Raw genomic sequence first — 72,089 nt, 5'->3', positions numbered from 1 at the left:
ACACGACAAGTTCATTGGGAACATTCCCTATAGTGATGGCACCTATGATGTCTCTCTCATTGATGGAGTCAACCTGTCAATTTCGATCATACCCTCTGACTCTAGTTGCAGTGCAAGTGTTTGCAGCCCTTGAAAATTCCAGTAAAGCGCCACTTTGAAACATTAATCGTCGGTATAATCTTAGCATGTATAAACCGAAAAAGAAAGAACCAAACCTAAATCACCGCACATACAATCATTTAAGCAAAATCTGTTAAAAAAAAGTGGTTTATAATCGACCTTAACAATAAGCGGCAAAGATATTATTGCAGACATACCAAATTGAAGTTCAAGATTAATTCAAATTATATATCATTAAAAAATCTTATTCTCGAGCAATGAATAGTTTTGTCCATATATTTCGATCAACTCTAAACTACTAACTAATATTTTAATAATTCGTGAAGTAATAGTGGGAGAGGTGCATGTTTGAAATTTTATGAGTGCCAAGGATGTTGTCTAATGGTTTGGCGGGGAGATTTTGTCCCTACAGGTTTTGTGGTCTTATCCAGGGCAAGGCTATGTAGGCATGAGAGTTTGCTCCAAGCACGATTTCTTATGTTGAAAAAAAAAGTTCTTTTGGAAAAAAGAAAAAAATTGTTTGTAATTTTCGGGTTGATTTTCTCTACTGTCGAGTGCTATGTTGTTCTTAATGGCCAGTGTAGATGTAGTGGAAACATTGATACATTGTGATGAGCACATAGGTGCAAAAGAATAAAAATTCCCCTATGCCTGCAAACTCTGCACAATGTATCAATGTTATGGAGATTTGTTTAGCCTCCTCCCCACCCCTTGTTTCTTTCTCCGCCCCTCCACACAATGTATCCACTGTATAGAAATTTGTTTAGACCCACCCCTTCTCCCAAATAGTTTCAATTCTAGTGTCATTGGGCATAGAAATAGCATAACAGTGTCAATATCAATGTTAGAGCACTAACAAATGGAATAGCCACTCAAAAAATTAGTGTTTTTCTACTTTAAAATTATTTGTCAGGCACTGAAAAATACCAAAAATAAAATTTCCTCCATTAGGGGAATTATGTCCCATCAGATCTCGCTCAACCAATCAAAAATTAGATATAAGATTTCAATAAAATTAGAAAAATATTTTTGAATTAATGAGAAAAAAGGAATATTAAGCATTTTCTCGAAATTTTAGTTAAAATTGCAAGAACTCAGCAAAAATAATGGGAAGTAAACACACTTTAATGTGACGTGATTTCTATAGTCCCTAGTGAGGTAGGGACTAATAACTTAATCATACATCTACAGGAAAGAGAAGAAAGAAGAGAATGTACAAAAGTCAATGAAATGTCATAAAGAAAAACGAAATGCACTTCCATTCATATTGTCTATGCAAAAATCACAAAATATATCTTTAAAATGATTACCAAATTTACTTTTGACTTTTAGCCATTTCCAATTTCTCTTTATTCACCTTATCATTCTCATTCACCCATTGTCGACATGAAGTTGAGTGAGGGTTTAAAGACGTATTCCTGGTTCCCAGTGCCTCCCTATGATGGTCACAGTTCACCATAGCAATCTATCACCTAGACTTGCAAAGAACCAAACTGAGGAAGGCTTAATCCCCCATAATGACACCATCAATTTATAACATTTTGAAGAGAACAACCCCAAAATGAGAGATAGCAAGATTTGCATACACCCTCCTTTTAACACAATGTTACATGAGTTATGCAATGAAGTCACAATGAATATGAACCATCGACGATATCATCCTTAATATGTTGTGCAATAAAACCAAATGAACTACATTGATAGGCCTCCTCTACCTAATCCCCTTAGCATTCAAATTGCATAAGGTATGGAGATCAAAGGTGCAACTAATGCATGCTCTCATGATGTATGCACACACAGAGGTTTCACTCACCAAAATTGAGTTGAGAACCCACCTAAATCATGCATGATTATCCTCATTTGCAATGTGCCTTGTGCCCCTCACAAAGTGGGATATATGATTGTAAAAAGTCATGAAGGGTTAGGGGATTTTGGCAAAGGAGAAATCCTCCCCCCCTTTAATGTCCCTATTGCTAGGATGGACCTCTCGTTAGCGAGGTGATTGGCCTCCTTGTTGTTATGTTGAAGTACATGGAAAAATTGTTTGAGGTGGAACGCATCAAGAGCTTGGTATATCTTCTTAACAATAATTTAGATATTGATGTCTCGAAGAAATGATTTGTTGATGAGGAGGTCGATTAGGATTTTTGAGTCCCCTAATATCAAGATCTTATCGATCCCTTTCTCTACAGCCACGTGTAGGCCTTGCAGAAGCGTATAAGCTTCTGCTTGCTAATACCAACCCTCAAGCTAAGGAAACTTCTTAGTGGTCCTCAGGGTGATAAAACACCCCCCATACTCTTACCACCCGTCGATTACTTTTGGCCACACCATCGAAACTAAGGATAGGAATAGAGTGCTCCAATCTCCATCTACCAAATTTGGATTTTGAGAGTCTGATTTGTCGATTAACCAAAGAAGAGTGGGGAGAGGAGATGGCAACATGAATGTCTAATGTGTTAATCTAGGTCTGGTCCAATGAGTCTAAAGGCTAAGAGGTTTTAAGCTGAATAATTTTAAAGATGAATGATTCCTTCAAAATAGCTAGTGCATTTCCAACAATCTTCCTATGGTTCAAATCTTCCATTTTTTTTTGGGGCGAGCCATATCTTCTAGACCACATACTTCAAGAGAGCTAGTGAGACCCTTCTAAATAGTGGTTTTCCCCGAAATTTGTCGTTATAACATGAATTCCATTTCCCCGGCAACTGTTATATATCAATGAGGATTCTCACATTGTCACTTAAGGAAATAAGCATGTTGGACCATACCTGAATCACGAAGGGACAAGAGAGGAAAATATGGTTGATGGTTTCATGTTCTTTCTTGCAGAGAGAACACTATGAAGGGATAGTAATGCCTCTTTTGACCAAATTATTCATTTTTAATATCTTCTTATGGGCTAAGACCCAATAGAAAATATTTATCCTCGGAAGGTTGTCATTGTTCATAATTTGAGGCCAAATTTTTTATTTGGGAGGGAGGGCAGGGCTTCCAGGAAGAGAATCTCTCCATATCCTTCTTTAACTGAATATGCTAAACTACCCCAACCTCTCACATCTTCTTCCTCCAAGTGAAGGGGGTTTGGATCCACAAGGTTCGGCTAGAAGTCCTCACATTTCGATATGAGATGAGGAGGAGGATGACCTCATCAACCTTTCCATTTTCTTATATTCCACCATGATGAGATGTCAAAAAAATGTCTTATTCCCTTCTTGATAATTATATGTATCAATCTAAATGTGTTTAAAGTTCAAAATTTTGATTGAGATATGATTTAATCAACTAAAGTTTTTATCTAAACTAGACTTAATTATATTTGTCAACTTCAAGTGCATTTGAAGTTTCAAAACTTTGATTGAAATATGACTTAATTATTGACACAATTTTAAGGACATTTGAGTTTTACTTAAAATTGATAGATTTCAATAATACGTGTTGCTTACTTAATTAGAGGATGAAGAGGAAATTGGGTTTTTTTAGAAAATTAATAATTAGTTAAAGTTATTTAGGCTAGGGCTAAGTTTTATATTATACCTATTGGCTTCCACAATAACTCAAAAGTATATTTAAAAATTCACAAATTAAATATACTAATAACATATGAGTTAGTAAAATGTTCAAAGACACACTAGAGGAGGTTCCAGTCCTAGGAAATCTACCTTCCTAACCTTATCACAAAATACAAATAAAAATTCTATAGGTTACATGAGGTTTTATCAAAATATCCATGATGTGAATAATCGCTTAAGCAATTTTGCAAAATCTATATCTACATAATGTGTCACTAGCATTCTCTACATTTAGAAATTTAATTTTTTAGAAAGACTTACCCTTCACAATAAATTAGAAAGATAGATGATGTCAATTACCATTTTCTTATTAACAAATATATGATTTCTCATGCTATTATAAAGTATTTATAAGTGTTTCCTCTATATCTTAAGATTGATAATTAAAATGTGACCTTACAATTCAAAGCATAGATTTTGAACACAATATTCAATGTTTAACCCCCATTTATATATAAAGGACTACTTATTTTTCCAACTTAATGTCACATGTTAGTTTGGAAACTTGCCAAATCCATAGATGACTACCTACTACTAGCTCTTTTAGTTCTCCTAGAGAATTATGCATGATAACCAGTTGCCATTTTCTTCCATTCTTATGTAGATTTCCATCCAACTGGCAAACTAAATAGGAACTATTGAAAAACTAGTCAAAAATTATTGGAGACTTCAATATTGCTAATTGATATTCACCCTCAAGTTTGATATTGAGACTAGTCCCCTTTCTTAGTTTGAGTTGTTGGAAATGTGCCTCTACGTCACCCCTCTAGTGGAGAGGCCATGCAATGAGTATGTGAAGTCAGGTCAACTTTAAATGGATTTGAAGTTTCAAAACTTTGATTGAAATATGACTTAATTATATTTGTCAATTTAAGGACATTTGAACTTCACTTAAGATTGGTAGATTTCAATAATACATGATGGTCACTTAATTGGAAGACAAAGATGAGATGGGTATTTTCTTTAGAAAAATAATAATTAGTTAAATTGATTTAGGCTATGGCTAAATTTGAGATTATACTTATTGGTTGCCACTATAACTCAAGAGAATATTTAAGAATCTGCAAACTAGACATACCAATAACATATAAGTTAATACAATGTTTATATACACATTCAAGGATTTCCCATTCCTAGGGCATCTACTCTTTTAACCTTATCACAAGAAACCAAGAAAAATTATATAGATTACATGAGGTTTTATCAAAACATCCATAATATGAATAGTCTATTAAGCAACCTTGAGAAATCTATATTCAGTTAATGTGATGTTGAGAAATGGGGAGGCTTGTAGATTAAATTAGATTTCTCTCTCTTTGATCACTGCTTGTGAATTTAGTTGGCTTATTATTAATAGTTATTATGTTTCTTTCATCAAACAATTATCAAAATATGAACATGAAGATCACAAGAGAATAATGAACACAAGCTATAGGCTCCAAGCCAGGGTAAAACCCCTCCAAGGGGAAAACACAGAAAAATTCTCTTCTTATAAAATCATATCAAAATGAGATAACCCAGACCCATGACTATAGACTTCAGCCTTCCAGATGCCAAGTCATACCCTCCTTTCTGCAAAACAAATCCATCAACAAAATACCAACAACAAATCTTCAACAAGAGATGTGATAAGGCAAAACTTCCACAAATCAGAGTTCAAGAGAAACTCTTCTTCAATCTCAGACTTCAGCCCTCCTTTTGCAAAATTTCAGAACCAATTAAGTGAATTGTGTATGTCCAAATGAGCTCAACTCACCCTCTATTTATACTGTCCAGAGGGGTTCGAATCGACATGACCTTTTGGGCAAGGTCGACTTGACAGGTAGGGCCAGCGTGGCATCTAGAGGGGTCTTTGACCCAAATTACATATTTAAAAATTATTTTTCATTTTTCTTTACAATGGATCTAAATAGGACTTTGACTCATTGACTCATTAAATCCTAGACGCATGAAGAAAATTCTTAACTAATGAAATAATAATTTCTTGAGCATGAAACCCATGTTTGAAAAAAAAAACTTATTTTTCCTGCTTGTTGTTTTTACATAAAATATACAATGATATAATTACAAAGGTCATTATGAAGACCAAACCTAGTTACATTTTCTAACACACCCTCTTAACTAGGAAGGTATTCATAATTCCACAACTGGTACAAGGGTACTCTCAAATTAAAATATTCTCATAAGAAGAGTCAGACTGGTAACTTATCTTTTTAAGCATCAACATCATGACTAGCATTGTCAAATAGCAACATAATAAGGTCTTTTGACTAAGAAACCCTAACTCTCCACAAAATTAAAGCTTAATGTTGGAAGGCATATATATGGACACCTCAGCCTCTCAAGGCACATACCCCATTCGGATGTTCACTAGGTATGTCATTCGAGAACTATTTGTATCTTGGATTTCCCATCCTCAAAGAATATTGGTTCTCTTCAACCACTCTTATCTTGGATACCCTATTAGATTCTCAGAGAATGTCGGTCCATGGGACTACTCCTATCTTGGATTCCAATCCTCAAGGAGTATTAGTCCTAGATGCTTATCCAATCCTCCATTCTCCCTCCCAGTGTGATACACTAGACATACAATTGTTAGTCCTGGTCTAGTGCATGACACATATGGAGAAAATGGTGTCCACCATCACTCCTTCTCAACCAAGGAGGCGGTCCTTACTCCTCAATATGAAGGAGATTTCTTACTCCCTCTCAATCAGGGAGACATCATCACAATTCTTAGTTGGTCTCATACATCATCAACTACTTGTTCTTTTGTGGGGATATAGTTGTAGTTGTAGGGTTCCTTCATTATATCATATTTGAGTCTCAACCTTCTAAATTCTTTCACGTTCATGACAGGGTTTCTCGGCAGCATTACATCATATCAAACTTCAAGTTGCTAGCACATGCCTTCTATTCATAGTTCTACCTCATATTCTTCAAAGAGTCGTCAACTTTTCAATATCAATTCTGCTTTCAAGTCATCAAAAGTGTTATTTACTCAATCCATGTGCTTTCAAATTAAATCAAGCAGTTGTCGGTACAACATCATCAAGCAAACTTTCCTTCCAGTTGTTGCACATGCATTTGCAATATGTCCTACCAGGGATCCAAGTCATATTCAACCTAAATTATAATGTCCTTTGGTTAGAGCGTCATTTGAAATTCTGCCACTTGCTTCCTCTGAAGTCAACATTCCTTTTTCATGTTCTTTCTTCTCATTGTAACAAGGTTCTGCTTCATCTTTTAGTCATTAATGTGTTCTTGGAATGAACTCATCAATTGGAAGCTTCGATATCATCAGGGTTTTCATCTTGCTTCCACAACTTTAGCAACCTTCATTATGTGCCTGAAATTTTCATCAACAAGTACAACCAAGCAAAATATACAAATACAAGAGCATGATGTCAATCTTGTCAATCTAGGGTTTCCATGATTTTCTCAAAGGTGTACTTCTAGGGTTTTAGTTACAAACCCTAGAAATTCCTTAATCTAACCCTTATTGGGGATTTTACTTTTAATGGAAGCACCCAATTCTAGTGTTTTATTTCTCTAGGGTGTCAATATCCAAGAATATTTAGCCTTGCAAACCCTAGATGCCATTTCCCAAGAGCTAAGGTTTCATTAGAGGGAAAAATTAATTAGGGTTAGGGTTTTCGCTCCTAGGGTTAATTCAATCTAAGCTAGAGTTTAGAAACCCTAAATACCAGGAGTCTTTAAGACTTCACAAGTTTGCAAGGCCTACAAACCCTAGATTTTCAAGATTTTCAAAAACATGCAAAGTTGTAACATATACAAAAACTTAGAGAACACTAACCCATGAAATTCACATAAAAATTGTACATACCTCTAGGAATTTACCATACTTTCTTCTTAATCAACTTCATTCAAAAGAGACAGCCTCTAAGCACAGGAATGAGCTTTATCGATCTTCACATTTAGTACTACCATAGTTTACAAATCTCAGTCAACGTAACATATTCCAAACTTTCTTCAGTTCCAAACTTCAAGCAGCTTTATTGTATATATCCTCCATTTATTCAAGCAGCTTTATTGTATATATCCTCCATTTATGTATTTGAAATGAGGACAACATCATAGCTCCTCATATTTGTGCTTCTCTCGGTCTTTGATGTAGGTTTACACTTAGAGATGATTCATTCTTTTCTCCATCCATCTTTATTGTCAGATGTTGTTGAGCCATCATCACATGAAGGTCATTGCCGCATTCGATTAATGAATCCCTCGGAGCATAGAGCGATATCATATATGTAACGATGATGCCACAAAGATTGCAACGATACCGTAGTGATGCTATTGAATATAGTATAAGCGTTGTCACTGTCCAGTACAATTCATTGAATAATTTGATGTCACCATAGAGATATGGAAAACATAGTTCGAGTCACACAAACAAGTGTGATGGAATGTTGTCACATCTTATAAGTGAGATCTTGTAGAGAGTGTGAGTATATTCAAGTGTGGGATCAGGGTTTTGTGATCAGTTATTGCCATGAATGCAAGCTAAAGGTCATATAACGTTGATGCTATCGATTATTATAGAGCGAGACCATTGTGCATGAACATGTGACGCTACTGCCACTGTAGATATGCCACGATGCACAGGGATATATTGATGTAATTGTAGCGATTGTACTGTATAAAGAAGAACTATCATAGAAAATGTAAGTCCCATATCAAATGAATGTCACTGTTATAGTAAGTGCAAGCGACTTCAAAAGCAAGTCAAAAACATCGAACCACAAAAACAAAAATTCCACGAGTCATGGTTACGTATCAATGTTTCTATCTCATATTTGATACTTTGTTACCGAGCCACTATGAATACTAAAGAGATAGACCTGAATACTATATAAGCCACAACGAACTACAGGTGCCAAAGCGATGCCAATTCATGATGCTACTGCAATAAAACACCACAATGCTATACCATAGAATGAGGTCTGTAAGAACTTAACATGTTGTTAAAGGAAATATGCCAGCACAGAGCATAGTGCAAGCATGTCCCATACATAGAGCGAAATCATAGAAGCAATCTTCAGAGGAGAGCGTAACCGTTTTACGGAGATCAGAGAACCTTATCAAAGACAAGCCGTGGAAATGTGGAGCGATTATATACCATCACAGAGCTCGATCAATGTGTTATCACAAAGAGAGATCAAAGTGCCACAAATACATGTTACAAAGTATATTATCAAGCTTTTGTTAATGTGTTGTACAAACAGAGCCATTGTATCACAGAATGCCAACCTCAAAGTCATATGATCCACCGTAGAATGCAATTCACTATATATTGAGAAGAGATCTGAGCCACAGGGACATATTCATCGAGCCTCAGTAATGTGTAGAAAACGAGCCATAGAAGAATGCGATGATACAAACCTCAGAGAAGCCTCAGAATGTTGTGAACCTTTGTTGATTATAGCGAGCTACAAAACAGATACATCGACCCCTATAGATAAAGTGATCGAGCCATTATACATATTATGTGTCACAGAGTAATCATTGTCCTCAAACGATACTGATACAAGTCAATATGAGATCCTGAAGTTTAATGAGTACAAAGATCATTATGAAGACTAAAGCTAGTTATACTTTCTAAAATGAGTCAAAGTCCAAATAAGACTTTGGGATTTTTTTTTTTTTATAAAAAATAGTACAAATATCATTATGAAAACCAAATCTAATTATACTTTCTAAAATGTGACACTAGCATTTACCCATTTAAAATTTTAAGCTTACCCTTCAAAATAAGTTAGAAAGATAGATTAAGTCAATTACCGTCTTTTTTACCAACAAAAATACCAAAATACGATTCCTAACACTATTATAAAGTATTTATAATATTTTCCTCTATATCTTAAGATTGATAATCAAAATTTGACCTTACAATTCAATGTTTAGATTTTGAACACAATATTCAATGTTTAACCCCCATTAATATATACAGAACTACTTATTTTTCCTACTTAGGGTCACATGTTAGTTTGGCACCTGTACAAATTTCATAGATGACTACCTACTACTAGCTCTTCTAGCTGTCCTAGAGAATTATGCATGATAACTAGCTATCATTTTCTTCCACTTTTATGTAGACTTCCATCTAACTAGGAAATTAAATAAGAACTATTGACAAGCTAGTTAAAAAAATTTGGAGACTTCAATATTGCTAATTGATTTGCACCCACTAATTTGATTATTGAGACTAATCCCCTTTCTTAATTTGAGTTGTTTGAAATATGTCTCTACATCACCCCTCTAATAGAAAGGTCATGCAATGACTGAAGATCAATTTTAAATGAGTTACTTTGAACCAATAATGGAGTCAATGAATTACTTTGAACCATAGATAAGCTATATCATGTAATGATGATTCAACACCTTATCATTCCGCAAGAGAACATCTTATTTATTTGTGTTTTACCAAAAAACACTCTTGCTTTTGATAAAAAAAATTATCATATTCTAATGAAAATATATTTATAATTTCAAAATCATTTTATTATACATAACACATTTAATGAAAATATATTCATAAAGAAAACATTATATCCAATTACAATTTTTATATTTTGAAACCAATTTATTTAAAAAATTAAAACATAACACTATACTATAAAATAAATATTAACAAATTTAAATAAAATACTCCCCATTATTAAAAAGAATTTAAATAAATATTACCAATTATTAAAAAGGAATTTTTACTAATGGGTTATTTATGAAAAAATGCAATTAATTAAAATTTAATATATCTACAATATTGTTTTTAACATTCTAGATAAATTCTTCTCATAGTATAATAAATTTATTATATGGACCATTTATAATATATATAATAATATATTATTTACAACAAATTTGATAATGCATCACATCGATGAGGAGAAAGAAAAAATGTTTTTACATTTTACGTGAGAAAAGATGTTTAATTCTGCTTTATTTCTCTGCGGCTGGGTCTCGGCTCCCACGCTGTGTTTCGGCACTCTCGCTGTCTCACGCTGTGGGGTTATCAAAGGCAACAACCAATTTCATAGACGAACCACCTGTTCAATCTTTTGCGGCTAGATCTAAATCTAATCTTCTGCCTTATTTATCTGCGGCTAGGTTCTACGGACGAATATGGCTCCCAGCTTCGCGAAAATAGTTGTTGTCTCAATTCCGTCCTCTTCTGGATGGCAAACTCCTGTCCATATCGTTAGTGAAGCCCCAGCTCCCACTGTTCAGGTGGTCCAGGCCTCGCTCGATGAGGCTTTGAAATTTTCCGAAAGTGCCCTAATCTGTCGGTTCAATGGTTTTTGGCCGCAGCTGACAGCTCTCCACAATTGGATCTTGGAAGTATGGAAGCCTGTCATTTTTGATGAAATTAATATCTACCCCTGTGCTAGGGGTTTCTTTATAGTAGATTTTGAAAATCCTAAAAGCAGACAATGTATTCTAGATTCCGGTCGTTGGTTTTGGGAAAACTCAGGCCTATTCATGAAGCCATGGAACCCATCATTCGATCCCTCAACAGCAGTCATAACCTTAGCACCAGTTTGGGTGAAATTACCAAGCCTAGCATCTCTGGAATCTCTCCTCGCTAAAAGCCATTGGGAATGCAATTGGGAAATTTTACTGCAGGTGCACAGAAACAGAGGAATATGCGAGAACCACTTATGCACGCATCTGTGTGGAAATGGACTTCAGCGCCAGATTCCCAGCTAAAATAAACCAAACAAGTAAAGACTATGTGTGGAACCAGAAACTCGATTATGAAAGTGTCCTCTTTAGATGTCGATCCTGCTTTGAGACAGTCCATCTAGCCAAAAATTTCCCAAAAGCCTCCCAGAAAAAATTCTGTTAAAAAAAACCACCACAGATCTACATGGTGGGAAGGAGCACAAAAAGAAAACTACACTGTCATCAAAGAAGAATATTCTAGAGAAAACTTTGAATCACAAGAAATCGGGCAAGAAAGAAACAACTCTCAAGACGAGCAGGGAGAAAGCTCCGCCCAAGATTTGAATACCGCACAAAATAAATCTTCATTTAACAACAAAGCAGATCTTCTAGACCAAACTTCTTCTCCGACTATGTTCAAAATGATGAACACAACAGATCGTGAAGTTAAGACACCAATGTCCCAAGAACCAGATGAAATAAAGGAGATGCAAAATAAAGGAAGTTAGAAGACCGTAGAGAAAAAAAGAAAGCTACAGCATCAATCTCGCCAAGAAAGACGAAAAGTCAGACAATTAAAAACTAAGAAAATTATAGGTCCGATAGACCAATTTGGTCTTAGTGGATGTTAACCACCATCATCATCATCATCAACATCAAGAAAACAAACTACTTTTACATATTGAAAGAGAGAAGACCAATTTGGTGTTAGTGGATGTTAACCACCACCATCATCATCATCAACATCAAGAAAACAAACTACTTTTACATATTGAAAGAGAGAAAATTTTTAAGTTGTTTAAAAATAAATTAACGTTAATTTAAATTTAAAAATTACATTTGGTTTTATATTTTGAAATGTTACATAAATTTTTGAAATTTGTTAATTTTCTTGAATATTTAACAAGTTTAAAATTAAGAAAAATTATATTAATTTTATTTTTTAATAATAATTTTATAAAAACAAATTAATATGATTTTAGATTGAAATTTTAAGTAAAATAATAACATTTTTTTTAAATGTCTCTTAAACACTTGAATTTCTTTTTAATATTGGATAAACTTCCAAATTAAAATATGTTGAAAGTTTTGATTTTAAACTTTTACATTAGAAATTATGAAATTGTCATGAAATTTGAACTGCATAAATTCTCATGAAAACAAACCATTTTGCTCGACATAAAAATCCTAATTAATTTCACTGAATATGTATGGCACAGTGAAGTGGATCTAAATCTGGTAATCCATTTGCAGTAATAGTTCATGGACACCAGTATGCATAGGCCCTGCCTTCTTTTCACAGCATATAAAAGCAAGCTAATGGTTTTTACAGTTCAACCCCTTACGTTTGGAGCAGCTCTGTTGAATATTTCTGGAGAGGGCACCACGTCAAAGATTGTTGTTAGTGGAATAAACAAATAAACCATGATGATTGGAAATTCGTAAACAACTAAACCTCCGAAAGCCACAGAAAATTTGGGTACATAATAACATCTTAGCCCTGAGTTTCAGAAGTTTAAAATCAAGATCTTATGGGCTGACGAGTAAGTGAGCCCAGTATCATCCTCATTACATCGGAGTATATATTAGACTAAAATTCAAAGTCCGTCCAAAGGTTTTGAACGTCGACCTGAGAGCAGGAATATCACGAAATTCACACATGTTAAAAACAATTTCCAATGGATGTACGAATACATGCTCACAAACTACTCACATTGTTTACAGTCTTGCAGCCAGGGCAGATCCATGAACAGGGGGAACCCAGATGACTCACGGAACTGAAATCAAAATCTTGATCACACCATTGACAAACAACAAACTGACTAGTATCCCACTCTATCTCATGAGCAACGATTGACACTTTAGCATTCCCAGCTGTAGCAGTATTGTTTGGATCTAGCTTTCCTTTGTTAACAGCAGGTAAGAAAGGGTAGAGAGTTCCAGCCTCTGCAAAATATTCATCTGTTGTTTTGTGACTATTCTGATAAATGCCATACTCCTGCAATGTGCTATCCAGATTAATATTTTCTAACAATGGTGAAGTTGAATCGACAGGATTTTTGGAATCTGCCAATTGGTTTATTATGGCATAGCTTGGTTCCACGTCTTGCCTATCATCCTTGACCTTTGGCTGCTCAAACCACTTGTTTTGGTCATCTGAATCAAGATTTGTCACCAATCCTACATACTGAAAATTTTTGCCACGAGACATTTCCTCATCTTGACAAATTTTCCCAAGTATTTGCATTCCAATGAAATTTTCAGACCTATCTAAAGGCGCGGGTGCCATTACATGAATAGATTGGTCAATTTTGCAAAAATTCAACTCCCCATCCAAACTAATCCTCATTTCATCTTTTACATTATCACATTGACAATGCATCTTTTCATCCTGATTACAGCTACTGCTGTACTTATTTATTTCGTCCCCCAGTTTGCTGTCGCTACGAATTGGGGCCTGAAATTTTCTCGACCATCCAAGCTTTTTCTTTTCTCCAACCCGGGTAACATGAGGCTGGGAGTGATTGATACAATCCATGTCCTTTGCCTGCATCTCGGCTTTTAGTCTACTGCAGTCATCCCTTTTCAAACTAGGATCAGCAGACGCCGAATCACCCACAGTATCCTTATTGTCGTCTCTAAGCCTTTGCTGCCCCACCCAGTTATTTTGTCCATTTTGATCCGCAAGTACCAACGCACCTGCAAATTTGATACTGTTTTCATAATGCATTTCATCTTGAGTTTTTTGTCCATATCTTGGCAGCCCATCTTTCTTTTCACATGCATCTTGGTCGATAGAAGTCTGGAGACGTGCAAATTGTTTGCATATGGATAAATTCTCATTGACTTCTTCGTACCTCCAGAAAGAATTGTTTGCCACATCTCCGTCATTGCCGGTGCAATTCCTCTCATCATCACGGTTGCTACCGCATATGGGCTTTTTAATCTTTTTCGGTCGTCCACGCTTCCTCTTTGCTCCAACTCTGTTAACCAACGCTGGTGTACCAGCAGATTGCGTGGCATAGCAACAACCTGTATCTGCAAAACAATGCACTCCAACTTGAGTTTTGTCTCCACATCTTGGCGGCTCATCTTTCTTTTCACGTGCATCTTGATGAATATCAGTCTGGAGACCTGCAGATTGTTTAAACCCGGACAAATTCTCTTCCACACCTTGGTAACTCCTGAAAGAATTGTTTGCCTCATCTCTGTCATTGCCACTGTAATTCCTGTAATCTGTATCTGCAAAACAATGCACTCCAACTTGAGTTTTGTCTCCACATCTTGGCGGCTCATCTTTCTTTTCACGTGCATCTTGATGAGTATCAGTCTGGAGACTCGCAGATTGTTTAAACCCGGACAAATTCTCTTCCACACCTTGGTAACTCCTGAAAGAATTGTTTGCCTCATCTCTGTCATTGCCACTGTAATTCCTGTAATCTGTATCTGCAAAACAATGCACTCCAACTTGAGTTTTGTCTCCACATCTTGGCGGCTCATCTTTCTTTGCACGTGCATCTTGATGAATATCAGTCTGGAGACCTGCAGATTGTTTAAACCCAGACAAATTTTCTTCCACATCTTGGTAACTCCTGAAAGAATTGTTTGCCTCATCTCTGTCGTTGCCACTGTAATTCCTGTCATTATCATGGTTATCATTACTATAGATTGGCTCCTTGATTTTTCTCGGTCGTCCTGGCTTCCTCTTTGGTCTAACTGTTCTTGGTCGTCCAGTCTTCCTCTTTGTTCCAACTGTTTGAACCAACACTGCTGTACCAGCAGATTGCATGGCATTGTCACAATCTGTATCTACAAAATAATGTACGTTATCTTGAGTTTTGTCTCCATATCTTGGTGACCCATTTATCATTTCACATGCATCTCGATCTATAGAAGTCTGGAAGCCTGCAGATTGTTCACACACGGACAAATTCTCTTCAACATCCTGGCAACTCCTTGGAGAATTGTCTGTCTCACCTCTGTCAATGTCGGTGTGATGCCTCTCATCATCATGGTTATCGTTACTACAGATTGGCTCCTGAACCTTTCTCAGTCGTCCAGGCTTTCTCTTTACTATTCTCGGTCGTCCACGCTTCCTCTTTACTCCAACTATTCGTGGTCGTCCACGCTTCCTCTTTGGTCCCATTGTGTTAACCAACCATGGTGCACCAGTAGATTGCATGTTATGGCCACAATCTGAATTTACAAAATCATATCTGTCATTTTTGTTATGACTTATGTAGTCATCCCTGTTACAACAGCCACAGATTGGCTCCTTGATTTTTCTAGCTCGTCCTGGTTTCCTTGGTCCAGCTATGTTAACCAACGCTGCTGCACCACCGGATAGGATTCCATGACCACGATCCAAATCAATAATGTTGCTATTCTGTGGTTCATTAACATTCCCTTTCGAACCAGTTTGATTGACATAAAACATGACACTCCCCGACTGAATTCCAGTGTTACAATGCATTTCTTTATGACTATCACTGTCACTTACCCTTGGTCTTCCGACCTTTCTTTTAAGCTTATCTGGATTGTCTGATTCGTTGACATTTGTGGTCTGGAAATTTTCATTGGAAATAATTCGATCATCCTTATCTTCTTTGTTTTTAAGAAGCGGTACATTCTGTAGTTTACCTCTAACCCTCGGTCTACCTCTCTTCCTATGTGATGTTAGAGCATGTGCAGCAACATGACCTACATAATGCTGATAACAGTTAAAATTCTTGCCACAGAATTTGCATACATATGTATGGGCATCCACCCTTGCTTCATCTAAATCTGATGGTATCGACATGATCTCTGGAGAACCCTGTTTGCTATTGTTCGATTCCTCATTTCTATCTTCCTGTTGACAAGGGTTAAATGAAATTAAAATGAAATTTAAAACAAATTGTAACAGCCAAGGATATCGATAAGCAACAAAACATTTAGACCAACATTTTCCAGAACAGATCACTTGCCTCATATGAAATATCAGTTCGCTGATTGGAATCTCTATAGCCTGGTGGAGAAATATTACAGAATTCAATTTCATTGGTGCCAGAAGAACCCTTGGCATCGCTCTCTTGACGACAAACAGAAGACTCATTCTTTGAAATTTCTTTCAACTCAGGAAAATGGACTCCATCCGGGCTTCCACAAAAATAGTAAATTACTGTAAGTCTAATGACAAGGTCAAAGCAAGTACTCATGCTGAACCTAAGAAACATTTGATAGCATGTGGCCAGACAGTTTAGACATCTCCATGATGCATGTAAATACTTACTAAAACAACAGGAAGGTCACAACAAAAATGATAAAATGTACCAAGGGGGATCTACAAGATGTCTAAAATCGAAACTGCCGGGCTGTCACTATAACCTCCATTTTTTTTCATGTAAAGCCCACAATCATACACCGGGGTTAATTAAGGGATTTGAACTGTGGTGGGAGACGTCAACACCATCGGTCCTGTAAGGTCTTCGGGCGCTAACGCGGTTGGGCGCCGGGCGAGTCGGCGTGCACGATGGGCGCGCGGGCGGATGACGGGCGCACGGGCGAGCGCAACTACACAGCAATGCGACGAAGTGCGACGATAGAAGTGCGACGAAGTGCGACAATGAAAAAATGGCTAAGGCAAAGTGCGATGGTGGATTTATAACCCGATGAGCGTAGGGAAGCATGGGCGCGGCCGACTTGAAGACATGGGCAGGCCGACATGTAAAGGGCGTTCACAAAGGGTGTGTTAACATTGTTTTGGGGGTCGGCTGGAGAGCCACCACCCATGCAAAACCCATGCAGACTTGTGTATATATTGCAAGGCGTTGAGGTTCATTTGGCATCCAACGCAGCTTGGACAACTTCGCATAGCTTCAAGAGTAAACAAGTGCGCAGATTTGGGTTGGAGTGCGCATAGCTCATGCACATTACTTGAAGGCGCAGTCTTGATGTTACTTAGAGCCGGTCGAGGGTTGGGCAAGGTGTGCCCAAGGTTGTCTTGAGTGCAGAATTGTGCCGGGATTGACAAGGGTGTCTTGGTGACTCGAGTGAGCACCCACTCTTCGTGCAAGGCATGCACATGGTTATTGTAAAACGCTGATTTGCCTATGTTGTAAAAAAAGCTAAGTATTGGCTTGGAGTTTGCCAAGCATTACTTGTGATGATTGTATTATGAAGAAAGATTGATTAATATATATTATCGGGCAGACTCATTGTTCAGGGAGTTGCCCCTCCCTTTATACTGTGCAATTGTTGTTCTTGTTATAATTGTTGTTGATAATGAATGAGTATGGGTGTTCATTGGTATAAAGGATAAACATAATTTTACTTGGTTGCGAAACACAAACTAAGTAAGGACAAGTGAATTAGGCGTAGTCCATGAATGTTAGTATTGGTGAAAAGAAAGCGTTCGGTGGTGCCGCACCTCGCTATAAGCGGTTGGAAGACTACAACAGGTGTAGGGGCGTGACAGGTCCCAACCTGTCAGACCTCCACGCTTGAGTGCCCACGGGTGCCATGAGTTGGACCAGTCGAGTCACTAGAGGAGACGAGCATCACACGATTTGTGACGATTGTGCAACACTTTAGGGGGTTTTGCCCAAACAAGCCGAGAGCACCCAAGTGGACTGAGAGAGCCCGAGCGGGACGAGGTCACTCGAGTCGGCACGAACGTGCCTGGGTCAGCACGAGTGCAACCAAGATGGAACAAGGGCACACGAACCGAAAGAGCACGCCCGAAAGAACGCACTTGATATGGAACGAGTTGGCCCAACCGAATTTGAAGTTTCTTGCCCAAGTTTGTGATGGAATGAAAGACAGTCCGAGAGATGAAGCATCACCGGACCACCCGATAAGCCCCTTCACTCACCGTGGCCAAGTATAAATTAACAAGTGGAAGGAATGAAATGAAGGAAAGTCAAAGGACGGGAAGCAAGACAAACAAGTTTGAAGGTCTTTATACGAACTGCAAGTCCAAACGAAGTAGAGTGGTTGTTCAAGACTCGTTTCACCCCGGTGGTAGAAAAGAGTCGAGCCGAACTTAGAAATAATGGAGAAAGCTGTTTTATTGTTACCATTACGTTTTTATTTAAGATTTAGTTCTTATTATTTGGGAATCTATTTGATCTCCCTAACTAAATGTACTTCTATATATTTGTATTGTTTATTTTTTTTATCATGAATGTGAGACAGGGTTGTGGCAGCCTCAAGGGATCCTCATCTGAGGCCTGCTGAGTTACAATCAATTCATTTTGTCTTCCTAATTTTGAGTTGGTATCAGAGCGTAAGGTTGAGTTGAGCCCTTGTGGCTGAGATTGAGGCGGTGAGCCTTTCTGGAGAAACTGGTAAGTGTAGAGCCTTCTCTGTTAGTGAGTGCAGGTGTGAAGATCTGTTGGCAGAGTCAAGATCTGTCATATTCATGCGTGGAGCAGCATGATCGCATTGGAAGGCTGCATTGTCCGTTTGAGGATCGAGTCACTGTCATGTTGTATGTGGAGCGCAGTGAATCTTGGTGTGGACCAATGGAGGCAAGCTGAGTTGGGATTTGTTAGGCGAAGAAAGGTTACGGCCGACCTATGCATCCTTAGTTAATTGTACAGTGCACAGATTGGCAGATTTGCGCAGGTTCTATGAAAGAAAAGTGGGCAGATTGCAGTTTTTATGAAGAAAAAGTGAGCAGATTTGTGCATCTTTTATTAAGGAAAAGTGTGCAGATAACGAAAAACTTGTAAAATTTTGCTTCTGTGCATTGTGTCTGTGGTAAGAGTGCGCAGATCCATTTTTTGTGGAATTTATAAATTGGTTGAGCTTCATTTGTTTTTTGTTTGACGCTGTTGACCCTGGTCGTTGTTAGCGTTGTGGATCTGTTCATCAAGGATTCTTGGAGCTACTGGTGGTGCTCATGAATTGTGGAGTAAGAAGCTGGGAACTGTTGGAAATTGGAATTTGTCAAGATGGTTAATCCCCTTGCATAGACATACCTGAATGAGGTGAATAAATTGGACAGATCCAACTATGTTAACTGGAAATTCAAGCTGCAAACATTATTTGTGATGCTTGGACCATTACAAAGGGAGAAGAAGCAAACCCTGCTACAGGCTCGACCGCTGCATCGATTCAAGACTGGGAGAAGCGGGAGAACAAAGCAAAGGTATTATTAAGGATGTCTGTTAAAGATAACATAATCCCTCACATTCGTGAGTGTAAAACTTCTAGTGAAACCTGGACTACACTTAAGGATTTGTATGAGACCAAAAATACAAATCGAGTTATCTTCCTAAAAAGTAAGCTCTTGTATATTAAAATGGAAGAAAATGAATCTGTTAGTGCTTTTGTTTCAAGAATCAAAGATTTGAAAGATAAGTTGGGAGACATAGGAGAATCAATACCTAGTATTGATCTTGTGATAATCACCTTAAATGGAATGTCAAAGGACTATCAGATGTTTATTACAGGTCTTGCAGCAAGGTAGAAAGCACAAAATTTTGAGGAAGTGACAGGTATATTAATGCATGAAGAAGAAAGGCACAAGAATTTAGAGCCTCAAAATCCAAATTTAGTATTGTTGGCGAAAAAGAGGTTCTTCAAAGAGAAACAAGGAGGAACTAAAGGTGGAAGTCTATCTCAAAAAAGGCCAAATCAAGGTATGTCATCTATCAGAAATGATTCTGAAATAAAATGTTTCTATTGTGGTAGAAGTGGGCATCTTGCCAGAGACTGTTATAAGAAGAAAAGTGATGAAGCTAGGCATAACAAGCACAAAAGACATTCATGACACTTTGCAAGAGAAGGCCTAAATTCTGATCTTAAAAATCTTAAGTTGTTTATGTCTAATGTTGTGTTGTCTGCTGAAACGGATGATGTTAATGCTTGGTTTGTGGACTCTGGAGCTTCGATTCACATGACATGCAATAAGGACTGGTATGAAAACTTCAAGGAAATAAGCAATGGTGGAAACATCTACCTTGGAGATGATCGTGCACATCAGATCATGGGATATGGAGATATTCCAGTGACTTTACCAAATGGCAGTGTCAGACACATTCATAATGTTATGTATGTGCCCGGGATCAAGAAAAATCTGATCTTTGTGTCCACAATCATAGATCAAAATCTGAAGGTTGAATTCTTCAAAACACATTGCATAGTAAAGGACTTGTTGGATCACTGCAAACCAGTTGCTTCAAGAGTCAAGGTTGGAGGCCTATACAAACTTGATGTCACCAACAAAAGTCATCAAGCACTGACTTCTACAGCGATGTCGACTGAAAGTCTTTAGCACCAAAGGTATAGTCATATCAATTATCATGATTTATTATTGTTGCAGAAACAAAGTATGGTTGAAGTGTTGAAACATGTAACTAGGTTCGGTCTTCATAATGACATGTGTAATTGTGATTTCGTGTAATTGTGATTTCATGTAATTGATGCAAAGAAGAAAAATAAAATTATTATTGTAATGTTTGTCACATGGGTTTCATGAGAAAGGAATTTTAGATTTAGGTAAGGCTCCCATTGTGAGGCCTTAGGATTGGTCATATAGTCAAATTGAATCAATGTCATGTATGAAGGACCCTTCTTGGGCATGTGACATATTTGTATCAGTCATTAAAAGAATAAAAAGGCCCTCCAAGGCAAAGCTAAAGCATCTCCTTCAAGTCAGCTTCAAGATGGAGTAATGGAATTACACCAAAGGACATGTTGGCTCACCCACAGTTCAAGTCGACTTATTTGATGGGAAAAACACTATAAATAGGGTAGTTCGGCCTCACTTGAGAGACAGAATTTCGGTCAAGGGACAAGTCTACAATAAGAAGTGCGAGAAGGAGCCTCTAACCAGCGAGAAGAAGGAAGGGAGCGACGAAGATTTTTGGGACTATTTCTTAGGTAAATTTCTTCGGACGTGTGGCATAAACTAGGGTTTCTACAGGATGACATCAGCCCACACAAAAGACAAGTAAAAGGTCTCTCCACCATCCATTTTGCTAGCCGAAGTTACAAATGAAGGTTCTCAAGTCAAGCGAGGAAGGAAGACACCATAGAAGTCCATGATTTTGCTCACACGTGTGATCTTGCAGAAATTTCAGTGAACTGAGTACTACAGGGCTATTTAGGAAGGCCGAATCTTAAAGGTATCCAAAATACAAAGGAAGGCAAGCATTTTGCCTTGAACAAAAAGGAGCAGTGGAGAAGAGATTTGTGACTTGGTCTTGGAGAGGTTGTTGTGTCAAGGGTCTTGATCATGATCTTCGTATTCGTCAATTGAAATCTATATAAGAAGAAAAATTCGTTTGAGTTTTCCTCTCAAGTGGGAAAGGTTTTGGCGCTAGTTGATCGCCTATATTTTGTCTCTTGTCTCTTTATTGTTTATGCATTGGTAGTTGTTTGATGAGGAAGAATACAATAATAATCTAACTAAAGAAAAGATCCTAATCTATTGAAGTAAAAAACATTCAAAGCAGTTATCATTAATAGAGAAATCACTTAATCTTGATGCCCTAGATTTCCCAACATGGACTCCCTACGTTAAAGAATGAGTATGCTGCTTGTGAAGGTTGTGCATTAGGAAAAATTCACAGAGATGAATTCCCCTCTAATTCTGATAGGAGAAAAAGAGATGTATTAGAACTTGTGCATTCTGATGTTTGTGGACCTATGCAGACCAAATCCTTTGGAGGTGCTTATTATTTTCTATTGTTTATTGATGATTGCACAAGGTACACTTGGGTGTACTTCCTTAGGAAAAAGAGTGATGTCTTTGAGTATTTCAAAGAATTTAAAAATATGGCAGAAAAGCAAACAGGGAAGTTCATAAAGATCCTTCGTTCAGATCAAGGGGGAGAATACAGATTGGGGAACTTCGTCAAGTACTGCAAGGATCATGGAATAGTGCAGCAATTTACAGTACCCTACACTCCACAGTAGAACGGTGTTGCAAAAAGGAAAAACAGGACGTTGGTGGAGTGTGCATATGATCAAAGGTAAGAACCTCTCAAATGATTTTTGGGCAGAGGCCATTAGTATTGTTGTTTATTTAAAGAACAGAAGTCCAACAAGGTATCTTGATCTCAAGACCCCATTTGAAGCCTTGTATGGTTTTAAACCAACAGTTCATCATTTGAGGGTATTTGGGTGTAAGGCCTTTGCACATATTCCAAAGGAAAATAGAAAGAAACTTGATGTTAAAGGTATCAAATATATTTTTGTAGGATATTGTTCAGAATTTAAGGCATATAAAATGTTTGATCCATCTACTCACAAAGTATTTGCATGTAGAGATGTAATTCTCCATGACCAGGCAGATGTAGGCAACAAGGACAATAGCTACGAAAGGTGGCACATACTTCCTGAAGTTGAAGACAATAAAGTAGAAGCAAAAAACAATGAGCAGCAAAAGCTTGAGGAAGAATCCAATGATATGGACATCACCAGCAGTCAAAGCCCACCCAAAGGTGGAGAAGCACCTTCAACCTACCTGAAAGGTATAAGGACTATGCCCTGATGAGTAGTGTTTTGAATGTCATAGAACCCATGAGTTTTAATGAAGCTAATGAACATGAAGAGTGGAGAAAAGCAATGGAGGAAGAATATGAATCTATAATTAAAAATAAAACCTGGGAATTGATTGAATTGCCTAAAGATAAAGAGCCCATAGGATGTAAATGGTTGTACAAACCCAAGTTTAAAGCAGATGGCAATATAGATAAATATAAAGCTAGATTGGTGGCAAAAGGGTACTCACAAAAGGAGGGCATTGATTATGCATAAACATTTGCACCTGTAGCTAAATTAAATATTATTAGACTGTTAATTGCATTAGCTACAAAGTACCATTGGAATTTGCACCAATTAGATGTAAAATCTTCTTTTCTGAATGGTGATTTAAAAGAGGAGGTGTATTTGACACAACTTGAAGGGTTTGTGAAAAAGGAGCAGGAACATTTAATTTGCAGATTAAAGAAAGCTTTGTATGGGTTGAATCAGGCACCTAGGTCATGGTATGAAAAGATAGATTCCTTCTTTCTTCAGCAGGGTTTTATGAGGAGTCAAAATCCAAATCTGTATACCAAGTTTGATGCAAAGGGGCATGTAGTACTGATTTCTTTGTATGTTGATGATCTAATTATTACAGGAAATTCAGTCAAACTAATTGATGGAATTAAGGTGCAGATGTCACAAGTATTTGAGATGAAAGATCTTGGTGAGTTACATTACTGTCTAGGTCTTGAAGTGTGGAGAGATGTTGGTCAGACTTTTGTCTTTCGGGGTAAGTATGTCAGAGAATTTCTTAAAAAGTTTAAGATGAATCAATGCAAAGCAGCTTTTGTTCCAATGCAACAGAATGTGAAACTTCATTTTGATGATGGTTAAAGGGAGTTGATGGTACATTGTATAGGCAGTTGGCTGGAACCTGACGTAGCATACTTTGTTAGTGTGTTAAGTCAATTTTTGGCTAGACCTCTAGAAAGTCATTGGAGAACAGCGAAAGAGGTACTCAGGTATCTTAAAGGAACAATTGATTTTGGTCTTAAGCATATTGATTCATTTGATGTTGAACTGACAAGTTAGTTAGATTCAGAAATCGCTGGTAATTCGGATGATAGGAGATCTACTACAGGTTATGCATTCAATATTTGATCCGAGAGTAGCAAGAAGCAACCTACTGTATTTTTTTCATCCATAGAGGCAAAGTATAAAGCTTTGTACGCAACAACTTGTGAAGTTGTTTGGTTGAGGAGAGTTCTTCACGATGTTGGAGAAAAACAAAAGAAGGCCATACTACCATAGTTATCAAATGTGACAACCAAAGCTCAATCAAGTTGGCAAATAATCCAATGTATCATGCAAGAACAAAGCATGTTGATGCCCAGTTTCATTTTGTTAGAGAGAAGATATAGTCTAAGGATTTTTTTCTTGAATATTGTTGTGCAAATGTAGCCGATATTTTCACAAAGCCCTTTAGGGAGATATTAGGTGTGGAGATTAATCCTTTCTCCATTAAGAGGGTGTTAATTTTCGATTAACATGTTCTTTGCATAGAATAGTTACTTCATGTTAGCTTGATTTTCATTTCCTTAAGCAATCTCTTAAAACACTATCATATGATAGTAACTAAGGAAAGAACATGAACGATAAATGAAGAAGACAAGTCAAGACTAGAGAACTCAGGATTTAGCTCAAGCCAGGGAAAAAACCCCAAGATGGGCAAACCTTTGATCAAATCTTCTTATTATTGATATCAAATATTCAGCAGAGAGAGAAATACAAATGATAAAGATGCAGCCCAGGCAAAGCAACAATAGCTAACAAATTCTGCCCTAACCATAGATCAATAGTAGACAACGCAGCTACAAAGAATGTTTGAAAAGGACCTTGATCCTAGCCAAGATAGTGCGGCCTTCTTCTCTGAGTATAATGAACCCCAATATAGTGATATACTGAGTAGTCAAACACAATGATGAAACAACTGTGGATCTGGAACTTGATTAGGGCTTGATCGTAGACAACATTAGTCCATCCAATGCCTTCAATTTTTGTGGCTAGCATCCTTCTTCTTGTGGCTAGCATCCTTCTTCTTGTAGCTAGCCCTGGCTACCTATGGCTTGACTTCTGCTATGAGAATAGGGCCTAATGTTCCTTCCAACTAGCCCAGAACAGGTATGCGGTGCTCCTCCAATAATCTCATGGCTTGCAACTTATCTAAACAGGGAGAACACAACCCAAATCATCTACTGATTTATCCGATATGCCTCGGCCTACCTCTGTTGTACTTTAGACCCACAAACAAAACTTCGACCTCCTCCAAAACCACGACTGCCTCAGACATATTCTCCAGCAAGTTGATGTATCTAATGAGATTGGAGGACATCTATATATATAACAATTTGTCCTTATGGAGGTGAAGTCGACCTTAACATTTTGGAGGCAAATTTGAATTTCAAATTTTCATTTTTCCTGCCTTAATAAGGTCATGACTTGTAGAATTTCTTTTAAGTAAATAAATATCTTTCCTTATCCAAATTTAGTGATCTTTAGGTTGATTTTGGTCCTCTCGGAAAGAGGAAATCATTGCCACAACTACCTTCTTCAAAAGAGTTGTCCAAAGTGGAATTCATTCATCCATCATCATGTCATCTTGATATCATCTCTGCATCTTGACTCTGCTCTTCTCTGTTGAACATTGATGTAATAATGAAGAAGAATTGATCGAGATTGAGTCACAAGACCTTACCACTCTCCACTGACAAAAGTCAATCCAGAGGTAAAACCTCAATCAGACTTGATCCCAGATCAAGTTGAAGAACACCATGCATCCTAGTCATAGGGAGTATGGCAGTACACGATGCGTCCATCGGTAGTGCTATGGTCCCTAACCACTTTTCCCAACTCATTGGCCAGATGAGAGGTACTTCCCATATGTCCCAGACTACATGGGTAGGATGATGCAGAAACATCAACAGGAAAAGAATATCTCACATCCTGCTCACAACCACATGTAGGGAAAGGAGAAACCACATCTTAAAAACACATGTCATAACCACACGTAGGGAAAGGATGAACCACATCCTACAAACACGTCACAATCAAACGTAGGGAAAGGATGAACCACATCCTACAGTCATATGTCACAACCATCGTAGGGAAAGGAGAAACCACATCCTAGGCGCATGCAAACCACTGAGAGTAGGGAAAGGATGAACCATATCCTACATGCATGCCAATCATCAATGGTAGGAAGGATTCCACACGTGGGAAAAGGATGGGCCATGTCCCACTGACATGTCAACCATCGACTGTAGGGAATGAGCATCCTACATGTGAGGAAAGGATAAACCACATCCCACCGACATGTCCACATGTGACAACCAACAAATTTCTATTAGCTTATCTAACTGGGGTGTCCACAGGAGAAGGCAAACCACTCATCCTATGCATATATCATCAGCTATAGGGGAAGGTGAACCACTCACCCTACGCTCTCATATATCATCGAGTATCATAGGGGAAGGTGAACCACTCACCCTGTATACAGTGCACCTATAGGGGAAGGTGAACCACTCACCCTATGGTCGCTCATAGCTCATAAAGTACACCAAGCTCCTAGGAGCTCCCAAAGCTCAATGATCAACAGAGACCCTCATAGTAGGGTCTATCCATGACTCCCAGCCTCTCCTTGAAGAATTTACCAAGAGGCTCTGTATGGATGACAGTAATATGCTCATCCAACCAATAATGATGGAGCTTGGTAGCTCTCCAATGTATCATATCAAAATAAAGTGGTACCCAGTAGAGCTGTCATGGAACATGGATTCTCTGAAAAATTAATCCCACTCAAAAATATCGCAATATACAATGATGGTTACCAGTGCATGCTCAAATGGCTCCTGAAGAGATTCAACAACCAATTAGCTTCATAATAAGCCATAGATTCAGCTTCAATAGTGCTCCCAGAGCAACAGAATCGGGAAATATAACACTAGATGTACTCCTTTTACTCATCACACTGCCAACCAACCCAGTATCAAAATATCTATGAAATCTTGTATTCCGGCAATGAATTTCTGACCATAAATAGCTATGTTGCCAGGAAACATGGGTGCGAGGACGGGAACGGGGACGGGGACGGCATTTTTGGAAACATGGCGCGTGGGTTCGTCGGGTAATATAATAATATTAAATTTTAATAATTATATTTTATAAATTATAAATTTATAATTAATAATATATATGAAATTTGAATTTGTATATTTTTTCAACTTTAAACAAGAAAACTTTAATGATAATCATTTAAAAATGTTTAGTCTCTCCCATATAAAAACACAATTTTTTCATAGTGGTCTAGACTTTTCTTGATGTCTAATCATCCACCTGCCCCATGCATGGTGTGCTCTGTGGTAAAGCAATCCCAAAAAGTTAAAACAGTGGCAGCCTTACCCTTCCACAAAACACGCTTATTCATTTAGGCATATTTTCCTAGTTTTAATCTTAACATGATGTTATCAGAATGCTGTGAGAAATTGGCAGATTTTGATACTTAATTTAGCCATTTTCCAAAATAGCCCTTCGCCATTTAACAGCATCAGCTGATTACAGCTTATGGCTGGTCTCAATCCTACTTTCTATTTGACCGAAAATGTCTGAACCTGTATGTGTGCATTTACAGTTTATAATTTGATGGTTATTAACTTATTTGGCTCGGGAATGAATGTTTCATAAATTCATTCCAAATTGATTTACAAGAATCTGCAGGCTCAAATTACAGAGTAAGAGGTCTCTTTTCCAGTTCTGGTTTCGATGCCATATAATATTAAAGGCATTGAAGATCCACAAATACAGGAGATTCATAATTTACATTGAGACTCTAACAAACCTTGGGCATAAGTTTTGAAATTGTTTTTATAAATTTATAGCATAAGACTAATGGAGAGACTGATCATAAGAGTCTCCTGCGGTAGGAAGGGACTCATGAATGTGCAAACAGCTACCCTTTTTTTCCAACTATGGTCATCACCTTATTAAATATTTCCACAAAGCTACAGCCAATATGATATGATATTCTGCTTGTGGGATTGTACACCCATAATGTTCCTTTTATAATATTGAGATATCATAATCATATATGATTTCAGAATACTATGTCGCTCATAAGTTTTGAAAAACTTATCACTGTTGATAAATTTTTACAATGATTCATTACCCTTGAGCAGCACGTCATGCCCACAGAGCAACGCTAAGGCATGTGAACAAAGATAGTCTCTGGAAACTGTAATCTTTGGAAATGATGGCAGAAAATTTCCTTGAGAAACATTCAGAAGACCTTACAACCATCTCTGAAGGACAATCCAGACCAATGACCATCAATGACTCCAAAAATGATATCATTCGTTTATGGCATATATTCTATATTCTATGGCATATCATTCGTTTATGGCATATCATTTTTTAAATTTCAATAAAAAAAAAAAAATTGAAAATTAAATTTTTAATATAGTTTTTTTTATGAAGAACCCAAAGAACCCGAAGAACCCAAAGAACCCAACCCGAAGAACCCAAAGAACCCAACCCGAAGAACCCAAGAACCCAAGCACACGAAGAACCCGAAGAACCCAAGAACCCAAGCACCCGAAGAACCCAAGAACCCAAGAACCCGTTAAAGGAAAAGAACCCAATTTTTTTTTTTGAAGAACCCGGTTCTTCTGGGTTCGTCTGGGAAGAACCCGTACCCGAATCCGGTACTTGGGTGCGGGAACCCGGGACGGGTTCGAGAACCCCACCCCGGGTGCGGGTACCCGTGCAACACAGATAAATAGTAGCATCACATTGATATCTCAGTGAGCAGCACATCCATAGTTTGACTTAGAGGCATGTGATAGGTCTTTATCAAGAAAACCAGGGATGAACAGCTTCTCCATCTCATTAGACTTTTAAGTGCAGGAAATACTTTATCAAGGATTTCCATCTTGGCTTTGAAAATCTTATATTGATATCAACAAGCATCATTTTCAATCATTACTCCCTCTAAATATTGGGAAAGTGACCTTACCCAAATCATTAAGGAGTTAACTTCGTTCATATCATCATCAAGGAGTCTCTAACATCAAAGAGTTCATCATCAATGAATCCACGTCATCATCATCCACGAGTTCGTATCAACATTAAGAGATTATGTCAGCATGATTTAGGAGATCCACATCATTTATATAATCAAGAAATCCAAGGAATAGAGTATATAGATCAACTATATCATCTATTTCATCATTGTCCAGATTATCATGATCAAAGAGTAAGTATCAAGTACCATCAAAGAGTCCAATCACATTATTCATGACATCAAAAGAGTACTTATCAACAAGGAGTAGGTATCATTTATCATTCTCTGGATTCATATCATCACCATCATTATTAAGGACTTCACATCATTATTAGTGATGGTAAAAGACAATAAAAGAGATGTATAATACTTGTCTTTTGAAATCTGGACAGCTTCCTATTAGTCCTAGCCTTTCTATGACTAGCCTTTTCTTTCAACACGGGAGTATCATGTCTACCATGCCAACCGAATAGTAAGGTTGTCATATAATAGTAAGTCTACCATTATGAAATATGAGATCATATGAACATTTTGTCTGCCATACAATTAATATAATATGTCATATGAGGATTCTGTCTGTCGTTAATATAATGAGCCATATTCATATGAGAATCATGTCTGCCATATAATATAATGTGCCATATCCATATGAGGATCCTGTCTGCCATGTAATATGTCATATCCATATGAGGATCTTGTTTGCCATGTAATATGTCATATCCATATGAGGATCCTGTTTGCCATCTAATATGCCATATCCTATGAGGATCCTGTCTGCCATGTGTTATGTCATATCCATCAATGTTTTAAAACTCCGACTCGACCGAGGGTCGACTCCGACTCCAACTCTGACTCAGTATCAACTCAGCCGGCTCGATTTCAATGACTTGGTCATTGTAAAAAATACATTAAATATTTATTTTTTAATAAAAAAAAATATAATTTTAAAGATTTTCATTCATGTTTCCAAACACACAGCATTATAATATAGATGGAAGACAACATATGATCAAAGTAGGCTCATGAATATATCCACTATATCAAAATGGCACCCAGTGCACTATCCAATACATACACGATGATGATATAGAGATCAAAACAAAAACACATAACCAAGGAGAGTAGAAATGGCCTCTACAACAAAAGTTTGTGACCAGTACTACTGGCTACTGCTAGAGTTGCCAACATCATCTGGCTCAGTGTTACTTGGGAGCGAGAGCGAAAGCGGGGAGCGAGAGCGAAAACGGGAGCGGGAGCAACATTTTCAGAAGCTCCCGGTTTGGGAGCGAATCCCGGAGGAGTTCGACAACCAATATCACTAGCATCAAGGTACATAGAGGGATTGGTGCTCTTGATTAAATACGAGTTCCATACCCTAATACATGACAAAATTCAATGGAAACATTCAATCCCCCAATCCTGAAAAACTGATAAGTCTGCTGGATTTTGAATGAAATCTAAAATTCTACTTTCTCCATATGAAATCCAATGAGGCCAGAACCACTCTCAAACATCCTGAGTCATTTCATGGTAATGTTAAAAATTTAAATAAAAGGATGAAAATGAAGATCAAGGAGTATGTCACTTTTACTTTAAGAATTTAACATTACCATGAATAGCATATCAATACTAGGGATTGGAGTGGGTTAAATAGGGTTTGGGAGAGGGGAATGGACCCCAAATAGCACTTAACCAATTTTTAAAACAACTTGGAGTCCCCAACACTCAGCAAAATCTTAAAAATTAAAAAATATATATAAAAAAAACGTTGTTTTTGGGGTTTACTGGCCGCATGAACTGACCCGGCCGAGTAGTTACAGATCCAGCCGAGTCGGCCGAGTTATGACTGACTCGGCCAAGTCATGCTATAACTCGGCTGGGTCAGTCATAACTCGGCCGACCGAACCGTTTTTTCTGCCGAGTTGAAAATTTTTTCCCGGCTCGGACCAACTCAGCCGAGTCGGTTCCAAGCCAGCCAGATCTTAAAACAATGATATCCATATAAGTATCCTGTCTACCATTAATATAATGTGCCATATCCATATGAGGATGAAGATTTGTCTGCCATGTAATATGTCATTGTTAATGGAATACTTACTATAAGGGTGTACACAAATTCCCATCAATAGTTATATAAATCAACCATACAATAGCAACTTCACATACATACTCCAGCATACTTCACATCATATATTGTCGTACCTTAGGAGATGGCTTGGATTAAATGCATACCACTTGCATCACATACATGTTATGTTGTACATGCTATATACTATATGCAATTTGAGCACATCATATAACAAAACTTTGACACTGGATCATATACATTGTGTAACACATGGATCAAGTAATTGTAGCATTTGTCACCTTAGAACAACTTGGATCTCACAGCAGCATACTCAATGTAACATCTGGCAACATGAAGTATACCTTTTTATAGTATCTTAGAAACTATGAACTTTGTTCTTGGACCATAGGACTCTTCGAGTCTTCTTGCAATATTGAACTTATTCTACATCGGATGTATACATAGACAACTAGCCTTTCAAACAGTGAAATCTTCTTGTATGAAACTTAACTGAGTTACGCCAATGGCATTTTTGTTCTTTAGGCCCTAGTAAATATTTATCATACTTTTGTTCAATAGTCTACCAAGGAATGCTCTACCACAGGGTCTAAATGGCTATAGTCATTATGCTTCAAACTAGATTTGTAATGAGTTATCAAAACTTGAGTAACAAGATACATTTATACCATAATTGAGTTATCTCTTGGATCTTACGTTAGGGAACAGAACAAGGTGTTCAAATAATCAAATTAAGGTATGTCAAGTAATTAGGTTGAGACCCTATACATACCTTGTTCGGAGAGTAGAGGAGAGGTCACAGATTTCCAACAACAGCTTATGAAAACCTTAACAAACTGTAATTTGGATCAGAACTTCAAATCAGTTTCAAGAGAATTCAGGCCTGATGAATCTTGGACTGTGTACAATCCACAGGACAGGTCGATTTGTTCTAAGGCAGAAAGGTGATTGAATAAGTCCTCAAACTCAGACAGAAGAGTTTCTATACCCAGATCTACAATCTTCCAAAATGATTTGCAATCTTTGAAACTCGGATCACTCTTGAAACTCATGAAGTCTCTTCATCATATAGTCGTGCCTTATGTAGATGTCAAATAAGAAGTGCCTGAAGAAAGAGCCCTTAGAGGTTTTAATACACTTGTATGTATCCAACAAATCCTATGCCATAATAGGACTATTAATCCTCCATATTCCCACTTGAAATGATAGGCATTCAAACTGAAGAATCCAAAAACTTTTGTTCTTAAGGAGGTTTGAATGACTGCTTTTAGCATTTCATTCTTACAGAGGTGCTACAACAATTTCGGCAATAAGAATCAAGTCAATAGTAATCCTCTTGTTCAATTAGACCAGTCTTTGATGAACTTAAATCCTCTTAAATTTCGAGTTGCCTCTTGTTCTGACATATAAATCACTGTTAGACTCTTATATCTTATGCAAAATCATGTCAGTACGAAACCTAAGGGTTATTGAAAAATTCCAGAGTCAATGCAAGGATCTTAGAATAAAAACATTTCCTGTGCTATCTCTTACTCCAGCTACATACCGGATGAGTCATTCCTTCAAAGTAGAATATCACGCCTCTCAGCGGGATTGCAGTCTTTCTTACTTGGGCTTGTCTAACTTGGCTCTGGTTCCATGTTAATTTTGGATTAACAAGTTCTTTGCATAGAATAGTTACTTCATGTTAGTTTGATTTTCATTTCCTTAAGCAATCTCTTAAAACATTATCATATGATAGTAACTGAGGAAAGAACATGAACAATAAAGGTTGAAGACAAGTCAAGACAAGAGAACTCGAGATTTGGCTCAAGCAAGGGAAAAAACCCCAAGATTGGAAAACCCTTGATCAGAGCTTCTTATTATTGATATCAAATATTCAACATTAATTGAAGTTTGAGCATTACATTTGTGTTAAGATTGCATGTTGGATTCCACACGCATAATCTAAGTCACATGGTTCGGGTTCGAGTTCAAGTTTGGCAATGATTAGGCTCGATTTGTGTTCGAATTTTTTTATGAGGTTCGCCATTAGGTTCGTCTATATGCATTTTCTAAATATATACATATATTAAGTTTAAAATGAAATATAGGATAAAATAGTAAGATATCAACATCAATAAACATAAAAAATGTTATCACGAACATGGAAATTGCAAGGATAGATTACAAGCTTGAGTTGTGACATGAGGTTATGAGTTTTGATCTATGGACTTGGTCAATGGCTATGAGGTTCGATGAGGTTCGCCGAACCTCAAAAAAAATTTAAGGTTCGCCAAAATTCGAACCTCAAGGTTGAAGTTCATCGAACCTTGTGACATAGCACATAATATATCTAACACGTAAATAACAAGTATAAGTGCTAGAGGCGTAATCTGGGAGCCAAGTACTCGTAAGTTGGTTAATGCCATTGTGAGGAACCTCGCTAATGCTACACGCCTAGAGGGCCTCAATGCACCTTGAATCGAGGAGTGTTTTGGGGGCGTGACAACTAGTATCAAAGCGAAGCCCACCACCTTCCCCCAAAGGTGGTATCACAGCAAAGCTCGTCACCTTCCCCTAAAGATGGTATTAGAGCGAAGCACACCACCTTCCCTCGAAGGTGGGATCAAAGTTGAAGACTATTTAAGTGAAGAAGTAGTAACTGAAGCAGTTTGACGACAGTTTGGTGCTCTTCACCGCGCAATCACTGATGTGCCAAGTGGGATTCAGACCTAATTTTTGTGAAATTCATCAGGGACTTCAGCAGGAGGAAGTTTGTCCCCTTCTCAGAGAAAAGAGAGTGTAGAACCATCCTGAGAGGAGAAATGGCAATTTGTCAGCAAGTGATTGCAAAGGATCTATCATTGAGAGAATTGATGCATATTCACCTCAAAGAGATTTGAGCTCTCATGGGAGGTTGGGGTGCTTGGAAGAGAAGATGGTGGAGCTATGTAATGATGCCAACGCCTTCAATGAGAAGGTAATGAAATTAGTTGCAAATCAATCTTATACTCGTAACTATGATGATATTTATTCGAGAGAGAAGGTTTAGTCTAGCCATATGCATGCATGGGTTGGAGATCGCTCAAGAACTTCAAATAAGACAAAGTGCAAGGTGGCATGCCTTGCTACGACAAGAGAAACAGTGCGCCCACAACGATGAAGGCACAATGGAGCGCCCAACAACAAGGCCACGCTTACTACCACAAGGCATAGGAGCAATCACAACTTAGCATTTCTAGGATGGCCTCATGTGCCTGAGCGCCCACAAGGAACGAACTTTAGCGTTTCCAGGGCGTGCTTGATTCAAAACCTTCATGTGAACAGCAGTTGGATGAGAAGTAGAGATCCATTCTGAAGGAACCTTTATCTGAGATTACTACCATAGAGGAGCATGGCATGAAGTAAATATCAAGAGGGGAGCTTGATGTGTTCAAGAAGGTTGCTTCAATGATGCAGGATGAGAGGAAGAAGTCCTCCGAAGTAAAGAAGGATTTGGGGCTTAGGTTTGTACGTGTTATAGTGATGGGGAAGAAATTGGCAACTTTAGTTGATACTGTGTCTATGCACAACTTCGTTAGTGAGAGAACAGTTAAATCCTTGTAGCAAAAGAAGGAGTAGGAGGTGGAGTTGAGCGCCTACAAAGCAGTGAACTATGAGATGAGGTCAACCTTTGGTACTCTTAGAGACATACCAATGAGAGTGGGCTCATGGTTTGGTCGAATGGATTTAAGAGTAATACCATTGGATGATTATGCAATGATTTGCGGCACGGATTTTTTGAGGTCAGCTCAAGCATTGCCTTTGTTGGGGAAGGATCAACTTTGATCATTGGAGACTGTTGTCGCACAAAGTGTCTAAGCACCCCGACAACGCTCAGAGTAAGGGTTGTCCCTGTAATCCTTACTCACTCCGTTTAGACTCTCTTCTAGACAAGTCAAGGGGGATAGTCCCTAAGGTGAATGAATGAGAATAGCCTGTGGAACACAGGCTCTAGGAGATTTAAGGATGAACAACTTGATGAACTTAGAACAAGTCTTAGTCAATTGAGATAGATAGGACAAAATAAGACACAACCATAAGATAAAATTGATTATAGACCAGTGCCTTTAATTTGAATTAACCATAAACTAAATAAAAACAAGTTATCCAGAGCAAAATTATAAATGAGGCAAAGCGACAATCATGAACAATTAAATGTAAAATGCCCAAAACGTTAACATGCGGGATAATCTAGCAAAATTTATCTTTCTCCAAAAGTCAATATGATTTTTTAAAGCATTTATCGCATAAAATTACTACCACAAAAGAACACCAAGGAACCTTAGTTTAACAATTTAATTATTCCTTAGACAACTAATTGAATGGTAAATGAAAAAATCAAAATCTTTTAATGTGACTAAAAATTAAATCAAAAGGACTTAGCCAAAATTAAATATTTTATGGGCCCTAGCTCAAATTCCCCCTTCCGATTTATTTCTTTTACAATTCTAAAGTCACATAAATGAAAAAGAAAAATAGATTTTTTAATGTTTTTTAATGTTTTTCAAAAAAAAGAAAAACATTTTAGATTTTTTTAATTTTTTAAATTTTAGAATTTTTATGTTTTTTAAATATTTTTCAGATGAAAATAAAAAATCAAAATCAAAATCATAAGTTAAAATAAAAAATGAAAAAATGTAAAACAAAATGAAATCAAATAAATAAATAAAAATCGAAAAACAACCCAAACAAAAAAATCGAATTTTGAATTAAAATGAATTTAACCAAACCAAAGAATAAAAATCAAACCTAAATCTAACCTAACTCATAACAATACAAATGAAAATAAAAAGAAAAGTCGAATGTGCTAACCCTAACCAACTAAAACCTAAAACATAAGAAGTAATAAAAAAAAGAATTGAAGTGTTTGTTGTTTGTTGTGTGCAGGTCGACAAAGATGGGGAATGTGGAAAAGGGTTTGTAGCTCGATGGAGTATTGGCGGGGAACGAGAGCTGGAATGGAAGGGCAATGGAGATGCAGCAAGGGGAGTGCGACGCAGGTGGATGGAGGGATGGAAGGACGCACGGAGATAGAGAGGGAGAAGTTGCAATGCAGATGGACGTAGATGGAAGAATGGAGCGATGGGGGTTGAGGAGATGAGTTGAAGCCACACGTAGATGGAGAGGAGGGTTGCAGATAGGTTTGGAGCAACATTAAGAAGAAGTCGCGGATGGCGAAGAGCACACAGGTTGGGACGTGAAGGAGCAGGGGAGAGACGACATGAAGGGTTCAACGACAATAAGAGAGGGAAAGCCACGACCGCAGTGAGGGCTTGTGGGTTTGTGGAATGGCGTAGCAAAAGCGTGGAAGGGAGAAGTAACAGATTTGAGGCAGCACGCAAATGGAGAAAGGGATCTGCAAGTCAAGGGGAATGGAGGATTTTTGAAGAGGCAGCACGCTGGCAGAGAAAAGAGGGAAGGACTGCGTGGAAGGGAACTACAGCCAAAAGAAAACGCAAGCAAAAAAAAAATGAAGACCTCAAGCAACAGATAAAATTCGAGAATATTTTACAGCAAGAAGAAAAAACCCAAACAGCAGCTCCAAGCAGCCAATGGTAGCTTTTAAAAAAACCAGAATAAACCCAGAAAAGCGAATATTACATCAATACATTTTTTATGCTTCAGATTTGGTAGTGAAACCCTTGTAAAATTTCCAGATTAAAATTTTAAAAGCCTTGGACTGCAAAAAGTTAGGTAATATCCCTGCAAAAATGATTTTGAAGCCAGATCTTACCCTCTAGGGCCTAGATTTGGCTTCAAATCAAACTTCTCTTTCAGATCTGCAACCTGTACCTGAAAACAAAAACACCCAGAACCCAGATATACAAAACAAAACAAAAATCCCCCAGAAACCCAAGTCAGAAAATAAAAAATAAAAAATAATACAAAAAAAAAATTACAGATCTATGCAAAAGAATGGTAGATCTATCAGATTTGAGGAGTATGAATCCAACTCCACTCCCAAATCTGATAATTTAAAGCTCTCAACAGCCAGATCTATTGATTTCCCACACAAAAAATTAAATTTTTTAAATTTTAAAGGAGGTGTTTAATTCAAAACCCTTTGTATATCACACATAAAATCTTATGATAATCCCAGAGCTAATTTAGCTGGGCTCTTCAGAAAACACAGATCGGGAGTTCGCTGGTTCAACTGAAAATTTCCCCTAATGCCCTGAGGATCTAAAAATCAAGATTTTCCTGCAAAACTCAATCCAGCCATTAAAATAGAGCGAGAAAATGATAATAAAATTCAGACAAATAGAGATACCTACTATTACATTCAAAATTTAAACTATCATTTAAACCCCAGCAACTGAGCAAGATACCTGTACTCAAATCACTCTTCAGAAGCTATCATCAATGGCTTTAAAAAAATTATGCATGAAAACAACACATCTTACAGTATTCCCATGAAGAGTAACACCAGTGAAATTTAACCCCAAAGTCTTTTTTTATTATCCAGAAAAATATTACACGAGCTTTTTGCTTAGCTTAGCACACGACTTAGAGATCGGATAGATCGACTGACAAATGACTTTCTATTTAAAGATAAATCCTCCAACAGTTAGTTCGAGTGATCCTCGTTAAAACAATCTCGACCGTTGATGAGGATAAAAATTTCTTTTAATCTCATCCATCAAAATATTTAATTCTTGAGGAAATTCTTATTTTTCAATTAAATGTATTTTAATTAACTCAAAAACTAAATTATTGAGTTAATTTCCCCAAAAAATTGACTTTGACTTAACCTCGGGGATCAAAGGTTTAAATTTTATCAAAATAATTAATTTACCCTAGTCCCTAGACCTCTTAAAATTTAATTTTTAAGGACCGACAAATTTTTCCTTTAGAGAATTTAAATTTACTTAGGAGTCTAGGACCTATAATTAATTAAATTTCTGTCTTAGGGTTTTATTTAATGTTTGGCCAACAAATTTAATTAATCAACCTATGAGGAGATAAATTACTTTTCCAACCCTCAAGACACTTTACATCATAATTTATTTTTTACATCATAAGGGGGAAAACCCATTTGTAATAGACCCTCACAGACTACCCATTTCTGCGACACAAATATAATCCAGCAGATCAAGCAATTTGTAATAAAATAACCTAACCAAATAGTTAGGATTATTCTCAAATCACTTTTACATAGACTCGATCTAGAACACTAGGACTCGCCTAAGATCCCAGTGACAAAATTCATTCCGGCTTTAGGGTAAGACTGAAGGAAAACTCTACCAACCATAAGAGAATGGATCGGTGAAACAAAAAACATCCCAGAATGTAGATCGTCATCAGAAAAGTAAGTTTACCTAGGCCATTACATACATGACACGGATCTGCTGAGATTATTTACATCATATACATGCAGAATGGGTTTACATTATAACATCTTGGAAATCAGGCTGATGATGATAGTTGAATGGCACAGACACATAAATCAAGTGTTATCCCTTTTTCGAAAAAAGGGGGTGTAGTGCTATGGGTCGTTAACACGCAGTGGTCAACAGAAACCATGGAACCAAGACACTACCAATGGTAAAGAAGAGCGGTGTGGGATATCGATCAAAGGTGTCTGCAATTGTGTTGTATTAGAGATATCCTTAGTTGCAGAAGCTTGAGAAAAGAATAGTTTTATCACATGATCAACAAGAAAGAGAGCTTGTGGAATTATTTACACAAGCATCTTTGAGCAGTATGAATCATCGTGGAGGTTGGGTAGGAGGAGATGGATCTTCTGCCAATCTGGAGCAATATCAAGAGTCTTCATCCACATGTCTTCACCAACAATGTAATGTCAAAGTTAGTAAAGGCCCAAGTGCTTCTTATGATGTTGTTGGAAGTGCAAAGGAGGATGTTAGGGATCCTACAACTATCATTGACTATTGTAGATATGCAATGGGGATATGACTTTTAGTTAACATAGATGTGGCTTGTGAAGCTAGGATGTTTGAGAGCAGAGATTGAGAAAATGTAGAGATACTTTAGGATGAGGAATCAGTCAGACATCTTGATTGCTCAGAGTAAGGGGAGTGATTTCTGAGCCTTCCCATATTAGTAAACCTTTGTGCATGGAGGATGAGTGCCTACCTCAGTAGGAGAGGCAATGCACCACCACCTAAGTCACCGGATTCGTCCTAAACCCCCTACGAATGCCGAATCCAGCAACTCTGACACGATTCGGTCCGGATTCGTGTCCAAATCATATGACACGTCGTGTCCATTTCCGACACGTCAAATCCGAGGTCGTGTCACGATTTTCAAAAGCGTGTCGCGATTTTGGGACACGTGTCTTGTTTCCAGGACTCGCTAAGCTCAGTGCGAGAAAGAAAATGGCGTGTTTGCTCATTAATATTTTCATTTGGCAAGTGATTTGTGTTGTTGCAGCAAGGAGTAGAGCATTTTGGCAGCTTCATGATCAAGTCTAAGCCCTAGTATTGATACGCTATTCATGGTAATGTTAAATTCTTAAAGTAAAAGTGACATTCTCCTTAATCTTCATTTTCATCCTTTTACTTAAATTTTTAGCATTACCATGAAATGACTCAAGATGTTTGAGAGTGGTTCCGGCCTCATTGGATTTCATATGGAGAAAGTAGAATTTTAGATTTCATTCAAAATCCAACAGACTTATCAGTTTTTCAGGATTTTAGGATTGGAGGATTACAATGATTCCATTGAATTTTGTCATGTATTAGGGTATGGAACTCATATTTAATCAAGAGCACCAAACCAAGAGCTTCTGAATATGTCGCTCCCGCTCCCGATTTCGCTCCCGCTCCCCGCTTTTGCTCCCGCTCCCAAGTAACACTGTTCCTGATGATATGGGTCTGGACACCACTATTGAGTTGGCATTGGCCAACATGGATCTCAATGATCCAGTGCTAGAGACTGTTAGATTTGATGACTTAGAGGGGTCAACCTCCATACCAGCAGATGCAAAGGCGACTATGGATACAGGGGAGGAGGAGGATGCAGAGGAGAGCAGTGGGGACCATGATGATGGGGACAGTGATGCTGATTCTGATGCTGATTGATGCCTTGAGGCTTGTATACCTGTAGTTGTTTTATATTTTCTATTTCTATTTGCCATTGGCATTGCACCAACACTACCTATGTAACACATTTTGATTTGATGACTTAATGAGAAAACTACAATTGTCAGTGTGTTTATCTTACTATCTTGTAGTTGTAAGTTGTCTTTCAGTTATGAATTATGAATCATGATTTAAATTTTTAATAGATTTATCATTTATGTGACCAGTACCACTGACATTTATTTGAATTTTGTATGCATTATGCATGCTAATAGCTATAGATGAAAATCTATGTTTGAAATCAACAAATTTGTATCATTAATTAAAATTTGTGTAAGAAATATGATAATATCTAATTTTTAATATATATATATATATATATATATATATATATATATATATTTAAAATATATATATATATATATATATATATATATATTTAAAATATATATATATATATATATATATATATATATTTAAATATATTTAAATACATATATATATATATATATATTTAAAATATATATAAATATATATATATATATATATATTTTTAATAAAATAATATATAACGTGTCCTATTCCGGGGGGGTCAGCGTGTCCGAATCCGACACCACGAATCTCGAATCCTACGTGTCCCGAATCCCCGTGTCAGGTGACTTAGACCACCACAAGGTCCTTAGCAAGAGAGGTCATGATGCATAGATGTGCGTGGACATGTGTATGCATATGTATGGTGCTTTGGTAGGAGAAGCATCAACTTTTTGGGAATGTTTGGCAGGAGGATATCATTCTATGTGACTATGTGATTGAGTGATGTGAGTTAGTCCAAACAGGCTATGCCAAAGAGATGTGGCAAAGGTGTTCTCTTGCATGAGGACGTATATTCTCATTGATCAGACATGACAATTGGATTAGCTACCCAATTAGTCTGTAAAATGGGGGAGCTCAATGTGCAAAGACATGTATGGGAGAATCTACTTCTACAAGCCATGGTTGTATGTCAAAGATGGGAGATCTTCTACATCATACCTACTTTCTGGATGAGAGAGTAAGGGAGATTCAAATTTTTTGATGTTACCTGTGAGGAAGTGCATTGGAGTAGTCTGTCGAGGAGACAAGCATTCCTCACATGATTCGTGCACTTGGGAGGTTGTTTAATGATATGAAATGTCAGTTTCATGAACAATATTCTTGAGAATTCAAAACCTTTGGTGATGGATGGATTTCCAGGGGAGTTTCGTTATCGAGGACAACATCTTTAGAGTGGGGTGGGATGTCAAGCCTCCACGCTTGAGCGTCCACGAGTACCATGAGTTGGACAAGTTGAGTCACTAGATGAGACAAGCATCGCAAAATTTGCGATGTTTGTGCGATACTTTGGAGGTTTTTGCCCAAACAAGAAAGAGCGCCCAAGTGAACTGAGAGGTCTTGAGTGGGACGAGGGCGCCCAAGTCGACACGAGCTCACCCAAGATGGAACAAGGATGCCCGAACTAGAACAAGCACACCCGAGATGGAACAAATCAATCTGACCAAATTTGGGGTTTCTTGTCCAAGTTTGCGATGGAACGTTAGTCGACCCAAGAGACAAAGCGTCAGCCTGACTGTCAGACATGCCCTTTCACTCATCATGGACAAGTATAAATTAACAAGTGGAATAAACATAACAAAGGAGAGTCCAAGCACGAGAAGCAAGATAGAACAAACAAGTGTGAAAGTCTTTGTATGAACTGCACGTCCAAATGAAGTAGAGCAATCGTTCAAGACTCGCTCTACCATCGTGGTAGAGAAGAGTCGAGCGGAGTGGAGAACTGGTCATGCACTTTGCAGGAGGAACAGACCTAAGTTCTCAGACTTGGTTTACAACAACAGGCCGAGAGTAGTCTAGGCCGAGACGAGTAGCCAACACACCTACGCTGAGGAGCCTTCTGCCCGAGTCATGTAGGGAAAGGCCGAAACGGGTTGGGGTGTTTTGCAATTGTATTTAGGACTTGGTTTTAAGAAAATCGTTGGTTTGTTCTTATTGAAATTTTGGGAGAAGGCCAATGGCCTAACCTATGTAAGTTTGCAGCATTCTATTATAGCTTGAAGACAATTATAAATATAATTTTGACGAAGGGACCGAGGGTCCCCTTATTTATATGTGGTATACTTTTTGTGAGCAATTTTATATTGTATGTATGTGACATAATATTGTAGCATAATGATGATATAATATTGTGGACTCTTGTATATAGAGGGACATTAACTGATGTTTGAGCATTACTTGTGTTAAGATTGCATGTTGGATTCTGCACACATAATATATCTAACATGTGAATAAGTATAAGTGCTAAAGGCATAGCCCAAGAGCCAAGTACTTATAAGTTGGTCACCCCTATTGCGAGGAACCTCGCCAATGTCGTACACCCAAAGGGATTTGACGCGCCTTGACTCAAGGAGTGCTTTGGGGGCGAGACACAACCACTCGAGTTGCCCCTTCACACGCTTTACAATTTGAAAAGGGAGAATGGGCCTTCATCCATTTATGTGTGCACAAGTCATGAGATCATTTAATATAATCTCTTTAGGTGCAACCACTACCTCAAGCTGACCCATGGCTCTAGGTTAAGCCCCCACAAGAATTGATCCTTTCCCAACGGTGAAAAACTCCTCATTTTCCACCATTGGACCTATCCCCTTAAATTACACTGACCATAATGTTAATCAGCTACAACTAAAAACATCAAAAATGTTATTGATTTTATCTTCTAATATATTTGAACCTTGATTGCATAAAACAGGATTCAGAAACAGAAGTTTCAGAAATTTTTACAATAGATAAGAGTACAGAAAAATGAAATAAACAAATTGGGAAGATTGGGGGAGACGGTATATGTGCACATAAATGTCATAGAAGACACGAATTAAAGGCATACCTTACAAAATTGTGATAATAATCATATTTTCCACTTTCGGTTCTTTGCAGACCCACCTCAACTTTCCAACCGTTCGGAAGTCTGTTTTTCCAGCTTTCTAGAAAATCATCAGCAGGTAAAAGCTTTTGTTCCTTCATATATGACATTTGCCTCAACGCATCCTGCTCACTTTTTCCGTTAGTCATATTTTCTTTTGCGTAAAATGCCATTGCTGCCGCATTAGCCCCTTCTGTTACATCTACCTTGCATTTTTCATTTATAGCTCTATCCTTTGCAGCCTCAGTTGGCTTGGCAATAATGTCACCTGCTACACTGGCATCAGAAGATACTTCCTTTCCATCTAAAGTAACTACTTCCTTTCCATCTAGAGTAACTGCTTCCTTTCCATCTAGAGTAACTGCTTTAGAAGACAAAATTCTATGATAAAACTGAGACTTGACCCCTATTTCATTGCCATCTTTTGAAGCACCACGAGACAATCCATTACGGACCCTTTTTCTCGAGTCAGAAGAGAAGTGAACTCCAGCGTCTTCCTCTGATGCACTGCCAGGAAATCCACTCTGAACTCTTTTTCTAGAACCAGAAACAAGGCGTTCTGCAGCTTGATTCATTGCATCAGAAGCAAGTTCTTTCTCGCAATCTGCTTTCTTTATATCAATGGAGAATGCACTTCCCCATTCAGTCGCCTTCTTTTTTGGTCTTCCACGCTTTCTCTTTGGTCTGTCCATGCCATTTGCAACAGTGTATATATCTCCCTCTGCATTCAACATATAACTGTGAAGTTCTGCACAAAAGTTGTCAACTTGACTCTGCTTCTCATAAACCTTACCTCTATTTTGTAGCTCACATGCTTCAACAAGTGTATCAAAGTCTCTCAAGGAGACCTGGACTTGTTCACACGATTTCCTTTCTTGTGACTGAACCTGCAATCCATGCTGGGTATATATTTTCCCTTCTCCACTCATTTTATTTTCTTGTTCAGGCCTGACATACCCTGAACGCTCAATAATTTCATCTGAAACCTGAAGACCTTCAAAACTTTCAAATGAATTTTTGATTTCCTCAATATCTTCTTCCATTTCCAAACTTCCTCTTAAGACCTCAGATGTACAGTTGGCTACTAATAAATGTGGACTTGCATTAACTATAACTTTATGTGGTTCTTCCTCTGAAGTTTCAAGCAACTTTCTGGTGCCCCAAATCTTTCCCGTTGTTTCTCGTCCTAATACCTCAGATGCATTGCCAGATTCTGCTAAACTCGGACTTGAATCAACCGCAACTTTATTCCGATCTTCCTGTGACCTTTCTAAACCTTCAGCTAACATTTTAAATCTCCTCATCCCTCCCTTCAATTCTGAATCTCCTTTTGAAACTTGAGGTGTCTTCCTGGCATTTGGCATATCTGGACGTGCATTATCTAGTACTTTACTTTGATCTTCTTCCAAACCTTCTGCTTTTTCAAATGACTTTTGAATTTCCAAAATCCCTCCCTCCATTTCTGGACCCCCTTTAATATTTCACAGATGTTCTCGGCTTTTTGTATATTTGGACTTACATTATAAACTTCTTTGTTATGAACTTCCTCTAATTCTTTAAAGAGTGGAACGCTCAAAACATCCTTTTCCTCTGATGCATATGAAGAAAGAGAGCTCCTTGCATTGAGCCTGTTTTTTTCTTCCTTGTTAAAGATATAAAGAAATTTACCAACTAAATCTAACATGCTTTTACTAGAATTCTTGTTAGTGCCCAAGTTTTCCCTGCTCGAAGAAAAGTTTACAAGTGAGCTCATGGAGATTTCTTGAGAATCTTCCTTTGTATGGGAATTCAGGATAGGCTCTTTCCGCCTACGAGAAACTCTACCCCCGGAGTAAGTCTGCCTTCTGCTTCCTGCACTCTCATTGAAAATGGACTTATCTATCCTGGGGCTAACCATGTTGTTGTATTCTGTCTCCGGAAGGTCTCCGAATAATCTCGCCGCAGTATTGAGTTCATCCTGGCAGAATCTCTTCAAGTCTATTAAAGGAATCTGGAAATTATTATTTTTAAGCAACTCGTCTGCAGAAGCGGCCATATTCCAGGAAACAGATCTTTAGATAAATTTGCACATTAAACTATTCAAAATGGAGTTGTAGTAGCCCGAACTGCAAATCTGCACCCAGCCAAATTCATCAATGAATTTAAAGCAGTAGTCGTCAGCATAACAAGTTCTGGTGTTGTCAACTAACAGAAATCCAAGAAGGCGACGAACTAGTAACTAGTGTAAAAATGAAAATCAAATGTGCAATTTCATTATGTAACATGCAATTCTATCAAAACCGAAGGGCAAAAGAAGTCAGTTTCTACGATGTAGATCGTAGTACGTACGGCATTTTGAAGCTGTAAGAAAACTAAGTACTGGCAGTGACTATTTATTTCAAGTGAAGCCATCAGAGAAAATCGTAGTCTGAAAGAAGTAATAGGTTCCTATCTGTGTCTTCATCTTTCACCAATGCTTCACAATCTCTAACAAAATGTTTAAACTTTAAACAGTTAATATGTAACGTTCCAGTGCCATATATGACTGAACAAAGATACTAAATAAACCTCCACTCTCTCCTAAAAACTTATCGAATGCCAAGAGAAAATAATGCAGAACACGGGTAATGCCGATTTTCTGCCCACCACTTAGTGAAAGTAGTGAAAGCAAGCAACTAATGCCAATAAATCAAACTTCAAAACGACATATAAGAAAATGAGATCTGTTTTATTATCTAAGCAAATGGTTTTTCATACACTAGAACTGGTGTAGCTCAATTGGATTAAAAACCAGCTGAACCGGAAACCAGAACCGGCTGCTTCAGCCAGTTCAACCCTCCCAAGCGCAGAACCAGGCCTTAAAGCGAACCAGTAACCGGCTGCTTCAACCCTCCAAAGCGCAGAATTGGCCCTTGAGACAGATCGATAGCTTCAGTAGCAAAACAACCCCTTCGGTATAGAACCAGTCAAACCATCTGGTTCGGCCGCATCCCGTACAGAACCAGTCCTGTCCCACAGCAACCGTCAGCGTAAAAATTGGAAAATAAAGTAAAAAATACAAGACACCCTCCTCCAACCGACAAAAATCCGACTGGTAGTTATATGATTTGACACCACGTTTCTATTTGTTTCGGGGCCTTCAGTTGATCAGTTGAGAATTTATCTATTTTGCTTCAGATATGTTACATGTTAGAGCAATATGTATGAGTAAACATGTAATATTTAGTGTATATATATAGAGAAAGTGTGTAATTTCTATTTTTAAAAGATTGGGTCTAATAATCTAATAAAAACAGTCTCACACCCACCCAGTTTAAAAATAAAATAAAATAAACCTACTTAAAAGGGACATTATGTTAATTCGGAGGTGAATTCAATGGAATGTCAATATGTCAACCTGGGGTTTCATTCTAGCATAAGTTTCAAAGGATTGCTGACCAATTCTGTAAAAATAAAATGCTGGATAACCTCTATTACTCCCGACAATTTTGTCGAATGCCACATGGGCAATCCCAACTTTCTGCCAACCTCGTATGAATGAAAGCAAGCAATCTATACGAATAAACCAGACTGACTGGAATGCAAGATATAAGAAAATCAAGCAATTGAAATTTGTTTTAGCATCTAAGCAAGAGGATTTAGAATACTAGAACTGTTGTAACCACCCACTTAGAATGAAAAACTTCAAGTGGGAATTGAAATGGTTCACAGGTGAGGTCGATGGAGTGTGAAGGCTGCAATTAAAGATATTTCATTTCATCATAAGTTTAAAAAAAACCAAACAATTTATAAAAAAAATAAAGGCGTTATTTTATTTGTTAAACGTTTTTGGAAGGTTTTAGAAGTATTTCAATTTAAGTTTTTTCCATTTAATTTTCAGTTTAGTTTAATTTATTCAAAATTTGATAGAGATTTATTGGAATTACAAGTTTGAGTGTTAACTTTCTATAATTTCATTATTGGAATTACAAGTTTGAGTGTGAACTTTCCATAACTTTAATATTTGAATTTTTCAAAATTTTAAATCCATATATACAATCAAAAACTCAATTTAAACAACAAAAATCAAAATTTAACCCAAAAATAATCACACTCCAAAACATCTTATATCAAAAAATCAATTTTTAATTTTATAATAACCAAAAAAATATTTTCACTCCAAAACATCTTGTACAAAACATCTGGTACAAAGAAATCACTTTTTATAATAAAATAACGTTAGACAAACATCTAATCTCCCAATGCAAACAAAGCCAAACAAAAATCAAAATACAAATTTTCCAGAATCCCGAAAACAAATATATAATCCCATTAAATTATATAATGAAAAATAAAAACAAAACATAAGCAATGCTAATCTTCCAAAATACACTAGTTATGCCAATAAACCCAAAACTTGAAATATGGAATTACTTTTTACTTTTCCATGTTTATCACTCAAAAAGGTTTCATAAACAATGCCCTAAAAACCCATAACCTTTACGCAAAATAAGCTATCAAAATCTATCTTATTGTCTCAGAAAACGGTTTTATTTTTCAACTGTTCCAACCAGTTGGTCCAATGAACACCAGATCAAAAATCCAGTTAAAGCCAATGGAGTGTTGGCTTATTGGTGGGTCAACAGACTGTTAGGCCGTCCAGGGGTTTCTATTCTCACTGTGGTATGTCCCACTGCATATCATGAGTTTCAAGGGGACAAGACCGTGTGTAGCTTCCAAGCTATTTTAAAGGAAAAAGAAACCCCTCCGATCTGGCGCCAAAGTCAAAATAAGTACCCTATTTGCAATGCAGGCGCAAGCAGGCTTGTAAGCGCGTCTTTGTCAAAACACTTTAAAGAAAATTCTTAAACCCATTTCAATCCAAAGAGGCGCCCAATGATTATCATGCAATCACCTCTAACCAGCAGCAGAGACAGGGAGACGCAATTCATACATCATAGCAAATCTCTGCAATACAAACTGCAGAATCCATACATAAATCAAATATAAGGCCAAAAACCCTTCTGGAATCGAAATCTTCCCTGCACTTGAATGGAAAAACTAAATTTGCCCCCTTTTTCATGTTAAGATTAAAATTGATGTCACTAAAAGCTTGAATCCGAACAATACAAGGCTGTAATGCAATACATAACCGACTCAAGAATATAAATACTGATTTCCATACCTCATATAAATCTTTAAATTATTTTTGGCGATCGCGTTGGTGATAGAAAGTCCCTGGATTGTGGCTTGAAGAACCGATGTAGAGTTTTTTTTTGCTTCTGGGGTCGTTCTTTTTTCGGCATTCGTACCCGTCTGGACTGATAGAGAACTACACAACAGAACCTCTGAGATTCCGCGGGTCTCTACAGGGTCCCTTATCGAGTGGTGTAAATCTAATTCTACACTAGGTTAATCATGAAGAGCTATGGTCATTTCTTGTCCGATTGATAATTTCAAACTTCGTTATAGGGCAATCGAGAAACCCAAAGGGCGGTGTGGACCTCCTCTGTGTTTGAGGAGCACATAACTACATTTCAGCGAATTTTAAAAAATAAAAATAAAATGATTGTAATGGAGTGAAAGTCCGGCATTATTATTAGGGCTTTTTTTATAGGAATCTTTAAAAAAAATAAAATTAAAATCATTGTAATGGTGTGAAAGTCCGGTATTATTATAGGGTTTTGGGGATTTGAATCTTTATAAAAATAGTGGGTATGTTTTGTTTCACATGTTTGAAATTTTATGTTCAATCTATATAATATAGAAGAGATATTTGAGAAAAACTATCACTATCAATGTATAAATACTGGTTGTGGGTGTGTTTTGTTTTACATGTTTGACATTTTATGTTCAATCTATAATATATGAGAGATATTTGAGAAAAACTATTACTATTAATGTGAAATTTTATGTTCAATCTATATAATATAGAAGAGATATTTGAGAAAAACTATCACTATCAATGTATAAATAGTGGTTGTGGGTGTGTTTTGTTTTACATGTTTGACATTTTATGTTCAATTTATAATATATGCGAGATATTTGAGAAAAACTATTACTATTAATGTATATTGAATTTTTTTAATATGTAATAATTATAGAGAAAATTAACAACATCGTTGTATTGAAAAGATTTTTTAGCGAAAATCACATCACAATTTATTTGTGGAAGCTTTAGTGTGGTTCATCCTCAAGATAAGTTGAAGAACTAGATCATGGCAGTAGTGGTTCATCCTCAAGACAAATTGAAGAACCAGATCATGGCAAAAGTGGTTCATCCTCAAGACAAGTGGAAGAACTAGATAAGAACCAGATCATGGCAGTGGTTTAGATAAGAACCAGATCATGGCAGTAGTTTAAATAGAGAGCGCAGATCATCCAACATCTATATTTGACCAGGAAACGGCTATATTTGACCGGGTAACTGTAGTGGACCGAGGGATAGGGACAAGGGAAATTTTTTTTGTTATATTTATTACTGTACTTGATTAAATTTAATTGTTTATATTTGATCAAATATAGTAATAAATATAACAAAAATAATTTTTGAATAAATTGAATTTACCTGTCCCTATCTCTTGGTCCAGGACAGTTATCCAGTCAAATATAGTCGTTTTACCCGGTCAAATATAGCCGTTTCCTAGTCAAATATAGTCGTTGGATGATTTTCTCCTTCTATTTAAACTATTGCCATGATTTGATTCTTCAACTTATCCTAACAATGAACCAAACTTGTTGGTTCGAAACACGTCCACAAATTAATTATGATATGATTTTCGAGGAAAAATCTTTTAATACTTGATATAGATTACATAAACCTAAATTTAACAATAATATCGATGTACATTGAATTTTTTAACATTTAATAATATATTCATGACAAAGCATTATAAAAAGACTATACTCCATGAGTTAAAAAAAAAAAACCAACAACAACGTCAAACTAATAAAATTAATTAATAAAACCTGTATAAAAATTAATTATAACAATTTATTTTTCACTAGTGATTTTGGATGTTTTGGGAAAAGAATTCCTTTTTTACCACTCATCGGAGACCATTTGATATTATAATGAATATAGCTGATAAATACTGTGATTAGTTTTTTTTGTTATAATAATTTATTGTGATTAGTTTTTTGTTATAAGAATTTATTGTGCTTAGTTTTTTGTTATACGAATTTTTTTATATGATTATGATTTTGATTTTGTAGTTTTTAAAAAATAGTTTATATTTTATGTGATAAATATTGTAATTAGTTTAATAAAAATTAATTATATATAGGAGTAATTTAATTTATGTATGAAATAGTTTTTTAATTGAAATTTACTAAAATTTAGTAATACAATTTTAAGATTTTATGTTATTTAAAATGTATTTTTGAATAAATAAATGGATTCAGCACTTTCAAAAAAATTGGACACTCAATTATATAGATTAAATAATTTAAATTCAAGTTTTTAAAAGTCTTTGTTAGATTTTGATTAAAATTAACCAAAAAATAGTCGTGAAAAATCATTTCGTCTATAAATTAGACTACCACACACACACACACATATATATATTCAGAAATCATTTTATATTTTATTTGATATTCAATGAATATAGTTGATAAATATTGTTATTAATTTTTTCTTTGTAAAAAATTATTTCACAATAGTGATTTTGATTTTATATGTTATGAGAAATTGTTTCATACTTTATTTGATATTTAATGGATATAGTGCGAGTGTTTTTTTTTTTGGTTTTTTTTCTTTCTTTCTTTTTTTTAATTATGTGAATTATATTCTTTCAAAAAACAAGATTACATGGCTTTTCATACACATCTTCCAATAAAAAATAGAAATCTACATAGAAACTTTGTCACAAAACCCCAATACTCTAAATAAGCCCAGAGCAGAATGCTCATGCCAACGTAAAATAAAGAACATCATTACATCATGTATCTTCAAAGGAAATGCCTATATACCTAGCGAAAAGTCTTGCATTCCTAGAATCAACTCTCAAGACAAGACCTGAGTTTTTATTTTTCCCTTCACTCCTGTGAACATCAATTTAGTCCATTGTATTATCAAGAATAGCTACAGATGAATCAAAGACCTCGTTTTTGTGGTATAAATCCAATGCCATGGAATCTACCCCATTTGTCATCTCCTTATCACTATCAGAAAGCCCTAATTCATGGGTTCTTTTACACCCACTCAATGCTACCACAATTATGGCTGAAATTTTTCCTTGCTCATTGCTCAGGTGATTCTCCCCTATTGGGGAATGAGACGGTGACCCTGGGGATCCAACAAAAACTAGAGGACTTGAATTTCCTGAGAAAACCTTCGGTTGCTAAGAATTGTCCCTTCTCTGTCCAGTAGAATCTTTGGATCCTTTTCCATCCTTAGGATCCCTCCAACCATGGTTGGAATTCTTAAACACCTACAAGGAAGCAACCCCTCTCAGAAAAGGACAGACATTCTGGAGGTGACCAGCCTGTTGGTAGTTCCTACATCGGAAAGTTGTATTTTCATAGTCCAAAGGTTGGGAAAACACATTTCCCATCCACTTGAGCTCTATTTTATATGGCAAACCTTTATTGAGGTCAACATCAACACATATGTGGACATAAGTGAAAACTCCTTTTGATATCCTTTCCCCATCTATTTTGATGAATCTCCTGATTAAATTGCCCAATTTTTCTAAGAGATTTGGATGAGTAAAATGAATGGGTAAGTTGGGAAACATTACCAATACTGGAGAATTCACTGTTGACATAGTGAGAGGGTTGAAACTTGGGAACCACGACTTCACTGATAAACCAACTAATCCCCAAAACCATGGACCTTGGTCAAGGATTTTCTTCTTATCCTTGAGGCTTTTGAAGACCACCATTAAAAATCCCTTTGAACAAAAAATCAACTCCAAATTCTAGATCCAGTTCTGATAGACCCATTCCCTAGGGCCAAAATCCATTCAAACGACATATGATTACCTTTCCTAGATATCCAACTACCCTTATATTAGTATCAACGTCTATCACTTCGAGGAGTGGGGTGTTTGTAGAATGATCCACCAGAAAACCAAAGCCTAAGAGATCCTTAAAAGTCGAAGAACTAGAACAAGGCTCGAGGGCATCCTTAAAAGTCATAATCTTAGGAACCGAAGGAGCCCAGCACGCTTGGCCCCCCCTTTTAGCCTTGCAATGAGGGAGAGTGAAGCATTATTGTTGATTCCATAGTCACTTAAAAGAAACTCCATTATGGACAAGTTGGAGCAGTTCGAGGCTTGGCTGGCTCATCTGGAGTAACACGTAAGCTACTCATTTCACCCCCTTCCTCCACTTGGGATGGGTCTAGACAACCCAACTTCTATCAACTCTGATGATTGAGTATGTGTTTTGGTGTTATGTTCATTTTGTCAACCTTTTGGCATATCTTGCCCTTACTGTTATGATTGGTTAGCTTATGTTTGTTTTGGACTATTTATTTTAGACTAGTGGCAATGGTCAACTAATTAGAGTAAGACCATAAAATCTTTTAACAATAACCTTATAAATATTTTCTTTTACAACTAATAAAACGTTCCAACTTACCCAAAAAAAAAAAAAAAAGAAGAAAGAGCAAAAGCAAATACACATAAATATATTTTAGCGAAATTAAAACAAAATGAAAATTATTGCAATAGAGTAAGAGTTGAGTTCACGGTAAAAGCACCCGATTGTTACAGGGTTTTTGAGATTAATCTTGGAAAAAATAGTGGTTATATTTTTTTAACAGGTTAGAATTTTGCATTTAATAATTTTGAAGTTTTTATTTATTTTTAAGATTTGTATCGTTAACGTTAGGAAAGAACCATCAACATCAACGTATATTTAATTTTGCTGACACTTGAATTATACAGCTAGCTATACAATAATTTAGATATCTTTTCATTTTAAAATGTATACACCCGCTGATTAAAAGGAAGAAAAACTTAAAATTTCAAATATTAAAAACCAAAAAGTAAACTAGGCATAATATTCAATGAATACAGTTGATAAATTGAGAAAGATACCTGTCCAAGGTTCAACTAAAATAAAAATAACTATAAAAAAATATTTCTTTATCAATGGTTTTGTATGGTAGGTTTGGAAAATCACGTAACGTAGTTTATTTAATATTCAATGAATATAGTTGGTAAATATCAAGTTAATTGTATATTTTTAATAAATTATTTATTTAATAATTTGTTTAAATATTTTAAATTTAAATTTTTGAATATTAGAATTTTAAATATCAATAAATTTATATAAAGGTTTTTTAAAAAATAATTTTAGGTTGTATGATGTTTATGTAATTTGGATTTGATATTTCAAATTGTATGTAAATAATATTAATATGTAATTTACTTTTCTTATTTACCTTTTTCTTATAATAAAATTTCAAAAATTGAGTTTAAATATTTTATTTTGGTTTTTTATGTTGATAGGCATATTTATTTCAATTCAAGGTGGATATAAGCTTGCAGAATTTTTATTTTTGTTTAAATTAATGGACGGGATTGAATGCTAAAGGAATATGCTTCTTGTGAGAATAACATGGACGAAAACCTTCCCTCTCCTCTTGTGTGCTACTGGAAATTTAATAATAATTATTTTATTTGAAATTGAAACAACAATGGTGTTTCGTCCCTTCGTTTCCATGTGTTTGCTTTGCATGGTTGATGGCTCGTTCCTATTTTAGAGTGATCTCAAGAGACTCAAAGAGTCAGCACATTGAATCGGTTCCATTGTTTCTGACCATTCCAATTGATAAAGGCATGGCAACCTTGATTATCGGGTCGAGTCTGCCAACTTCCACGGATGATATAAAGGGATTTTTCATGTACCTTATTTTGCCACTCATGCTCTGGCTCTACAAAAAGCTCTCTGATATCATATACAATCCTAGAAAATTAGGTATGTTCCGACAGAGTTTGATATTTTTTGATTGCCATTGGAAACACACATTGCACAATATGTTATCCATTGTATATTGAGATTACACAATGCATTGGTGAGGTGGCAGAGTTTGAGATATCAGAAAGAGTTTGTTGCAGTTTACTTCCAAGCAACCACAAGTCCCTAGAGAACTCACTTCAACATAAGTCTGAACCCTCCATTTTTGAATGCAAAAACTATGAGATAGTTTGTAATTCTTTGCTTGGTATCCTATCTCAGAAAAGGATTAAATTTATAGCAAAAGTGCTAGATAACTTACTATTGACTTTAGATTTGCTTTGTATCGTTTCTTAGAAAAATATTAAAATTTATAACATAATTGGTAAATTACTCTGGGTTGTTCATATGATTGATAACGAATGAATGAATGGATTATCATGCCATAGGTTTCTAGGAGATTCAAATTGCAGTATCAGTTTTTTTTATTGTTATGGTTACGACATTTCAAGTATTTGGCATTTTAGTGAAGTGTGTTTGTATGGTGTTGTTATACTAATAATGGGCCAAAAGGGTAAAAAAAAAATTAATAATATGATCCACCTTAAGTACAAATCTAACATGACTAGAGAGGGATCAAATTTCTTCATGTGTAAAAAATTTTAGAGTGCAAAATACAATGTGTTATTTTTCATTGTTTCAATTGTATTTTTGAATGCTAAATAGAATATATATGACCAAATAAAAATTTTAACTATAAAAGCTTATTTTTTTAACATTATTTTTCTATTTATAACATAACTTTTATTTTAAAGAGGCACAGACAGACAAAAAAACTTACACATCCCCTCATACTAGGCGATAGAATGAGCCTCTTGGCTCAATAACCCTCTCTTCAAAAACCATATCAAACTTTGTGCATCACATATTTTAATCCTTGTCATAATGTTATAACATTATACTAGATATAAACCAATTTAGTATTGATTTCCATAATTTTTTTTTTTTATTTAAGTAAATTTGAGTTTAGTTTTTGTAAAATTGTATTTACAATAATGCTAAAATATAAGAATTAGAAAAATTGATAAGTATTTTGTGTTCATATATATTATATTATTATAATAATTCTTAATATATTATTTGATGAACTATGTAATAATTTTAAACTTTGTTATTGAGCAATATTGAAAATATCAAACAAAACGCTCGATGAAAATCAATAAACATGACATACATGCGAATCTTATAACTAAAAACAATAATATAAAAAAATTGGTTGGACTATAGGAATTTGAGTATTCTTTGTCTCATTTAACTAAGATTTTTTAATTATATAAAAAAATTGGTTGGACTATAGGAATTTGAGTATCCTTTGTCTCATTTAACTAAGATTTTTTTAGAATGATAGATTCTAGGAAAAAAACAAAACAAAAAAAACCTATGTTTAAAAAATTGTCACCGAATATCTTGATATATGGTGTAGGGGTCTTTAGGGGATATTTATAAGATTTTTACGCTAATCCTATAACGTATATCAATGAAGTTTATATGTAAAGATGCAAGAGAACTGAGGTTTACGGGTTCACGACAGAGATAAATAACAAAGTTGGAGAGTTAAATTTGATCCAAATGATAAGTTAAAATATCTAATTGAACTTGTTAACGAAATTTTATAATACTTGGACCATATTTAATTTGGACCATAATAATTTACTATACTTATAAATTTCATAATATTTGCCCCATATTTAATTTGGACCATAATAATTTATTATACTCTTTAGATCATAATAATTTATGTTAATTATTATTATATTATAATATTATTAATAATAGTGTAATAAAATTAAGAGAATATTTATATTATAAATTTAAGGAATTATTAATATTATAAATAGGGATTAATAAATTTAAAAGATTAATATTCTAATCTCAATCGATTATAAATGTAAGGGAATAATATTAAATTAAAATTATAAACTCAAGGGATTATTAATATTATAAACTTAAGTGACTAATATTAAAAACCCTTGGGATTAATATTATAAACATAAGGAATTATTATAAACACAATGTTTGACATTAACATTATAAACCTAAGATTTGGCATTAATATTATAAACCCAAGGGATTAATATTATAACCTAAGGTATTAATAAACCCTTGGGGTTAACGTTATAAACCCAAAAACCCAAGGGATTAATATTATAAACCCAACTTAATAATATTAAACCCAAGGGATTAATATTATAAACCCAACAAAATAATATTAAACCCAAGGAATAATATTACAACCCCAAGGGATTATTACAAACCCGATGGATTAATAAACACAAGGGATAAATATTATAAACCCAAGGGATTTTTTTGTGTAAAGTCTCATCTTTATATTATTGTGACCAAAAATTACATTGTGTTGTTCTTGGTGTTATGGGTTGCCCTGTAAGGAAACTGACCCAATAACACATGTTTAACTTCCTAAGATTACACATGCTCTCCCCAACTATCAAAAAGAATTGATAACTCATACCAGAGATACAAAACTGTAGATTACAAAATTGATGGCTTTTCTTTGATGGGCCATATGGATTATAACAAAATTGTATTGACATTTCCATGGCAAAACAACTACATGACAGAGTGATTGATGAGATATTGGACTGACCGAATAACATGATCCAAAGGAGAGTTGGTGAAATCAGAGTGGCCCAACCCATCGCTAACTTTGCATTATCTCCAATCATAAGTCTTTGTCGATACCTATGGAAAGTGAACCATTGAGCTCTTGTTGTCTTGATGTGAGGAGTAGTACGCAAAGCATTTAATTGAACCCGTTCGTGAATACCTTGTATTTGCATTTGTGTTCGCCTCTAAGTCCCTTGAGTGTTTGTTATCCAATTGCAAGGCTGCTGAGGTTGGCCCTCCATCCCAAAAGGAACGATGAACGAACCCCCAATTGCATGTTGCCCTCGTCGAAGCTTCACTAAGAGGCATAGTAGAAAATAATGGATCCAAATTATATGAGTTGTCTTCCCCGAAAGCATGACACTAACGAGTTGGTCTTCGTGGTGATTAGAGGGGAGTATGCTAATGCCTTTCCAAGTTGAGTCCCCAACCGAAACCCCACTTGCTTGCCCGACACAACTATGAGTACAAAGAGGGATGAAATTTTGCCTCTCTTCTTTTACTCTCTTATGAGCTAGAATCTGCGAGCAACAATGAAACAGAGTAGGTGATTGGAAGGTGAAATGATCATTATTAGACCAGGGGGCATTGTAGATACCATGACCACCTTATAAATTGACAATGTTAAGGATGTTTGAAAGCCATTGTAACAACCCCGATTTAAGATATACAAATAATTACATCAAATTATATGATTAATAATCAACACACAACTATTCCACTAATTAGCATAGAACTTTTGAGAAATAGGAGCAAAGGCAACTTACCTGTAGCGATGATATTTCTTACTTGTAATTTCAGAGTTGAATGTTATTTGAACCCCACTAACTGCAACAAAAGTTTTGCGGACAACACTCCACCCAACCATAGGCTCAACTACACATAATCTTTCTACAACTGGTCACCCCCGAACCCTCAATCAACGTACTACTGCCAGGGAATCATTTGTCTCACCACACTTTTCTCCCCAGAGAATGGGGGAAGGAATGATGAATCTCATCTTCCTCTTCATCTATTAAATAGACCAAACAATGGAAAGGGGACCGCATGCACACATTCCATGTGTCAACATGCAACTTTTATTTCTTTATTTTAAATTTTACTTAATTTAATATTTCTCTTAATTTAATTCTTTTTTTTGTAAGCTTGGCAGTACTTCTTTTTTCTATTTATATAGGCATGTACCAAAAATATGTCTGGTGGCCTCGACCCGCCAAAGGGAAACCAGGTCTGTTGGCCACCAGTTAGCATCATATGCCATCCAAAATTTATACAGTTTGAGAATATCCATCCATGCTAAATATACTAGTGTATCTACTATTAGCTTGATCCTTCGATTTTTAAAGTAAATGCTAGCTGACATAAAACCAAAAATTACTTGTTGCTACTTTGCATTAGTCATCAGATGACTCGATAGGGGTCGAGTCCTTTGCACTCGACTTGGACACTACATTATGCAATAAGGTTTGAATCTGTTTGTCAATTCGACCAAACCAAAGGTTCTAATGATATTGTTGTACATGCACTGTCTGAATCTCCTTCTGGATATCCTTTAAGCTTGGCTCCTCTTGACGAGCTTGCATTGGTTCTTCCCGGTCCCTTTGTGTTTTCATACCCTTGGCCAACAACTTATTCATGACCCAGTACTACTGGATTGTCTGTCTAAACAAAGTTTATCAACCTTTGGTGTGTCCCGAATATATTAGAAGGGATTCTGAAGCAACAAACTTCAATGGCAAACAGAAATATGTATATATAAATATTTTATTAATAATTGAATACTGAATTGATGATTACATTTTTAGAGAGAGGCTTGGTTATATGAAACCTTAGGTATCTCTTGGTGAAAGGGCATGATCTTTGGTCATGCCCTTTTGCCTAAATACTATAGCTAATCAAATCTACATACTCCTAACTAATTTGTACATAACATTGCCTTCCTCTCGAAAGAATGCTTTGACCTCAAAGCATACGTAACAACGGATGTTGTTGACAAAATGATTCATTCTCCCAAGAAGCTTCTTCTTCGGGTAAGTCCTTCCACTTGATTAGATATTCCTTGATAGTACGATATCGAAGCTTTCTTTCTCTAGTAGACAAAATACCTTCTGGTTCTCGAATGACTCTTCCCTCATCATCTAGGGATGGAAGCGTTGTTTGCACTATTTGATTGTTACCTAGTGCCCTTTTAAGGCAAGACACGTGGAAGACGTTGTGAACACGACTTGGCTCTGGAAGGCTTAAACCACACGCAACTTGGCTAATCTTTTTGTTGATCTGATAAGGTCCATAAAACTCTGGTGCCAATTTGTTTTTTCCTTTCTGTTTTAAGGATAATTGTTTGTATGGTTGGAGCTTAACAAACACCCATGCTCCTACTTCAAACTCTCTTTCGGTTCTGTTATGGTTTGCTTGTTGCTTCATACGATTCCGTGCATTATTCAAGTTTTCTTTTAATATTTGGACAATTTTTTGGGTTTCTTCTAGTTGATCTTTAATAGCAGGTAGATTTGTCTGGACAATAGCTAGATCCTTCCATTTCGGGGGGTTCATACCCATATAAAGCTTGAAATGGCGTCATTTTTGCTGATGTATGATAAGTGGAATTATACCACCACTCAACAAGATGTAACCATTGAGCCCACTTATTTTGTTTTCATGTAGCGTAGCAATGTAGGTAGGCCTCCAAACATTTATTGACAACCTCCGTTTGGCCTTCTGTTTGAGGGTGATAAGCGGAACTCATATTTAGGTAGGTTCCTATATGGCTGAACAATTCCTTCCAAAAATTACTCTTTAACTTGGCATCTCTATCACTCACAATGACTTTCGGAAAACTGTGTAACTTATATCTATTTTTGCAAAATATTTCAGCGATTTCTTTTGCTGAGTATGATTTTTTTTATTGCCATAAAGTGAGCATATTTGGTGAGTCTGTCGACTTCTACGAAAATCTTGTCCTTGCCTTCAAATACTGGTAATCCTTCGATAAAGTCCATCGAGATTTCTTCCCATTTCTGATTTGGAATGTTTAAAGGGTGAAGTAATCCCGGTGTCGTAATATTTTCACTTTTATTCCTTTGACACGTGTCACATTCTGCTACATACTTCTGAATATCGCGATTCATTCCCTTCCAAAAGAAGGATTGACGTGCATTGTAGTAAGTCTTAAAGAATCCTACATGTCGAGCTGAGGGTGAGTCATGTGATTCCTTGAGTATCTTAAATTTAAACTTGGAATTTTTATTCAGATAGATTCTTCCCTTGTACCATAGGATATCATTCTTCCACTCAAATTTTGAGTTGTTGGGAAGGTTATTCATTATTGCCGTTATTTCTGGATCCTTGGCATACTCACTTCGAATTTCGTTAAGCCACTCAGGAAAAACAACCGAAATTGCAAGTAGTGTTGGTTCTTCATCTTTCCTGGATAAGGCATCAGCTACTACATTGTCTTTACCTCTTTTGTGTAGTATTTCCAAGTCAAAAGCGACAATTTTTTCAATCCATTTTTGTTGTTCTTTGGAAAGTATTTTTTGTTGAAGGAGATGCTGGAGACTATTGTGGTCTGTTCGAATGGAAAACTTACTTCCCAAAAGATATTGCCTCCACTTAGCTAGTGTGTGCATGATAGCGAGCATTTCTTTGTTGTATGTGGATTTGAGGCGTTCTCTTTTGTTGAGCTTCCTACTTTCAAAAGCTATTGGATGTCCTTGTTGCATTAGTACTGCACCTATACCGAATCCGGAAGCATCACACTCAATGATAAATGGTTTAGAAAAATCTGGTGTTGCTAATACGGGAGCATTAGACATAATTTCCTTTAATTTTTCAAAACACCTTCTTGCTTCCTCATCCCATAGAAACGAATTCTTCTTTAAAAGATTTGTCAGAGGTGCAGTTATATGTGCATAGTTTTTAATTAACCTTCAGTAATATCCAGTCAACCCTAAGAACCCTCTTAGCTTGGATATATTGACAGGTTTGGTCCATTCTTTTATAGCTTTGATTTTATTAGGGTCCACCTTTATGCCTTCATGGGATATAATGTGTCCAAGGTATTCTACTTCTTCCTTTTTGAAGGTGCATTTGGATTTTTTTTTGCGTAAAATTAGTGTTCTTTAAGTAGTGTAAGAACTTTGTCCAAATGTTGCAAGTGCTCCTTCCAAGTTTTACTATAAATTAGAATATCGTCAAAGAATACTAATACAAACTTCCTAAGATGTGGACGAAATAATTTATTCATGGTTGCTTGAAACGTTGCTGGTGCATTGGTTAATCCAAACGACATTACTTTAAATTCATAGTGACCTTCGTGTGTTCGGAATGTCGTTTTTGGTATGTCCTCTAATATGATTCTAATTTGATAATAGCCTGATCTTAAGTCCAATTTTGAGAAATACTTTGCGCCATGTAGCTCATCCAACATTTCGTCGATAAGGGGGATTGGGAACTTGCTTTTGATTGTTATTTTGTTTAATCCTCTATAATCAATGCATAGCCTAAATGAACCATCTTTCTTCCTTACCAACACCACTGGAGCAACGTAAGGACTTTTACTTTTCAAGATGATCCCACACTTCAAGAGGTCTTGGATTAATCTCTCAATTTCTGTTTTTTTGGTGATGTGGATATCGGTATGGTTTGATGTTGACAGGGTCTGATCCTGCCTTGACTTCTATTGTATGCTCAATTTCCCTATTAGGCAGCATCTTCATATGTAGGTCTTGAAATAATTTTTCATGTTCGAATTAGATCTTGTATCTCTGGTGACTCTTCATTGGTTATATTTGCAGATAACATTTCTAACTGGTGACATTGTACTACATAAGCGGGTGCTCATTTTCGAATCATATTCATCATCTGAGATGATGATACAATTTGATTTTCTAGTGCTTGGAACCCGTGTAATTTGTACTTCTGACCTCCCCATTTGAATTTAATAAATTGTACTTGGTGGTTGGAGGCATAAGTACCTAAAGTTGGTAACCACTGGATACCTAAGACTACATCTACTCCTCCTAACGGTATCGTGAAAAATGGAGACTCTAAATTGAAGTCTTGAATCTGCAATTTAACCTTATGGCATTTCCCCACCTTTTCAATCTTCTTACCATCAACTACCATCACCTTCATGTTTGGTAAGGGAAATGAAAAAATATTGAGTCTCTTTGCCATGGTTGCATCTAAAAAATTGTGTGTGCTACCAGAGTTGATGAGAACCACCGCGTTGTTCTTCTTTATGTGCCCTTTTAACTTTAAAGTCTGAGGTTGTGATATACCTGTCATAGCTGATAATGACACTTGTGGAATACTTCCGTTATCTAATTCTGGTGAGAATTCTGAGGCATCTTCTGTTTCTTCTATGTCAGAATCTTCACTGTTTGAATCATTGGTTGCTTCACAATTATATATGTTCTTTGGTTCTTTTCCTTTAGCACATCTATTTTTGGGGTCCCACTTCTCACCACAACGTTTGCATTTACCCTCTTTTATCCTTTGCGTTTCCACATTAGATTTTTCATCTTCACGACGATGTGGTGGGACATATCTTGTATTGTTTGCGTCCGCATACTGGGGTATTCCTCGTCTTGAATATGGCTTTTTTGCAGATTTTGACCAAAATATTTGTTTGAATTTCTTTTCGGCTGTTTTTGCTTTTCGTCTTGCTACTTCTATTGATGAAATGTCATGCATCTCAAGTTCTACTTGCAAATGGGTTTTGAGTCCCGAGACGTATGATTGAATTAGACGAGATTATCATAACCCAGGTACTCGTGTTACTAAGGTCTCCCATTCTTGAGTGTATTCGTCCACACTTCCTTTTTGTCATAATTTGATGAGTTTTGAAAATAACTCTTCTTCCCTTACACCTTGGAATTTTTTAAAGAATGCATCCTTAAATTTTCTCCAGCTAATGACGTGTGTTGTCTTTTTCCACCACATACACCAATTATATTCATCCCCTTCCATTTTCATGGATGTGTGCCTGAGCTTTTCGTCATCGTCATTGATGTCATATATCTCAAAGTATTCTTTTGCTTTATTTATCCATGCAACATTGTTTTTTTCGTTTCCATTGAATTTAGGCATCTCGACTTTTGCCCTTCGTTGGTATGTTGCTAATGGTTGAGTGAAAAAGGGGTGTTGATTGGTAAAGGTATCCCAGAGTTGCTAGTTTGTAAGAGTTGCGTTACTCACTTCTTGGTGGGGTGTCGCTGATTTTTTTGGGGATTCAATTTTTTCATGAGACTCTGTTGACTTTGTTGAATCTGATGAAACGTGCTCTTGATTCTCTTCATTTTCTTGTAGTTGTTGTGCGGGTGTACAATTCGCCTTTTTACACAGAAGTTTTAGCAATGTTAAGGATTCTCTGATGTTTACTTCTGTTTGGACATGTTGATTTTCCATTTTTATTTCTATTTGATTTGTCGTATCCTGAAGATTTTTGATATTGTCAGCCTGCCTCTCAAGCTTGATCTGGAATTCATCTAATTTTTCACTGACCTCATCATGGTTGCTATTTACCTTATGCTCTGTGTCAATCAATTTTTTCTGGAAATCAACCATTGTCATTGACATTGAGCGAGTATGTGGGGGCGTGTATTTATCTGCTAGCTTTATATATATATATATATATATATATATATATATATAATATATATATATATATTATTATATTATATTATATGATATAAGTTTTTTTAATTTTTGACATAAGTTTTTTTGTTTTTGTTTTGTTTTTTGTTTTTGTTTTTGTTTTGTTTTTTGTTTTTGTTTTGTTTTTTTTTTTTGTTTTGTTTTTTTTTTTTTTTTTTTTGTTTTGGTTTTTGTTTTGTTTTGTTTTTTTTTTTTTTTTTTTGTTTGTTTTGTTTTTGTTTGTTTGTTGTTTTTTTTGTTTTTTGTTTGTTTGTTGTTTGTTTGTTTGTTTGTTGTTTGTTTGTTTGTTTGTTGTTTTTTGTTTTGTTTTGTTTTTTTGTTTTTTTGTTTTGTTTTGTTTTGTTTTGTTTTGTTTTTTTTTTTTTTAAATAACTATATATATTTCGCACAAATAGTTACGTCTTTTGGTAGGTCACCTTTCGTTTGACCCTTCAAAGGTAAAACCCACAAGTGGATATCACCGCAGCAATTATTCAGAAGAACCGCAGGTCCACCACATGGAACCGCAGAGCTTGCCGCAGGTAAAAAAAACGATGTCGGTTTAGCGTATTACTGCAGGTCACCAAAGAAAGAAACGATGCAATGGGAGTCAATGGAAAAGTGGACGATATGTTAGCGTAAAAATGAAGATGATAGTGCAATGCAGTGAAAATGTGTTGATTGAACAGGAAAAGGGATGCAGGGAAGACACGAAATAGCGTACGGAATGGACAACGGTAGAATGCGGGCAGCGTTGGAGTGGACGGGTACGGGTGGAGAATGGTATGACAGAAGATGAATTGGCATGAGCAGCAGAAATGAACAATGAGCATAGCGGAAGTGGGGGATAACAAACCCGCTCTGATACCAGATGAAGCAACAGACTTCAATGGCAAATAGAAATATGTATATATAAATATTTTATTAATAATTGAATACTGAATTGATGATTACATTTTTAGAGAGAGGCTTGGTTATATACAACCTTAGGTGCCTCTTGGTGAAAGGGCATGATCTTTGGTCATGCCCTTTTGCCTAAATACTACAGCTAATCAAATTTACATAATCCTAACTAATTTTTACATAACAAATTCCCAGTCTTCCGTTAGTAATGCTTCTGTTGCAGCCTTAGTGTTTAGCTCTGCCTCCCATGTCGAAATTATGGATTTTACTTGAGCTAGAGTTGCTCCATGGTATGCATGGAATAGGTTTTGCATGCTTTCCTCTCTATTTTTCCTGCCTCTTTTTATCTGAGTCTTGCTTGTCGAGGCCACTAGCTCCTTCATTTTCCTTTCTGTCTGTTTTCCAGCCCGATGGCCCCCTTTTCTTCCCTGCCTCACTTCCACCTTCACCTTTGTATTTTCCTTATGGAATTATTTCAACCTCTGCCCCTTTCTGTTGAAAATGCAACAAGATGATGGAGCTTAGTGGAAAGGAGTCGCCTTCACTAAGTGGGCCTGCAGGCTATTTTTGGCGCAAAGTCTATTTTTAGACACATGGATCATGATCTATGAGTTGCAGGATGCTATTTGTGGATGATTGGTCATGTTGGTAAAAATAGATGGACTTCTATTTTTAGACATATGGGCAGTTTCTATTTTTAGATTGCCAGGCTAAAAATAGAACAGTCGAATATTATTAGCTCATAATAATATTTGGACTATAAACATTATCTTATCCTCTTGGATCACTTTAGTTTGAGCTGCAGATGTGGCACATGCAGCTGTCAGAAGGAAATACGCTTTTCTTGTGGGTCAGTTGAGCTAATGCATGCAGGACTTCAGTTAGAACTCATGTGGTTGAGTTTTGGTGGAGTTGATTGTGGAGTTGATGGAGTTGTGTTCAGTTTGACTTGGTTAAACTAGTTGTATTTAGTCTAACTGCATAATACACTAGTGATGAGTGATGTGAATTAATTGTTAATTAATTCACTAATTATTAACTCATAAATCAACTAAAGAATACATCAGTTAACTCAGTGCATGGACAGTTCAGTGGAGACAGGTGTTAGAGGTTGAGATTGCTATCAGTTGTGACTATAGTTGTGCATGAGATCTTGCACAATCAATGGATTGATTAATGCCAATGAGGATTGCGTGGTTCAGCCAAGGAAATACGAGTTTGCTTCAGCCATTCATCATTATTCTCTTGTAGGATTGCGCAATGGAGGCACGCAAACAGTGGAGGAGATTTGAGGCTTCAGATCTGAGCTAGTTTGTGTGTAACAGGTGGAGATAGTACTGAGTACTTGTGAGGAGTATTGTACTATGTATTGTTACATGTTCTCAATCATTATAATATACAGATAGTGTGGGGTTTTCAGCTGTATGCTTTCCCCGGGTTACATACTGTGTTAATGTGCGCATGCGATTGATGTTTCATTGTTTTTAATGCTGCTAAATTGATGGTCAATGTAGAGGAGGTTATGTATTATGCATGTATTCCGCAATAGTGTATAATCAGGATAATCTCTGCGAATAAGTGTCATATTATTCAAAATTTCTACATGGTATCAGAGCAGAGTTGATCATCATATCTATTATTCAGAAAGTGGTTACATTTTATTTCTTTAGGCAGAGTCTGTAATCGGGCCAGGTAGCCTCTGGATTCATCCTTCCTTTGGAAGGTGAGATATCTGGTAAAAACCCATATAGTCAATCTCTGTACGAGAAATAATTTGTTCTCACAAATTTTAGATCAGAAGCGGTTGAGTTTTGAGCTGGTGGAATTCGAATTTGCAACAGTGTTTTCTTGGTGTCAAAGTTGAAATGTCTTTCTACGGATTGCGATTGGAGTATGCTCTTGAAGGCAGCTCGAACTATATTGCATGGAAAGACAGGATGGAGGCGGTGTTAGATGACAATGGGTTGAAGGAGTTCATAGAGGCTGAGGTCCCAAAGCCTACTGATGTTGCTCACGTTGAGGCTTGGCAAAAGAAGATAGCAAAGTGTCGAAGGATTCTGTTGGAGGGCGTGAAGGATCACATTGTGTCCAGCCTGCATGGAAAGGCTTCTCCATACTTTATGTGGAAAGCGTTGACAGATTTATTCCAAAGCAAGAGCAACCAGAGGAAGTTGGCGCTCAAGGATAAACTCAGAAACATTAAGTGTGAGAATGGAGACAGTATGCCCAAGTATCTCACAAAGCTCACCCAATGCCGGGATGAGCTGGGAAGTGTGGGGGTGGCTGTCGATGATGAGGACTTGGTGAGCTTGGCTCTCCTTGGTCTTCCGAAGAGTTGGCATTCTTATCAGGACTCTGTCAATGGTCGGGAGAAATTTCGAGGATGGGAGAGACTTTGGTCAGATCTTGTGCAGGAGGAGATCAAACGGAGCACCAGAGACAGTTCTTCATCCATGCACGATGAGGAGAACTGTGCCTTAGCGAGTAAGGTGAAGAAGGGGAAGGTGAAGGGTTCTCTTTCTAAATCCAGTTCTTCCAATAATGGGAAGAAGGTTGACAAGTCGAAGGTGAGATGCTTTCGTTGTCATGAATTGGGCCATTATGCTACTAATTGCCCAAAGAAGAAGTCCAAGAAGGGATCCGGGGAAGGATCTGAAGGTGAGGCACTTGCTTCATAGTTTGAGTTGGATTTCACACTCTTCGCATGCATGGTTTCATCCATGGTGGGAAGTGGTTGGTTTCTCGACAGTGGAGCTTCTTTCCACATGACCGGTGACAAGAGTTTGTTCAAGTACTTTCGAGGAGAAAGATCTCCAGATACTCATAGCGATGGGTAATGATGAGAAGTATAATGTCTCAGGTGTAGGCACGGTTATTTTTCAGAGGGAGCATGGAGCTCGCCTTACCTTGACTGATGTCAAGTATATACCAGGACTGAAGAGAAACTTGGTGTCGATCGCGATGCTGGAAGACAGAGGCTATGATGTAGTCTTCAGTAAGGGAAAGGTTGTCCTTAGACACATCATCACTAGACAGGTGAAGCAGATTGGTTCACGGGTCAAGAAACTGTATGCTCTTGAGGTTTAAGATGCATGCAAAGCCTTGAGCAGCGAGGCAATTGATGGAGACTTGGTGGTTGAGAGGGAGCGTATATTACCTCTCAACATGCAGAGCCAGAAGAAGTCTCGGACGATTGTGGAGGAGCCACGATTGGTGCAGTAACTTCAGGAGATTATGGAGCAGCCACAATAAGGGAAGCTGAGAGGAGATCGAATAGAGACATCTACTCCTACAGAGACCTCCAGTAGCAGGAAACTTCGAGCCAGGTGGGTTGAGGGATCACATGCAGTCATACCTCCAGGTAGGAGGTGGGGCGATATAGAGTGATCATCCCAAGGAGGAGGGGAAGGATCCTTGAGGTACCCAACCTCTTGGATGAGACCTTGCTACAGGAGCCCCGATGTGGAGTAGCAGGAACTGATTGATTGGGTAGAGACAGATGCGGATGGAGCGGCAGAGAGAGCGACAGTGCAGGGAATCCCAGGACAGCGCATAGCTAGCAGGCTGCAGCAATGCGAGAGGCACAAGTGTTTTGCACAGTGCTAGGTGGCACAAAGAGGTGTGAAATGGTGCGAGATGCATGGAGATGTTGCAGTAGCGCAGATGTTAGAGAGGGAGCACTTGTCAGCAGCAGGTAGAGCTTTAACATCAGAGTATCTTCCTAGCCCAACAGAGTGGTCAATTGGGAGTGTTTTTGTTCTAAGTGTTGGTGGAGCAAGTGGACCGAGCAAATGTGTTGCATGCAGAACATTCCAAAGTTGCAGGATAGGGGTTGCAGATAATCCATATCTTGATGAGAGGGAGTGTTGAAAATGCAACAAGATGATGGAGCTTAGTGGAAAGGAGTCGCCTTCACTAAGTGGGCCCGCAGGCTATTTTTGGCGCAAAGTCTATTTTTAGACATATGGATCATGATCTATGAGTTGCAGGATGCTATTTGTGGATGATTGGTCATGTTGGTAAAAATAGATGGACTTCTATTTTTAGACATATGGGCAGTTTCTATTTTTAGACTGCCAGGCTAAAAATAGAACAATCGAATATTATTAGCTCATAATAATATTTGGACTATAAACATTATCTTATCCTCTTGGAGCACTTCAGTTTGAGCTACAGATGTGGCACATGCAGCTGTCAGAAGGAAATACGCTTTTCTTGTGGGTCAGTTGAGCTATTGCATGCAGGACTTCAGTTAGAACTCATGTGGTTGAGTTTTGGTGGAGTTGATTGTGGAGTTGATGGAGTTGTGTTCAGTTTGACTTGGTTAAACTAGTTGTATTTAGTCTAACTGCAGAATACATTAGTGATGAGTGATGTGAATTAATTGTTAATTAATTCACTAATTATTAACTCATAAATCAACTAAAGAGTACATCAGTTAACTCAATGCATGGACAGTTCAGTGGAGACAGGTGTTAGAGGTTGAGATTGCTATCAGTTGTGACTATAGTTGTGCATGAGATCTTGCACAATCAATAGATTGAGTAATGCCAATGAGGATTGTGTGGTTCAACCAAGGAAATACGAGTTTGCTTCAGCCATTCATCATTATTCTCTTGTAGGATTGCGCAATGGAGGCAGGAAAACAGTGGAGGAGATTTGAGGCATCAGATCTGAGCTAGTTTGTGTGTAACAGGGGGAGATAGTACTGAGTACTTGTGAGGAGTATTGTACTATGTATTGTTACATGTTCTCAATCATTATAATATACAGATAGTGTGGGGTTTTCAGCTGTATACTTTCCCCGGGTTACATACTGTGTTAATGTGCGCATGCGATTGATGTTTCATTGTTTTTAACGCTGCTAAATTGATGATCAACATAGAGGAGGTTATGTATTATGCATGTATTCTGCAATAGTGTATAATCGGGATAATCTCTGTGAATAAGTGTCATATTATTCAAAATTTCTACACTCACTCGTTCTTTCATGCTCTTGGCATCGGAGTGTCGGAGTCATAGTGATAGAAGAGTTAAACAAACCTGTTATAGACATTTTTGTGCCTTACAACAATAAGCATGAAATGTCCATAATCTAAGGGATCCAAAGTCCCTAAACATGTTGTTCCTACCCCTAGAGGAACAAGGCTAACAAACCACAACAATTCACAGAAGTTCTCCACCAGAAACTGCTCAAAAACAAGTCAATTCAGGATCAATTCAGAGGCTCCACTAGCTGTCTGCGCTGAAATGCAGAGATTACACTGGCTAGGTGCACTGCAACACAGGTAGAAGCACTACCAGGGTGCGCTGAGCGGGAAGTGACAAATGGCAAGTTCATTCAACGAGGTGGAAAGACCCTGGAAGCTTCCAAAATCTTCTCCAATGACACTTGCCTCAAGGAATTCGACTAGTGATGAGTAAGAGGCTCTTAGTCTCCAAGTGGAAGCAAGAACTGACAGAGGGAGAGGACACTAGTCAGATCTCAAGCTGACTCATCCTCTCTCCAAACATCTATATATGGATCTCTCCTCCATGAGATCTAGAGGCTGGAATTTTGTTATTGCAAAGAATTGCTGTTGGTTTGAGATTGGAATCATTGGGTGCTTAATGCTTTGAAGGAAGGTGAAGATAGGAATTTCATTTGCTGGGAAGGAGATGCTGGATTGGAGCCCTCTTGGTTGTATCTCCTCCTGAACCTTGTTATTCATCAATAAAGCTATCTTGGTTTCTCCTATATACTGATGTATCTTTGATGTATGATTGCATTAGTATGTTTAGTTTATTTCTAATCCTGAACTAGTTATGAATATGAATCTATGTCTTTGTGTAGTGTTCTCTTCTTGTGATCTTGCAGAAACCTGTTGAAGCTGGGCGAGCGGGAAGGCAAGTAGCTGGGAACTCTCAAAGAGAAGAGAAACCGGATCGAGGGACAAACGGAAGACACCGGTTAGTCCATCCATCTCTCTTCATTCTTAATTCATAAAGGAAGAATACTAGAATAGCTGTTTCTGTTTGTTGCTAAGGCACTGTCACACCTTAGGTGGATAGGATCGTCCTGCATAGGCATTTTTCCCCACAACAAATTGGCGATTCCGCTGGGGAGATCTGTTTAGTCATTTTATTTGTGTCTCTATCATTGTTTGTTTCATAGACTCAACAGCAACAATCGAACTGCATCTGCTATTCTCAGATGCAAAGTAGACAGCTGCTGCTTTGATCCAATCACTGGATTTATCTATGATCTGAAAAATGGACTCACAAATGATTTGATGATCCTTTGTGATAGATCTTAGCCCTCCCTCAAAGCATCCCTTTGATTGTACCTTGCTTGTTGCTTTGATTTGGCCTGAAACCGAAGATTAAATAGCAATCTGTGACCCAGAACCCAGTAAGGAACTCTCGTTTCTCCTTCAGCGCAGACTCTGTGAAGAGGTTCTGCATTTCAACGCAGGTCCCGTGAAGGCTACCTGCGCTGAATGTCAAAACCTCTGTGTTAGGGGTGCGTTGATCCAGTTAGGCCTTGTGCAGCTGGGGTTCTCTGCTCTGTTTTGCCTTGTTTTGATCTCTGATTTTTGCAGCCTGTAACTAGCATAGGTACCTGTCTGATAACTCCTTTTCTCTGCTTAAATTCCGCCTCCTTTTGTACAAAAAGATTGTGAGTGTTTTTATGTGTTTGTGGTGTCATTTACTGTTTTCCTTTGCAAGAGTGAAATAGTCATCCTGTAACCCTTGATTCAGATCTGTTGATTGTGATCTTAGGAGAGAGTTCATTGGCTGTTTACAGTTGGTTATACATTCATTTTTTCTTTTGGTTTTAATTTGTCTCTTTTGAGTGTCAAAACAAGTATTCATTTCGAAAATCGTTAAGTGTTGTAATCTCTTCTACCCTTTCTGATTTCGAAAAAGTAAACTTGTTTGTATTTGTCATTTAAAAGCAAATTCAAAGTTGTACAAAAAGCTTTCTTTTTAGGCATCAATATTAAGAGAGCGGAAAACAAACACCTGCATTGTGCATTTGCATTTTGATAGTTTGCATGCTTGATTTAGGAAAAGTGCATTTAGAGTGTGCTGATTGCTCTTTGAGAAAAGATGGTGTCTTTCTTTTCCCTTTGTAGCTAGGATTTTCATTGTTGAAAAGATATAAAAGCTTTCTTATCATCTTTAGACTGCATTTAGGAATTGTATCATACATCTCGTGGTGATCCAAAAAGGCAAACTTCTAAGAAAGATCAACCTAAAATAAATTGAATGAACTTAACAACACTTTGTAACTTAACGCACAACATAGAGGTCTAGGCTAGAGACGTGTTCCGACGTCGTAAAGCCTGGTGACTGTCGATCTCGCTGATGGTGGGTGATTCCTCCTGAGGGACGATAGCGCCAGTACGGATTGTGCTCCCACGTACCGTCGAGTATATATTGGGAGATCCCTATAGGCATAAAACCTTTATCCTTAGGAAGCCGTGTCGGCCGCCCTACTAATCGCAATGCACTGAACACAGCATTCAGGAAGATTGACTGCCCGTACCTTAAAAAGTATTCTGCGGTTTTGCGAAAAGTTTGGCACACCCTCTACCTAGAACTCCAGAGCAGTTCCTTTTGGCCTTTTTTAGACTCTATAACGGAAAAAGTCCATCCGATAATTTGTCACTTCGGACTCGTTAAAACATCGAAGGAGACTAGAGTCATCTTTAGCTTTTTCTCGACTCTTTAAAATTGAAAAAGCAAGTTGTGTCTAAAGCGTCGTTAAAATTTATTTTAAACGGAACAATCACCCCTTTTTCCTGCGTTGATCTTTAGGTTGAGAAAATGGAGCACACCAACCAAGGAATTCCCCTTGGTGGAAATCCTAGTCCCTTCTCCTCTTGGGGAGATGTTGGTGCGCCCCACATGGCCACATTGTCCCTTCCAGGACTGACAATTGGCTTGCCGG

At 36.9% G+C, this 72,089-nt stretch overlaps 1 protein-coding gene across 6 annotated transcripts; it reads right to left on the bottom strand.

The window, feature by feature from the left end:
- Positions 1 to 12,655: 12,655 nt before the first annotated feature.
- Positions 12,656 to 48,577, bottom strand: LOC149229375 (uncharacterized). Of its 6 annotated transcripts, XM_089378595.1 has the most exons (6): positions 48,204 to 48,577; positions 45,797 to 46,046; positions 45,389 to 45,526; positions 43,025 to 45,173; positions 16,339 to 16,514; positions 12,656 to 16,223 (listed from the first exon to the last, which is right to left on the bottom strand). In XM_089378595.1, the coding sequence occupies exons 4-6, from the start codon at positions 44,518 to 44,520 to the stop codon at positions 13,075 to 13,077; spliced, it is 4,821 nt and encodes a 1,606-aa protein (XP_089234721.1). In that variant the 5' UTR covers positions 44,521 to 45,173; positions 45,389 to 45,526; positions 45,797 to 46,046; positions 48,204 to 48,577; the 3' UTR covers positions 12,656 to 13,074. The 6 variants fall into 6 exon arrangements, with proteins under 6 accessions (XP_089234721.1, XP_089234725.1, XP_089234723.1 ...); XM_089378599.1 differs by lacking the exons at positions 45,389 to 45,526; positions 45,797 to 46,046 and adding an exon at positions 47,934 to 47,998; XM_089378597.1 differs by lacking the exon at positions 45,389 to 45,526.
- Between the last annotated feature and the right edge of the window lie 23,512 nt (positions 48,578 to 72,089).

This window comes from Pinus tabuliformis, chromosome J (assembly GCF_031772625.1).
Source record: "Pinus tabuliformis cultivar Carrire ecotype Pingquan chromosome J, CPIR1, whole genome shotgun sequence".
Classification (NCBI taxonomy): domain Eukaryota; kingdom Viridiplantae; phylum Streptophyta; class Pinopsida; order Pinales; family Pinaceae; genus Pinus; species Pinus tabuliformis.
Note: the sequence above shows the minus strand (reverse complement) of the source record. Positions and strands in the feature narration are given on the sequence as shown.

What these genes read in the sequence shown, in the direction of transcription:
- LOC149229375 (XM_089378599.1), bottom strand. Translation starts at nt 44,520, where the DNA reads ATGGAGGGAGGGATTTTGGAAATTCAAAAGTCATTTGAAAAAGCAGAA. An exon ending in TATTATCACAATTTTGTAAG is followed by an intron (nt 16,515 to 43,024) that starts GTATGCCTTTAA and finishes TTTTTGTGGAAG; the next exon opens with CCCGGATGGAGTCCATTTTC. An exon ending in TGATATTTCATATGAGGCAA is followed by an intron (nt 16,224 to 16,338) that starts GTGATCTGTTCT and finishes GTCAACAGGAAG; the next exon opens with ATAGAAATGAGGAATCGAAC.